The sequence below is a fragment of the Moschus berezovskii genome, chromosome 15 (assembly GCF_049115385.1).
Source record: "Moschus berezovskii isolate FMDL1 chromosome 15, NW_MosBer_1.0, whole genome shotgun sequence".
Classification (NCBI taxonomy): Eukaryota; Metazoa; Chordata; class Mammalia; order Artiodactyla; family Moschidae; genus Moschus; species Moschus berezovskii.
In genome coordinates this window covers 21,277,022-21,337,969 of record NC_142474.1, presented here as the reverse complement: position 1 = coordinate 21,337,969, position 60,948 = coordinate 21,277,022, and the positions used below count along the sequence as shown (strand labels likewise).

The 60,948-nt window shown below is 47.2% G+C and overlaps 2 protein-coding genes and 1 pseudogene across 2 annotated transcripts in view; all 3 read left to right on the top strand.

Annotated features, from left to right (window-relative positions):
- Positions 1-7,545: 7,545 nt before the first annotated feature.
- LOC129548299 (short palate, lung and nasal epithelium carcinoma-associated protein 2A-like) lies at positions 7,546-18,611 on the top strand. Its single transcript, XM_088843635.1, has 7 exons — positions 7,546-7,627; positions 11,298-11,385; positions 13,028-13,135; positions 14,127-14,279; positions 17,090-17,209; positions 18,207-18,250; positions 18,475-18,611. The coding sequence occupies exons 1-7, from the start codon at positions 7,546-7,548 to the stop codon at positions 18,609-18,611; spliced, it is 732 nt and encodes a 243-aa protein (XP_088699761.1).
- A 5,335-nt stretch (positions 18,612-23,946) lies between these two features.
- On the top strand, positions 23,947-42,717 carry LOC148775367 (short palate, lung and nasal epithelium carcinoma-associated protein 2A-like; annotated as a pseudogene).
- Positions 42,718-59,959: 17,242 nt separating this feature from the next.
- Positions 59,960-60,948, top strand: part of LOC148775366 (short palate, lung and nasal epithelium carcinoma-associated protein 2A-like) — a 12,512-nt gene continuing 11,523 nt past the window's right edge. Inside the window, exon 1 of the mRNA XM_088844371.1 lies at positions 59,960-60,107. Coding sequence (XP_088700497.1) covers positions 59,960-60,107 — 148 coding nt within the window. The remainder of the gene's footprint in view (positions 60,108-60,948) is intronic.

The following is a 60,948-nucleotide window of genomic DNA, read 5'->3' as shown; positions in this document are numbered from 1 at the left end:
TTTTTCCAGCTGGTTGGTTTACTCAAGCTACCTTGTCATTATTGTCCTATACAGAGGGCTCAGGAAATGTGAGCTCTCATGATTATGGTTTACACTTTTTTTTAATACTCTTTTTTTCCATTTTGAGTGAGAAATAATTGATATTCATCACTGTATAAGTTAAAAGCAAGTTTGATTTCTGTGTATTATGAAACGATTATGACAATGGGTTAAGCTAGCATTCATCTTCTCCTATAGATACAATAAAAAAATAATGAAAGAATGACATGTTTTCCTTGGGGTGCGAACTCTTAAGATTTGCTCTCTTAACAACGTTCCTGTATATCATACATCACTGTTAGCTCTAGTCATCATGCTATACATCACCAGTACTCATTTGTTTAGAATCTAAAATATGAGGAAGAATAGCAATAAATGCCTACATTAAGAAGCAAGAAAAATCCAAATGAACAACCTACCTCTGTACCTTAAGGGACTAGAAAAAGAAGAATAAACTAAGCCCTAAGTTACCACTGAAAGACTACAATAAAGATTCCAGGATGAGCAAATGAAGTAAAGACAAAAATAATACAATATATTAACCAAAATATTAATCAAACGACTATCAGTCCTTTGAAAATGTAGAAGATATTGATAAATCCTTGGCTAGATCTCATGACTTCCAAGCGGGCTTTAGGACTTCACATGTTTCCTAGGCCTGCTTTGTCCTCAAAGATAGGATTTGGATACAATTACATGGCTAAGTTCACTAGAAAATGAAGCTATAAAAGGGGATGAGACAATGTATCCTTTAAATGCCTTGATCCAAATGTGCTGGAAGTCCTCCCTGCCACAAACATCCCAGTTCAAATACACTTCTCATTTTCTATTTTTTATTTTCGTGGAAGCCGCTGTGACGTGGGTCTTCCCATTCAAATCCACAGAAAGTCCTGACAATGTATTTGTAGACTGATGTCTTCCTACTCCATTCTGACATCTACTCGAGGGTCACACAAACACATTTGAAACAAAACAGGCATCAAAGGTACAGGAGAGCTTCAGTTCAGTTCAGTTCAGTTCAGTTCAGTTGCTCAGTCGTGTCCGACTCTTTGCGACCCCATGAATCACAGCCCGCCAGGCCTCCCTGTCCATCACCAACTCCCGGAGTTCACTCAAACTCTTGTCTATCGAGTCGGTGATGCCATCCAGCCATCTCATTCTCTGTCATCCCCATCTCCTCCCACCCCCAATCCTTCCTAGCATCAGACTCTTTTCCAGTGAGTCAACTCGTCGCACGAGATGGCCAAAGTATTGGAGCTTCAGCTTCAGCATCAGTCCTTCCAATGAACACCCAGTTCTGATCTCCTTTAGAGTGGACTGGTTGGATCTCCTTGCAGTCCAAGGGACTCTCAAGAGTCTTCTCCAGCACCACAGTTCAAAAGCATCAATTCTTCGGCGATCAGCTTTCTTCACAGTCCAACTCTCACATCCATACATGACCACGTGCTTAGAGGTCTTCATTTTCACCTCTTTGTTTAAACTCTAGGGAGATTGTGGCCCAGAAAAGGAGAAGGACTCATCTAAGGCCACATGTGACTTGAATGCCACTTACTTTCCTTTCTCTTCACATAGTTTAGATTTGTTGAAATTATCTACTTGGGTAAATAACCTTTTACCAAAAAAACTAAACAACTTATTATCTGATAAGTTTGCTTAAACTTTAGATGCCTGAGCCCCTTCCTAGATACTTAGGGTCAGGGATTCCTGGATAGTCTGGCCCCTGAATATCTGGCCAGAAATGGAAACTACTGGACTAGATGGCCCAAAGGTACTTTCAACCTTGAGTTCTAGGAGATGTGACTGACCCCACCCCACCCCACCCCCTCTTCCTCTGCACCCCCAGCTCTGCCTAGACAAGACCCTCCCAACCCTACCTGCTAATCCTGCTTCATCTTGTTTCATCTCAACAGGAACCAGGCAGGGGGTGTGACTTCCCTGAGGCGTTTGTGTTGCTCAGAAGGGAGGATGACTTGGTCAAGGTCAAAAGATAGAAAGGGGCAGAGCTGGAGAGTCTCCCAGTTCTGCTTCCTCTCTCATTGAGATCACAGCCGATGAAGCAACCGTGAGTCACAGTCCTGCACCCAGGAGGGGAAAGCAAGTGACTGCTCTAGGGCTTGGCACTTAGGGTACACTTTCACCATTGTTGCTCATGACAAACTACTAAGGAAGCAGGGAAAATACCCTTTTCCAGTTAAGGGTACTGAGGTTCAGGAAAGGCAGGTGATTGGCCCAGGTCTCACAAGGACAGGGGCCAGAATTTGCATCCAAAGGGAAGGACCTTTCACTCAGATTACATCGAGGCCAGCTGGTGGGCAGGAGAGTCCTAGGCTTGAATTCCCTGTTTATTCCTTGACCTCTGTTGTTTGAGTTGGTTGTTATGCCTGATGCGTTGGGCCCCTGTCAACCCGGAACACCTGGTCAAGGAGGCACAGATGAGTGCCCAGTTGGCATCAGGCTGGGAGCACTGGTAGAGAGCTCCAGGTCATTCAGGGTCGGTCTCCTTGAGTCCCAACCTGCGTCAGTAGGAAAAGGATGAATGTAGCCAGGACAAAGTAGGGGTAGGGCTGGAGGCTTGAGGAATCTGCTTTCATCACCCTGATGGTGGTCCCAGCTTCAGAGCACAGCACAGGGAGATGCTGGCAGCCAGGTGCACTAGCCTGGGGCTGGGACATGGAGGACTCCATCCCACAGAGGCTCGGACCCATCAGCAGACCACCCTCCCCACTGTCTGTGCCCAGTTCTGCAAATATCAGAGGTTCTCCTTCCCTTCATGTGGGGATAGAGGTTAGGGCTGTGGGAAAACTTAGGAAGAAAATTTTGGTCTCAGGATCACAGCCCAGGGATTGGAGAGTGATGTAGTGAATTCAGACCCAATATTGGCCTCAGGCCTTAGCTGCCCCATCGTAAAATGGCTAAAAAACCTGGTACCTGCATCGCCATGGCAAAAAGGGTACAAAGGATGTGGTGCTGAGAACTCAGCTCCAGGCTCCGGAAGACTGGCATCGAATCCTCCCTTTCCCTATTGCTGGCCTGGACAAGGGACCCATCTCCCTGAGTCTCAGGTCCCTTCTTGGTGAAATGAGATTAAGTGTGGGACTCTCCAGTCTTCCCAGGAAGCATTAGTGGTAAAGAACCTGCCTGGCAGTGAAGGAGACATAAGAGATTTGGGTTTGATCCCTATGTTGGGGTGATTACTTTGTGGACAGCATGGAAACCCACTCCAGTATTCTTGCCTGGAGAACCCCATGGAAAGAAGAGACTGGAGGGCTACACTCCTTAGGGTCACCAGAGTTGGACACGACTGAAGCAACTTAGCACTCCCGCACTTGGGATTCTCCTCCGAGTGTGCTGTGGAGATGCGGCGGGATCATGTGTATACGCCCCTGATACACAGTTACAACAGTGCTGATGATGGTTATGATTGTTCCTGGTGTCTGGTCACTTCCTTCCCTCCACCTCAGGTCTCCGCTCTTTACATGACCCCACTGCAAGGGTGACGGAGAGAATGAAGTGAGGAGATTAAACATCCCATATGCTTTACGCTGAATCAATGGCAACTACACTTCCTATTTTGTGTGCTATAAAGACAGCATGAGCTAGATGGGTCAGACTTCCGGTAGACCTCTGTCTGCAAATTCTGACTCCCATGGTGATGGGTCTATAGTCTTTGGGAAGTGTGGTTCCTCACTAAGCCTCATCTTCCCATCCAGGACCATTTTAGAGTCTCCAAGAAATATGGTCTAGTATACCTCATTGATTGTAGGGTCTGGATGGAGCTTTCTGCAGAGAAGCCCTCCCAGGCACTCCTGGGCTTGGAGGGCAGGATTGATTAGTGATGTCTGCCACAAGTTCAGAGGGAAGAGTGGAATGACTGCATGCTCACCAGGGCAGGACCAGGCCATCTCTAATGGTCCCTCCGACCAGTGACGGGCATGTGGACACCACCAGTTCATGGCGGGTGGGACCGTGAGACCTTCCTAGTGCTGTGAGGTGGAGAAGGACCCTGATGTGGGTTCCAGTGTTGGCTCAGTTTATAACCTGCTTTGTGACTCTGAGTAAGATGTTCATTATCTCCAAGGTCTCCATTCCCTTTAACAGAAAATGAACAGAGGTTTCCTGTTACGCAGCTGAACCCTCAGGGCTTTGAGGTGGTCAGGAACATCTGGGGGCTACTGACTACATCCCCACCAGCTGGAGCAATGTGTGCAGGGGAGAAACCTCAAGCCGCCAAGCCCACATGCTCAGCCACTACACACACCTGTGGTCACCTGAACAGGGAGGGAGAGACAAAGGAGGGGTGGGTCTTAATGCAGCAAAACTTCCCAGTGTTTGGGGAGAGGCAGATGTGCCTGGAAAGTACTTGAAAACAGAGCAACATGGCTCTCTCCCAGGCAAGTCACCCATGGGCAGGGTCCCTGATCTGTGTGTTATAATACAGCAACAACACGTCAGGGAATATGTATAGCTATGATCACAAGGGATCGTTATGACATAGGGGACACATCAGGTAACAAAACAGACAAGATCCCTGCCTCCTGGGGCTCCCACTCCAGTAGAAGAGCGAGGAGAACACATTTTTAGGGGCCCTGTGTCCGGGTTTATACATGTTAACTTGTGCATGCTTCAGACCAGTTCAGTGATGTAGGGACACCCATTGTGCCCAGTTTACAGGTGAGTTAGCTGAGTCTGTGAGAAGGAAAGCTCACAAGGCAGATGAACCCTGCCCCATCACACTTTCAAGAACTGCACACTCTGCCCCTTGTCACCCTCCCTATTTTTTAGGCTCCTAAATTTGTCTTTGATCATGACTCAGTACTCTTTATTGCAGTAATAGTAATGAAAATGATCGCTATCATTCATGGGCCACCTTATCCAGTCAAGGTTAGGTGGGATCTCTACTGACATTTCCTCAGTTCTTTCCCCGAGCAGCTCTTCTAAGGTAACTAGAATGTCCTCAGTTCAGTTCAGCTCAGTTCAGTCACTCAGTCGTGTCCGACTCTTTGCGACCCCATGAATCACAGCACGCCAGGCCTCCCTGTCCAGCACCAACTCCCAGAGTTCACTCAAACTCATGTCCATCGAGTCAGTGAAGCCATCCAGCCATTTCATTCTCTGTCGTCCCCTTCTCCTTCTGCCCCCAATCCCTCCCAGCATCAGAGTCTTTTCCAGTGAGTCAACTCATCACACGAGGTGGCCAAAGTATTGGAGTTTCAGCTTTAGCATCAGTCCTTCCAATGAACACCTTTAGGATGGACTGGTTGGATCTCCCTGCAGTCCAAGGGACTCTCAAGAGTCTTCTCCAGCACCACAGTTCAAAAGCATCAATTCTTCGGCGGTCAGCTTTCTTCACAGTCCAACACTCACATCCATACATGAGCACTGGAAACACCATAGCCTTGACTAGACGGACCTTGGCTGGCAAAGTAATGTCTCTGCTTTTTAATACACTATCTAGGTTCGTCCTAGGACATTCTAATTCTGGTTTCATATTGAAAAGAAACAAACAAACAAACAAAGCTCAAACAAGTTAGGGCCCTTGCCTGCTGTCACACAACCAACAGTGGAAAAGTCTGGGATGGACCCCCAAGGCTGACTTAAGAGGATTGTGCTGTTATAAATAAAATAAATGGATGTCTAAACGTGTACAGCCTAATTAACCAGCAATAAGGAAAATGCATCCTAGGGCTGTAATGTGTATTTGCTGAGTGTCAGAGTTTGTGGACACCGCATACTGGAGAATTCAGCCATTTTATCTCATTCAGTCTTTGCTGCACAAAAGTAAGAAATGAAACAGCCATTGATTAAGCACTAAGCATATCGGATGTATTATCTTCTCACTTGGTCCTCTCAATAACCCTCTGGGGTGGGACCACGTATCGATGGGAGGCCGGAGGTGGAGGGAGTGAAATGGCCTGACAACAGAAACAGCTGTCATCATCATTTCAGCACTGGTGTTACTGCATGTCAGGGACCTACTTCATGCTCAGCCCTTCATACACATTATCCCACCACATCCTCACCACACACCTGGAGGAGAGTCCAATCTTTAGACTCATTTCACACACAGGGGACCTGACGCTCAGGGAGATGAAGGTCCTTGTCCAGGCTGTACAACCAGTAACAGAAGAGAGAGGATTCGAATGCAGCTGCCTTAACACTTCAGCCAGGGTATGAGCGCCACCCCTTTGGTATGCTTTTAACTTCCACTTTGCCACCAGGATGCAAGCACAGGTTTGTTTACCCATTTTACAGTGAGACAGGTGAAGCCTGGGGCCAATGCCAGGTCCTAGCCCATTACATCACACTCAGCCTCCTGAGCTATGTTCCTGAGGCGGGTGAAACTTTCTTCACAAGATTTCAGCACAGCCCTCAGTTCTGTGCCCACAGGCAGGAGAAAAGGGATGTCTGATGTTTGCAGAACTGGACACAGCCCGGGAGGTTAGTCTGCTGACGAGTCCAAGGCTCTGCTGGGTGCGGTCCTTTATGCCCCAGGTCCAGGCTTGGGCACTTGGGCTGTGCTCTGGTGAGGGGACCACAGTAAGCATGAGGAAAACTAGCTCCCCAAACTCTGGCTGTATCCCTACTTTGTCCTGGCTGCATTCATGTCAAAGATTGGGCTACAGGTCCTTGCTGAGAGGCAGATGGGTAAACAGAGGAGACTGACCCTGGGTGACCTGGAGCTCTCTACCGGTGCTCCCAGCCTGATGCCAAGTGGGCACCCATCTGGGCTTCCTGGACCGTGTATTCCAGGTTGACATAGGCCCAGTGCACCAGGCATTACAACCAACTCAAACAACAGAGGTCAAGAATAAATAATTCAAGACCGAAACTCTCCGGCTCCATCAACTGGCCTTGTGAGCTGGGTGAAAGATCCTTCCCTGGGTATGCAAGTACTGGTTCCTGTCCTTATGAGACCTGGGAGAGTCACCCTCCTTCCCTGAACTTCAATTTCCTCAACTTCAATTTTCTCCTCGTGGGGTAGTTGTGAGCACCAATGGTGAAAGACGACCTGAATTGCCAGGCCCAGGGAAGGCACTTGCCTGCACCTACTGGGTGTTGGGCACTTTGACCAAAGAATGTGACTCGCTGCTGCCCCCAGAGGCTGAGAGTGTGAACAGCCGATCTCCATGGGAGAGGATGCAGAAAGGGGTGCACTCCCCAGCTCTGCCCCTTCCCATCTGTGTGACCTTGAGCGAGTCATCCTGCCCTTCTGAGCCTCATGTTCCCCAGCCAGGAAAAGGGGCGATAACACCCCTGCCTGGCTCTTGACTAGATGAAACAAGATAAAGCAAGATAAGCATCTAGGTTTGTGAGGGTCATATTTAGGCAGAGTAGTGGTTCCAAGGGATGACATCGGTGTCACAGTTCTTAGAACTCAAGGTAGAAAGTACCTTTGAGCCACCAGTCCAGTTCTTTCCATTTCTAACCATCCACCCTGAAGCCCCTGACCCTGAGTATCTAGGGAGGGGTTCAGGCATCTATACTTTCAAACGTACTTAATGCATCATGTGGGGTGGTGAGAACAGCTGGATCACAGGCATGGTGTTCTTTGAGCTGAGCTCAAGGAAGAACGGAGGGACCACTTCAGGTGAGCATTTATGGAGGTTGTGAGGTGATGTTGAGACCACAGACAGCTGGAGAGGAAAGTTTAGGGAAGAGAGAATGGTCTGTGCAGAGACCTAAGGCAGCAAAGAGGCTAACATGTTTATGGAACAGAAGGAAGAGCAGGGACCATGGAAAGAGAGGTAGATGGGTTTGAAGGGTCAGTGAGCAGATGACACAGCGGCCATGATGGGGATGTTGTTTTGAAGCTGAGAGCTTCAACCTCTGGCTAACTCATTGACAGCAGAGAAGTCGGGGGGCAACCATACACAGGGATACAGCATATATGAGGGTATATATGGAGGCAGATCTTGTTCACTCACGGAAGCAACTCTACTGACTAAATAGAGTAGCCCAAAGGGGGAGGGTGGTCCAGAAAATACATCACTGCAAATATTTACCCTGAGGCTGATTCCACCTTGAGGGATGTTGGAGAGAGCACTCAGACACAAGAGAAGGTTTGGAAAAAATGACATCACTGGACACAGACTCTGACTCTATAAGCCCACAATACTAGCCCCATCACTGTCCCTGTGTAAGTGGGTGACTTCAAACTGGTTGTTTCCCCTCTCTGAGCCTGAGTTTCAAAATAATGACAGAATTAGCCTGGGTGATCACTATGGGTCCTTTTACCACAATAGTCTTCAATTCATCCATTCTCAGTCTTTATCCCAGCCCCGCATCCTCATGGCCACCATCTTAGCAGTTGGAGGCTCCATGAGAACCTGCTCTTAGTTTGGCACAAAGTCCTCTCCATATCCATCCATTTCAAATCAAGCATCCTGGGTGACCGTTGCTTTGGAAACCTCTGTGTTCATTCTGGACAGGGCTTATTTTCATTCGAGTCCTCTTGGACGGCTCTGGACCCAGGGCTTGTTTCCGGGAAAGGCTCCCACTCCATTACCATCGTAGAAGGGCCATCACCACCCCGCAGAATTCAGGAGACTATACAAGACAGCAAGGATTTTGTAAGTATTTTTCTCATAGCCTATGAATGGTGGGCTTCCCCCTTAATGTCACTTCTCATGGAGACCTTCTGAAGGCTTTGGGGACAAGAGGGAGAGGGATGGAGTAATCCAGTTAGTTACTATTTTGAATAGAATAAATTGAGAAATAGCTTTTATTAGGAGAAGAGTCAAACTGATGAGCTATGCAGGGTCATGATGTGGTGTCCATTTATTTGCTCACACTTTTATTCAGCAAACCATTTTATTGTGCTCTACTAGGAGCAGGGTTTTGTTTTGTTTTTTGCTATGTGTAATGAATTCAACAGTGAAACAAGTCACAATCCCTCTTCTAATTGGTGCACAGCTTGTTAGGAAAGGCAGCCAAGTTGTCACTAATAGGTACCCAGGGGCATCAGGATCACCATCTCCACTCCACCAGCGGACCCTCTAACCTAGATCTTGGGGAGTCACCTAGAGTGGGCTTCATAGACATCAAGATGTAATACTAAAGCTAGAGAGTCAGTAGGAAGTGACTCAGGTAAAAATGAAAAGAAGAGGGAAATGATCCAGGCAGAGAGACAACCATGTGCAAAGGACCTCTAGTAAAGAGCACTGACCTGGAGTCAAGCATGACTTTTCAGACAGTAGCTCCTCCACTCATTGGCTGTGCATCTCTGGGCAAGTTGCTCTAGTTTTCTGACCTGAACTGCCCGTCTGGAAGAGAGGAGGTAACCACGTCTATCTTCAAGGTCTGTTGAGGGTAAGAGTGATAGGTGCTCTTCCAAGATCCTGTTTCCCTCTGGAAAATTCTCACTCCTCTTCCTCCCGTGACTGTCCAGGTGTCAGGACAAGATGTTTCAGCTTTGGAAACTTGTTCTCTTGTGTAGCCTGCTCGCTGGGACCTCAGCGTCTCCTCTTGACAATCTTGGCAGGGATGTTCTGAGGAAGCTGAAATCTGGTCTTGAGAAAGGACCTGACACTTTTGACAGTACACTTGAAAGTGAGTCACTAACAGATGATCTGTGACACCTGGGAGCTTGCCACCTACATCCTATGCCTGTGTCAGCAAAGGCTGCCAGCAGGGGCTGCTCCTCATGGGTGGTTTACTGACAGGTGGCTAATTGGCTCATGGTTCATTTACTTATTTATTATTTTTCTAGAAACAAGCAATACTTAACTGTGTATAACTTTTCATCTTATATCATGGTTAACTTTTCTAATATATTCATAGGATAAATTCCTAAAAGTGACATTTTATAAGTTCAAATGGTATGCACAATGTAAATTATAGCAGACATTGACAAATAATCCCCTATGTTAAAATTTCGCCCAATACAGTGTGAGAGTACCTTTTTTCCTACTTCTTTGACAATACTTGTCCGGACAACAGATTGTTTTGCCAATCTCACAGATGACTGGGTTATAAATCACTTCAGCATTTGTTTAATTAGGACATTCACTCATTTATTGATATTTTATTATCCATTTATGTAAGTTAACTTAAATATCTTATTTAAATTAGTAGCATATTTTTCTGTTGGGTCATTCAATTTTCTTAGGAATTTGTATTGATTAATTGGAAAAGGATTCCCACCTAGCTTAGGTAGCTTTAAAATTACCTACCTTTCTAGTTAATCAGATCACCTTGTAATTCAGATTTCCTGAAAGAACTTGGCCTTCTTTTCATTTTCTGGAAACATTACCAGCACACTGACAAATGTGCTTTATAGGAGAAACTAATTTCCATAAATGACTGCACTTCAAACCTTTCCAGGGCTTAGGCAACCTTAAAGATACAGAAGGGACCCACTTTCCAATATCATTGCTGGTGAAACAGCTCAGAAGCACACGTGCTTGAATTCAGGTCACCTAGTAAGTTACATGACCAGCTGTAGTTTCCATCTCTGTTTTCATTGTTCTAATTAGGTAGATATTGTCCATGGCAGAGCCACGTTGCGCTACTATGATTATGTATCTTTTCTTGTAGATTTTTGTTTTCTTGTGAGCTAGCTGTCACCCTGTAGTTTCTCATTTGAATTATTTTCTACATGTATATTCTGAACTCTTTCCACAGGTGCCATTCTACATCTGCCATGTCACTTCCTCTATCAAATCCCTCTTTTCTCTGAAAGCAACCCCATTAAGTCACTTTGTCCTCCTGCTCCTGAATGAAGTACTGCTTTCTAGGCCTGCTGCAAAGATACAATATCCAGAGACTCCTACCTGCCACTGTAATGATTTGGAGTTTTATGTTCCCTTTGATTCTAGATTTTCCTTTCCTTATTTTTTTCTAAGTTTATTTTGTTTATGTGAGCAACTCATTAATGCTTCTCTATTAGAAACTGATGTGTAATCAATATCTATTGCCTTCTCAGTGGACTGATTGCTTTGTTGATGAATGATGGATATATATTAGCGTGAAGGCAGCATACAAGGAACAAGGCCTCCTAGCTGTGTGACTTTGGCCCATTTCTTAATCATTTGACCCTTTGCGTCCTCATTTGAAAGGAGAGATAACAGTAATAGCTACTTTATGGAGGTGCCATAAAGATGAAGTGAAATAGCATAGGCAAATAGCCTCATCAAGAACCGTGTGCCTAGGAGCTGCTTCCTAAGTTGTGCACCACACTAAATGGAGACTGTTTTTGCAGCTATCTTTCAGAAACTGAAGGCTGTTTTTGAAGACTCTCCAGGAAACCAATACTTCAGAGGAGTTCCCGGAGAAGGTCCAGGAAGCAGAGAACTTGTTGGAACAACTCATTTCTGGAATTTTTCAAGTAGTGAACAGGCTTACAGGGTGAGTTGATGCTTCATGTTGAAGATTTTAATACATCTCTTTGGGGACGTAAGTTTAATATCAAAGAAATAAAGATGAATGAACCTTGTGTGTTCTTGCAGGGCAGAAGTGAGGCCAACTCTGCCAGAGCCTGGGGAAATTAATCAGGGCTGCAGGGCCTGTCTGGTATCTCATGAGTTGGGGCTTTTTCCTTCTATGATTTCAGGGTCAGAATGAAGGTTCTCTTCACCTTTACTGCTCCCTATTTGCTTGTGCCGAAGGACTGATGCTAAAGCTGAAACTTCAATACTTTGGCCACCTCATGCGATGAGTTGACTCACTGGAAAAGACTCTGATGCTGGGAAAGGTTGGGGGCGGGAGGAAAAGGGGACGAGATAGAATGAGATATCTGGATGGCATCGCCGACTCTGTGGACATGAGTTTGTGCGAACTCCGGGAGTTGGTGATAGACAGGGAGGCCTGGCGTGCTGTGATTCATGCGGTCACGGAGAGTCAGACTCGATTGCGCGACTGAAATGAACTGAACTGAACTGAACTGAACTGAAAGGCCCATCCCAAAGGAATAAGATGTTTCTTCCCTAAAAAACCTGAGTATAAAATTCTGAATGGCCTCAGGAGAGAGAAAACTAGAGTTCACACCACATTAGGTAGCTCCACATGTGAAGTCTGGGAGTCAAGAAGTTCTGGGTTCAAATTCTTGCTCTGCATAAAACAGGATGAAATAATCCCATCTGCAGCCACATGGATGGATGTAGAGATAAGTGTACTAAGTCAAGAAAGTAGATGGAGGAAGCAAATATCATATTATACTATTTATATGTGGAATCTAAAATATAAAACAAATGAACTAATGCAAAACAGAAACAGACTTATGGACGTAAAAAGCAAATTCATTGTTACCTAACAGGAAAGCAGTATGGGGGATAAATAGAAGTTTGGCATTAATATATTCACGATGATATATATAAAATAGACTGCCAACATGGGCCTACTATATAGCACATGGAACTATGCTCGATATTTTGTAATAACCCATAAATGAAAGAATTTGAAATAAAAATACCTCTGTATCTATATATCTATACCTACATCTATATCTATATATCTGAACCTTTTTACTGCACGCCTGAAGCTAACACAACCTTGTAAAGCAACCATGCACGTGTGCATGATCAGTCACTCAGTCCTGTCCTGCTTTCAACACTATGGACTGTAGCCTGCCAGGCTCCTGCCCATGGATTCTCCATGTCAGAACACTGGAGTGGGTTGCCATGCTCTCCTCCAAGGCATCTTCCCAACCCAAAGATCAAACCCACTTCTCTTATGTCTCCTGCATTGGCAGACGGGTTCTTTACCACCAGTGCCACCTGGGAAGCCCAAATCAACTGTATTTCCATTTAAAAAAAAAATGCTGGCTCTCGCACATATTCACCTTTGGAGTCTTGAGGGAAATCACAGCTGTCTGATCCTCAGTCTGCCATGCCATCCAATGGAGAGAATCCAACCCCTGAGCATGGCTCTCATGAGACCAAAGCAGGCAAGGTCCATGAGGCTCAGCTGCTCAGCACAACTCTGGCATAGAGAAGAGCCCAGCAGTGCCTGCCAAGAGGAATGATAAGGGTGAATGGTGGTTTTTACACAGAGTGTATATCAGTAACCTGCACAACCTGGATATCACATTCGAAGTGACTCCTGATGGCAAAGGCGTTAACGTGAGGGTCCCCATCACTGCTGAAGTCAACGTGCCCCTGTGAGTATGAATTAGAATCTGAGGTTTGGGTGAGGCAGTGTTGTATGGCCAGTAATTCTCCAATCTGAAATCAGGCACTTTTCCACACTGCTGCCTTAGTCTCCCAATCTATAAAATAACGAGGCCTTTGCAACTCCGAAATCTGAACCTTCATAATGTTCTAAGAAACATCATCCGTAATCAAATCTCTTTTTTAAAAAATCCTACATGAAATACATTTCTAAAATCATAACACTTATCTAATTATAAAACTTGAGAAAACATGAACATTTATAACTCTTTGGTAAAGTTTCCTCCAGCATCATTTCCTCTCTCAAGATTCTCTTTAAATGGAAGTGACAAGTATGGGCCATATAGTAGTGTACAGTATGTAATGAAGACCATGTGAAAATTGTATGGAAAATATAATATCTAAGTATTTTAATTTCTTTGATGATACAAAGAGATCGTAAAATGAGGATTGTGGGAGTCTTTATAAATTAAAGTGCATATGACTTCCTCATTCATTGTTTATGAGATCGTGAGAGAGTTATATAACTTCTCTATGCCGTGTTTCCTCATCCAGAAAACAGAGATGACAATATTCTCTCATGGTGTTGCTATTGAGATTCAATGGATTAATCCAGGTAAAATACTTTTTTTGAAATTCCTAATGTAGCATTTTGCTTAAGAAATGTTAGCTCATTTTTATTTTAATCATCAGAGTGGTACTCCATAGAAATGTCACATGAGCCAAACCCTTGTGTTCAGGAGAAGAAACTCCTAATGTAAGAATATAGCGTCCATAAAGAATACAGACAGTGTTGACATTGTCTTTGTTGTTCAGTCACTAAGTTCTGTACGACTCTTTGCAGCTGCAGACTGCAGCACGCCAGGCTTCCCTGGCCTCGTTCATAGACATCCATATAATGCCCACACAAGAGAAAGACTAAAGCGGACAATGTGAAGAGACTTCTCCAACTCTGTTAACTGTGAACCTGTTTCTCTGCAGCCCTGTGTTGGGTGAGTTTGTCAGCTTGGCCTTCAACTGGGTCCCCAGATATAGCGTCAGCGTTGAAACGGATAGAGACCGTGGTGTCTCTGAGGTGGTCGTGGATGAACGCAGGAACGATCAACACAGCATCTCACTCACCGTGCCGGGCAGGTCAGGTCCACACACCTTAGCAGAGCGGTGATCTCGGAGGAGTTGGATCCCAAAATTTTAGCCCTCCTCCTTACCCAGGAGGGAGCAGAGTATGGTAAAGAAGAGATCAGATTCTGAAGTCAAGCTCACTTTGCCACTAACTTGTGGTTTTGTAATCAATGTAGACTCTAGAAGCTTCTGTTTTCACATCTGTAAACAGAGGATGGTAATAATACCTAATTCATAGCCTCCTGTGTTGGCCAAATGAGAAAATCAAGTGTTTCGCATACAGCCTGGGACAGACTAAGCTCTCAGGTAATGATAACATCCACGCTGACTTTCCGTCTCTTGGTTTTTCCCCTTACTGATATAGGAGTGTTGACCTCTCCAACCATAACTGTGAATTGCTGTCTCCACTTCAACTTCATGTGTCTTTACTTCATGCTTTTTAAAACTCTGTTGTTAGATGCCTGCACATTTAACATTGTTATGTCTACTCAAGGTACTGACCCTTCTCATATTACACAATGTCCCTCAACAATCATAATGATAGTAATACTAATTCACTGTGTTTACCTTCTTGCCTCTAGTTAGGAGGGCCAAGAGGAATAGGAAATCCTTACCATGGGCTATAATTTCAGATTATCCTCAAATCATCCTCTTCCCACTGAGAAATTCTCAAAATGAGATCTTGAAAACTTAAACATCTCTATCTACATCACTGATCTCTGGTAACCCACCAAAACTACATCTTAAACACTGTGCTTCAAAGAGCATTTTTAGCTTAGGGAAGGGGATGGAAGGAGAAAGCTGATCCTGGTCACGGCTGGGAGAGGAGAAAAGGTCTGGAAGCTGAAGGTTGGGGAAGGTTGGCCTTGGCAAGGAACAAGGTTGAGCCATGAGCAGAGGTCCGTGAATCCTGCCTCAACAAGGGATCTGACCACAGGCTGCCTAGACACTCCCCAAAATAAAGATAGGCTCTGCAGCCTACCATCACTTGGAAAGACAGATGTAAGTCCAAATGCCTGAGCCATGCTGGACGCTGCCTAGCCTATAGCGCCAGGGTATCATCCTGCCTTCTGGGTCTCAGCGTCTGTATCTGTCAAAAGGCATTCCACTCTGTTGCTCCAAACACTGGTGGCTTTTCCGTCCACTTTAGGTGGAATCTCAGGCCCTCTGAGGGCCATCTGGCTCTATCTGATCTGGATCCACACCTTGCCCACGTTGCCCTAGACCTGCTAGCTTTTGCTCTGTGACTCAGACAAACTCCTTCCACTCATGCCCCGTGCACGGGCTGCTCAGGCACCTAAGACACCTTTCCTGCATCTCATTTCCACGTTTGTCTCCTCATTTAGGAACTAAAACAAGATTCCTCCTCTTCTCTCGCTTAAGATTCTCCTCTTGCCCTTCTGAATGCCTGTCACAAGTTGTCACTATGGATTCATTTGAATGTTTGCTTCATTTACTCCCTCAGCCAAAAATGTGTGGAGCATCTGCTCCAGGCCACAGACACCTTTCTGAACTCTGGAGAATTTACTGGTGACTGAGGGCAAGGAGCTTGCTCTTGTGGGGCTTAGTCTCTGGAGGGAAAAGCAGACAGGCAAGCATTCAGTCCAGCAGTAAAGAGCCTGCAAGGAATATTAGACTGCAATCATCCCTGTGCAGAACAGCACACCTAACCTGGTGCTATGACACAAAACCCTCCCTTAGGCAAGCAGTCACGAGGGCTGCCCTGAGGAGGTGACAATTATGCTGAGAGCTGAAGGTGGGAAGGAGCCAGGCTTAGGAATATGTGTTAACACTGGGTTGGCCAAAAAGTCTTTGGGACTTTTCCATAAGCAGTTACAGAGAACTCCAAATGAACCTTTTAGCCAATATCTAGCCAATATTTTAGATACCACGTTAGGAGCCGCTTGTTCTTTGTTCATCACTGTGTCCCCAGTCGACCTTGGTTCCGGGCACATAGTTCAGTTCATTTCAGTTCAGTCGCTCAGTCGTGTCCGACTCTTTGCAGCCCCATGAATCACAGCACGCCAGGCCTCCCTGTTCATCACCAATTCCCGGAGTTCAATCAAACTCATGTCCATCGAGTCGGTGATGCCATCCAGCCATCTCATTCTCTGTCGTCCCCTTCTCCTCCTGCCCTCAATCCCTCCCAGCATCAGAGTCTTTTCCAGTGAGTCAACTCGTCGCATGAGGTGGCCAAAGTATTGGAGTTTCAGCTTTAGCATCAGTCTTCCAATGAACACCCAGGATTGATCTCCTTTAGAATGGACTGGTTGGATCTCCTTGCAGTCCAAGGGACTCTCAAGAGTCTTCTCCAGCACCACAGTTCAAAAGCATCCATTCTTCAGCGACCAGCTATCTTCACAGTCCAACTCTCACATCCATACATGACCACAGAAAAAAAACCATAGCGTTGACTAGACGGACCTTTGTTGGCAAAGTAATGTCTCTACTTTTTAATATACTATCTAGGTTGGTCATAACTTTCCTTCCAAGGAGTAAGCGTCTTTTAATTTCATAGCTGCAAACATAGTTGGTGTTGTCTAGATATGTGTTGACAAATGAATGAAAGGATGACTAAATGGATGGATGGAAGAATGGACGGATGGATGGAAGAATGAGGTCTTAGGGTTGTGATGAGACTCTCATGAGATATTGGTGTGGGCTGCTGGTCAACAATGGGGTTCTAAGTGATGATCACCCTGGAAAGAGGCTCAAGTCACCTGACTTCAAGGTGCTCCACCATCTTCCACCCTCTTCCCACTGCTCCTGCTTGGTTGTTTTGCCAACTTCACCGAGCTTCATCTGTTTCCTCTCTTTTCCAGGCGCATTGAACTGCTCAACGAGGTTGTAGAATTTGTGATCAACCTCGCGAATGAAGTATTATCCCTGGTAACACACTGTGAGGTGAATGCTCCACTCCTGGGGTTGCAGAGCCAGGCCAGGTGGGGACAGGGGTGACTTTCCCAGGGTAGGCTGCACTCTCTGGACACTCCTTTCTGGGGGCTAACTTCCCTTTGGGCTGTGAGTTGCTACCTGCCGCCTTTTTTCAACCTGACCTGGGAGGAAGTGCAGGGGCCCAGCATCAGCTGAAATCACTGGATCCCACACTTGAACCGTTTATAATACCCATGGACTGCCAGCAGGTCTTTGAGATAATGTTTTGCTTCATTAAAGACAAATTGAATTCATTTAAAGTAAAAAATCTACATATAATACTTCAGATTCATGTGTTTCATCTAAAAAGCCATATGTACCATGTACCCAAAATCCCAAAGGTTCCATATTAGTCACTCTGGAAGGAGGCTGGGAATCTGGCTTTATTTAAAAAAAAAAATGCTTCATGTTGTTCTGTGATTTACTGAACTTGAGTCATGCTCAAAGTATGGTCTTCAGACCAGTAGCACTGACCTCCCATGGACACTCATGAGAAATGCAGACTGTTAGGTACTACTCCAGACCTGCCACTCAATAATTCGGATTTTAAGAACCTTCTCAGGGAACTGTAGGCACACAGTTGTGAAAACCATTTCTCTATAGTTCCCAGGGCCCCATGTAACTCTATAAAGTTTCAGAGTCCAGAGGTCAAGGTTTCTAAGGGCATAGCGTCTGGAATGTTAAAAGTCTTGATTCTTTAAGGTTCTAGAATTCTAATGTTCTGAGGTTTTAGGATCCTAGTGTCCTCTGGCTCTCAGATTTGGGCCTTCTAGGTTTCCACTGTTCTAGAATCCTAGGGTCAGAAGTCCTGAGGCCCCAGCACTGAGCATCTCTGTGGGCGGCGGGCAGGGTGCTCACAGCGGGTAATAACCAGTCCTCTTCCTTCTCCCTCTCCCCTCTCCCTCCTCCCTCCTGACCTCTTTCCTTCCTTCCCTCTCTCCATTTCTCTGTGTGTGTGTCTCTCGTCACCTCCTTGTGACCCTCAGCTTTGCCCACTATCCGCAGTTTCCTTGAAAGCCTGGATGCAGAGTATGTTAAGAAGCGCATTGGTAAGTCACAGCCTGGGAAAGTGGGGAGGGGGCTCCCTCTGCAGCCTCAGAGCAGGGTGCACGCCACTCTATGCCTGCAGCACTGGCAGGTCTGGTCAGCGGACACTGCAGAAGCTGAGGACCCTTCACCCTGAGCAAGTCTGGAGAGTGTGGCTGGGGGTGGTCCCTGCAGACTGATGGCCTCTGTGGTCCTCTGAGAGTTTCTACTGCTCCTCCTGTCACAGTGATGGAACCTGCTGCCCAGAATGATGTGAGAAAGAGAACGGGCCAGATCTGGGTTCAAATGCTGAACTGGCTACTTAGCAACTGTGGAGTCATCAACTGGCTCCACCTCTCTGAGTCTTGGGTCCCTCCCGGATGAAAGGAGATTGTAAACGCTGCTGAGCTGCTGAGTGGATTTAAAGAAAAAGCAGAAAAAGCCTACTATTCAGTGGGTATTGTTAAGAAACACGTCCCTTCCCTTTCCCTCCTTATGGGGAACAGTGGCTTTACCTCCAGCCCCGGGTACTTTCCTTGACCTGGGTTTCTGGCGTGACTGGGGTTGCTGGGGCTCTGGGTAGCAGAAGCAGGGTGAGAAACAGTGTCAGGGACCTGAAGACAGTCCTTCTGGAAAATAGTCAAAGGCCCCGGTCCCGGGGCAATCACTCCGTGCTTCACTGCACCATTTCCTTTGACCCTTGCAAGGATCCTGTGGGGTGAGTAGTGGCGTCATACCCATTTTTCAGAAGAACTAACGGGGGCACGGAGAGATGGAGTGACATGCCCATGGCTGTCAGCTGCCCGGCTGGAGGGGGGACGGCAGCCACTGGTGCCCGACATCTGTTCAGCTCTCCAGAGCAGGAGTTAAGAACTGCTACTTCTTTCAGATGAACTTCAGGAAACCCAACAGGAAAAGTGAAGAGCACAGAGAAGGAAAACCGCTGGGATGCCCATCTGCTGGTGAGGGCTGTGCTCAGGACCCTGGGCTGAGAGAGGATGAGACCCCCCACATCCACAGGGGCCAGAAGAGAAGCAGAAACAAGCTTGGTTTCTCTTCTTTCTCTAGCGGCAGACTGAGCCCAGATCTTGGTCATAGACCGAGTCCAGACCCTTAATCACACACCCAGACTGCACCTGATTCTGCTCCTTAACTGAGCCCAAAATAGTCAGACTGAGCTTTGACCCCAGTAGTTGACTGAGCCCTGGCACTGGTCACAGATAGAGACCCAACCTACATCTCAGTCTGATCCATGATCCTAATCATATTCTGAGCCCTGTACCCTTTCTCCTCTGGGCCCTGACCAGTCTTTTCACATCAACCATTGTTGCTAAGGTGAGAGGTTGGGGGTGAGGGGATGAGGAGGGCTCAGTGCCAGGTGCCAGAGGGAGACCCCAAACCACTGGTGCCAGTCCCTCCCTGAGCCTCAGAGCTCGCAGGATTTAGGGGAAGTACTCCTGCAGCCATGTCTGGTGAACTCAGGAGCTGGTAAGAGCCCCGGGGTGTCCATGCATCACACTGGGGTCTCCTTCCAGATTGGTTCCCGGGGATGGGACTGAATCTCTGTACCGTCTCCCTCTGGGACAGTCAGTGCTGCCAGCATCCCCCAGGAGTGACAACTGAGCCCAGTCAAAGGACACGTCTCAGATACTCCTCCTCACGTTCAGGACACCCTATGCTCGTCACCCTCCACCCCAGCAATAAAAAGCCATTTCTGCACCTCCTGTGTGGTCCGTTGCATTCCTTCCATTGGGATTTCAGGGAAGATGAGGTATGGGAAACCAGGGCAGCGGAGACCTGAATCCAGCGCTAGAAGGGAATCTGGGGATTATCCAGCCCCACCTCCTTGTCTTACAAACATGAAAACTGAGGACCAGGATGGGCAAGAAAGTGCCCTGAGCTCATGTAGAGACAGCCTCACTCTGCTTCTGCTAACTCCACCACCATGCTGGAGAGTTGTCTTCGCCAGCACACCTGACCTCATGACTTCCTGACAGCACCTTTCTGCCAGGAGACACCGCTCTTGTTCCCATTATACAGATTAGGAAACTGAGGCTCATAGAGGACAACTGACTCATCAAGTAGCAGGGTAGTTCCAGGGTAGCCACTGGCAGGACTAGGACTTAAACCCGCATCTATGGGACTGATGGCTCAGAGAGCTGACATCCCATCTCCCAGTACTCAGCCACCGCTCCTCGGGCCTCAGCAGGTCCCACTGTTCTGTCCTTGGTCTCTTCTGCTCAGGACTGATGAGGTCTTCTCGTGGCCCTTCTGTCTCCGCAACATGTAAGCACTGTTTCCCTTTTGCCTTGCAGTGGGGAGCACAGCACCCCTCACTCACAGCTGTGTCACCTCTGCTGAGGGCTGACCCAGGCTATCACTTCAGTGACCCCGGGCCTCTGCTCTCCAGGAGGCTGTCTCACTTTCCTGCCAAGAGGCCCAGGGAACATTTGCCCATTTTGCCAAGGAGCTATCTCAGTGCTGTATGCAAGTCTGTGAGGGAAGAACCACTGTTGTCCTCATGGGAGGCTCGGGTTAAGAGAAGCCAGGGTCACACAGAGGCCTGCATGAGCGGCTGTTTCTTCAAAGGCCTTCTGTCTGAAAGATGCCCCACGGGGTCAAGTAACCCCAAGGGGCCCTTCAGTCCCTGGGGCCACATGGGGGCCTTGGACCGGCTCTCCTGAGCTCTCCCAAGAGGACCTCAGTTCAGGCTGTGCTGGGGATGCTGACACAGCGTGAGGTGAGAAGCTGGACAGAGCTGAGCTTGACTTGGCCTCTGCCCTTTGCCAGCTGTGATCTCAGGCAACTTACAAGAATCACAGTTCTCTCACCTGGCCCCATGGAGATAAAAGCAAAACCTCTCCGTTGACGGTCATGATGATTCAATGAGTCAATGTGTGTAAAATGCTTAACCAGAGTCTGACACTGGCGAGCACAAGATGAATGTCAGCCTATGCACACTGGAATTACTGTCAAATGGTGTTGAGAAATCCCATATTCAATATTTATACACTGTATATCAATTCTGATTTCCACTGAGTGACGCTGCGAATGGTCTTTGGAGGAGGTGTGGCAACTGAGTCTCAGAAAGGTGTAGTGACTTCCCCAGGGCCACACAGCTGGTCAGAGGCAAAGCTGGATTCCATTTGAAGTCAGTCTCCTGCAGAGCTGGTTCTTCCCCTGCTGGCCATAGCAAAGGGATGAGAGCTTTCCTCTTTGTCTATATTTTGTCACAATCCCAACTCCCACAACAGTGCACAAGGAGGTCTCACAGTTCAGGACTCCTCTTGAGCAGTAGCCTGTTTCGGTCAGTGCTGAGCCTTTGTCCAGGCTGTTCCATCCCCCTGGTCATCATTCCTTCTCTCCCTGCAGCTTCTCAATCCTCCTCAGTCCTCCGACTCTGCTCAGGACCTGTCTCCTGGTAAGTGGGGGCCACTCCTCAATGTTTCCCCAATAAAGAGACCATGTTTTCCAGCTGGTAGGTCTGCCCAAGCTACCTCGTCATCATTGTCCCATACAGACAGAGGGTTCAGGAGGTGTCAGCTCTCATGATTATGGTTTACACTTTTTTAAAACTTTTTTCAATTTTTTGTGAGAAATAATTGACATTCATCACTGTATATGTTAAAGGCAAGTTTGATTTCTGTGTATTAAGAAATGATTTTCACAATAGGTTAAGCTAATATTCATCTTTTCATATAGATGCAATAAAAAATAATGAAAAAGAATAGCACTTTTCCCTTCTGATTAGACTCTTTAAAATTTGCTCTCTTTACCACATTCCTGTATATCATACATCATAACAGATGTATGATATGCAAAAGATGTGTGATGTTACCGACATATATAGTGTTCGCAATGGTCATCAAGTTATACAATACATCCACAGCACTCATTTATTTAGAACCTAAAATATGGGAAGAATAGCAATAAATGCCTACGTTAAGAAGCAAGAAAAATGCAAATGAAGAACCTACAACTATACCTTAAAGGACTAAAAGAAGAATAAACTAAGCCCAAAGTTATCATTGAAAGAATACAATAAAAATTACAGCAGGAGTAAATGAAATAAAGAAGACATAAAGAATATAAAATATTAACCAAAATATTAAGGAAACTAGTATTGGTCCTTTGAAAAATAATTGGAAAATCATTGGCTAGATCCCATGACTCACAAGGGGGCTTTAGGTCTTCACATGTTTCTTGGATCTGCTTTGTCCTCAAAGATAGAATTTAGACACAATTATGCCAAAGTCCACTAAAAAAAGAAGCTATACAAAGGGGAAGAGTCAATGTATCACTTTAGTGCCTTGATCCAAGTGTGCCTGAAGCCCTCCTTGACAGAAATGTTCCAGTTCAAATACAATTCTGGCTTCTGATTTTTTATTTTTGTTGAAGCCAGTATGAGTCGGGTCCTGCTATTCAAATCCACAGGAAGTCCTGACAACATATTTGTAGACTCATGTCTTCCTCCTCCATTCTGACATCTACTTGAGGGTCACACAACCACATTGGAAACATAACAGACATCAAAGGTGCAGGAGAGCTTAGAGGTCATCATTATCACCTCTTTGCTTAAAAGTCTAGGGAGACTGTGGCCCAGAAAAGGAGAAGGACTCATCTAAGACCACACATGACTTGAACCTCACTTATTTTCCTTGTTCTCTTCACGTATATTAGGTTTCTTGAAATTATCTACTTGGGTAATAGCCTTTTACCATAAAAATTATACAACATTACCTTGGCTTCCCTGGTGGCTCAGAGGTTAACGCGTCTGCCTCCAATGCGGGAGACCCGGGTTCGATCCCTGGGTCGGGAAGATCCCCTTGAGCAGGAAACGATAACCCACTCCAGTATTTTTGCCTTGAGAATCCCATGGACGGAGAAGCCTGGTTAGGCTACAGTCCACGGGGTCGCAAAGAGTCGGACACGACTGAGCAACGGAACGGAAAGGTGTTCTAAACTTTAGATGCCTGAGTCCTTCCTAGATACTTAGGGTCAGGGGTGCCTGGATAGCGGGCCCCATAGAGTCTGGCCAGAAATGGAAACAACTGAAGAGATGGCCCAAAGGTAGTTTCAACTTTGATTTCTAAGAGCTGTGACTGCCCCCGGCGCTGCCTTCCTCTGGAACCCCAGCTCCGCCTACACAGGACGCTCAAAGCTCTCTGTGCCTCTCGTGCTCCATCCTGTTTCATCTCAACAGGAATCAGGCACAGTGTGTCACTGCCCTCCTTTCTTGGCTGAGGGGTGTGATGCTCAGAAGGGAAGGATGAACTGCTCAAGGTCAAAAGATGGGAAGAGGCAGACCTGGAGAGTGCTCCCAGCTCTGCATCTTCTCCCATCGAGATTGGCTGTTCCAGTTCACAGCCTCTGGAAACAACCATGAGCCACAGTCATTGACCCCAGTCCAGCACCCAGGAGGGGCAAGCAAATGCTTGGCCCTGGGCTTGGCATTGAGGGTCCACCTTCACCACTGGTGCTCATCAAAACCCACTAAGGAGGCAGGGAAAAACCCCTTTTTCCAATTGAGGATCCTGAGGCTCGGGGAAGGGAGGTGACTCGCCCAGGTCTCACAAGGACAGGGCCCGGCATTTTGGTGCAAAGGGAAGGACCTCTCACTCGGATCACATCAAGGCTAACTGGTGTGGCAGGAGAGTCCTAGGCTTGAATACCCTGTTTATTTCTTGACCTCTGCTGTTTGAGTTGGTTGTTACGCTTGATGCACTGGGCCCCTGTCAACCCGGAACACCCGGTCCAGGATGCACAGATGGATGCCTGCTTGGAATTGGCTGGGAGCACCGGGTGAGAGCTCCAGGTCTTCCAGGGTCCATTTCCTCTGGTCTCCCTCCTACATCAGTAGGAACCTGATAAACAAGGTCAAGACAAAATAGGAGAAGGGCTAGAGGCTTGAGGAGCTAGCTTTCCTCACCCTGACTGTGGTTCCGACTTCAGAGCATAGATCAGGGAGAAGGTAGTAGCCCAAGTGCCCAAGTCTGGGGCTGGGACATGGAGGACCCATTCGGGCAGAGCCTTGGACCATCAGCAGACCACCCTGCCCACTGTCTGTGCCCAGTTCTGCAGTCCTCAGGGGTCCTCCTTCCCTTGGCATGGGGACAGAGGTGTGGGCTGTGGGAAATCCGGTGAAGAGCATTTTTGGCCTCAGGATCACAGCCCAGTGGTTGGAGAGTGGTGAGTGAACTCAGACGCAGTGGAGGCCCCAGGCTTTAGCTTCCCCACTGTAAAATGGCTAAAACTGCTTGGTGCCTGGATCCCCATGGCAAAAAAAGGAACAGAGGAAGTGCTGCTCAGACCTCAGCTCTAGGTTCGGGCAGACTGGGTTCAAATCACCTCATTTCCTGTTGCTGGATATGTGGACTGAACATGGGACTCCTCTCCCTGAGACTAAGGTCCCTTCTCTGTGAAATGAGAGTACATATGGGACTCTCCGGGCTTCCCAGGTGGCATTAGTGGTAAAGAACCTGCCTGCCAGCAGGCAGACATAAGAGATGTGGGTTTGATCCCTGGATTGAGAAGATCCCTTGGAGGAGGGCATGGCAACCCACTCCACTATTCTTCCCTGGAGAATCCCATGGACAGAGGACCCTGGCCGGCTACAGTCCTTAGGGTCACACAGAGTCGGACATAACTGAAGTCGCTTAGCACTCACACACTTGGTATTCTTCTCCACAGTGTGCTGTGGAAATGCATTTGGATAATGTGGGCAGGCCCCTGATACACGGCTACAGCAGTGATGGTGATATTATAATTATTCCTTGTGTCTGATCACTTCACTCCCCTCTACTTCAAGTCTCCCATGGGTACATGACCGCACCACACAAGGTTATGGAGAGAATGAAGTGAGGAGGTTAAACATCCCATATGCTTTATGCTTAATCAATGGCAACTACATTTCCTATTTTGTGTGCTATAAAGACAGCATGAACTAGATGGCTCAGACTTCCGCTAGACCTCTGTCTACAAATTCTGGCTCCCATGGTGACTGGTCTATAGACTTTGGGAGGTGCGGTTCTTCACTAAGCCTCAGTTTCCCTTCCAGGCCACGTTAGGGACTCTAAGAATATGGTGTCAAATACACTTCATTGATTGTAGGGACTGAATGGGCCTTTCTGCAGAGAAGCCCAGGCAGTCCTGGGCTTGGAGGGCAAGACTGATTAGCGATGCCTGCCGTGCTCAGGAAGGGAAAGTGGAACAACTGCATGTTCACCAGGGCAGGACCAGGTCGTCTCGAACGGTCCCTCCACCTGTGAGGGCACATGGACACCACATGATCATGGACGTGGAGACTGTGACACCTTCCCAGTGCTGTGGTAAGGAGGAGGGACCCTGATCTGGGTTCCAGTCTGGGCTCAGTTTATAACCTGCTTTGTGACTCTGAGTAAGAGGTTCATTATCTCCTGGGTCTCGGTTTCCTCTAACTGCAAAATGAGCAGTGGTTCCCTACTAGACAGCTGACCCCTTGGGGCTTTGAGAGGTGGTCAGGAATAAATGGGCGCTACTGGCTATATTCCCACCAGCTGGAGCCACATGCACAGGGGAGAAACCTCAGGCAGCCAAGCCCACACCCTTAGGCACTACACACACCTCTGGTCACCTGAACAGGGAGGGACCAGAGAGAATGCAGCAAAACTTCCCAGTGTTTCGGGAGAGGCAGATGTGCCTGGAAAGTACTTGAAAATAGAGCAGCATGGCTCTCCTTCAGGGAGGTCACCTGTGGGCAGGGTCCCTGATCTGTGTGTTATAATAGCAAAAATAACATGTTGCAGAACATGTGTTCATCGGCTAAGATCACAGGCATTGTTATGACACAGGGGACACATCGGGGAACAAAAGAGAAAAGATCACTCCCCTGTGGGGCTCCCATCCAGTGGAACAGCAAGGAGAGCACATTTCTAGGGGCTGTGTGTCCAGGTTCATACATGCTAATGTATGTATGCTTCAGACCAGTTCAGTGATGTGTTGTGATCCATTGTGCCCCGTTTATAGGTGAGTTAGCCGAGTCTATGAGAGGGAAAGCTCACAAGGCAGAGCTAGGATTTGAACCCAGACCCATCATACTTTCAAGACCTGCACACACTACCCCTTGTCATCCTCTCTATTTTCCTGGGCACCTGAAAGCTGTCTTTGGTCACCACTCAGTACTCTTTATTGCAGTAATAGTGATGACCATGGTCTCTATTATTCATGAAGGACCTTATCTAGCCAAGGACAGGCTGGGATCTCTACTGACATTTCCTCAGATACCTGAGCAGTTCTTCTAAGGTAATTAGAACGTCCCATGACATTCTTATTCTGGATTCATGTTAAAAAAGAAACAAACAAACAAAGCTCAGAGACATGAAGGGGCACTTGCCTTCTGTCACTCAACCAACAAGGGAAAAGTCTGGGATGCACACCCAAGGCTGACTCTTAAGAGCAAGCGTATTATGCTGTTATAAACAAAATGTATGAATGTCTAATGTGCACACTTTATTAATTAGCAATAGAGGAATCTGCTTCTGCAGGCTGTAAGAAATAACCGTTGAGCATCTGTGTGTCGGGTCCTGGGGTGACGCCCTCTGGTTCTGGTCCTCATGGCCTCAAAGAGTAGGCTGTTATCCTGTGCCCAGGGAGCTGGTGGGATTCCTGCAAGGCAAGAGCTCCAGGGCGCCATCTGGTAGGAGTGTGGCAGGTAGCCCCAGATGTACCTGATCACCTCTGAGAGCCCCAAGGTGTCAGCTGTCTAGCAGAGAACCACTGCTTATTCTGTAATTAGAGGAAATGAACTCCGGGAGAAAATTAATGTCCTGCCCAGGCTCACAAAGCAGGTGGTTAACAGAGCCAAGACTGGAATCCAGATCTGGGTCTCCTTTTCCTTCCTCCAGTTCCAGGCAAGTCTCAGGGTCCCATCCTCCTTGGACATGTGCTATCGATGTACCCAGCACTGGCTGCAGGGACCTTAGAGATGACTTAATCCTGCACTGCGGAACATGCAGTGTTTCCACTCTCTCCTCCTGAACTTGTGGCAGACATCACTGATCAATCCTGCCCTCCAAGCCCAGGGGCTTCCTGGGAGGGCATCTTGGCTGAAAGCTCCATCCAGGCCCCACAATCAGTGAGAATCCTACTGAGACTCCCTCACTGGACTCGAGGGGAAACTGGGGCAGAATGAGGAAATATCTGTGCCAAGGGCTATATATCAGCGCCCAAGCGTGGCAGAATTTGTGAACATAGGGACCCTGTAGATCTGAGCCCATTCAAGCTCATTTAGTCTTCACTGAATGCAAAAATAATAAATGCAGTTGCAACTGATTAAGGATATTAGCTGCTTAATCTACCCACTACAGCCTTTCAATAACCCTGTGCAGCGGGGTCATAAATAGATGAAAAGCCAGAAGTGGAAGGGAGTGAGGTGACCAGACACCAGACACGACTGTAATCATCACATCACTGTAGCAACTGTCTATCAGGGGCCTGCATACATTATCCCACCACTTCCTACAGCAGCCCTGGGAGGAGAGGCCCATAGTTAGGCCCATTTCACACTTAGGGGACCTAAGGATCAGGGAGATGAAGCTCCTTGTCTAGGCCACACAGCCAGCAACAGGCAAAAGGAAGATTCAAACCCAGTCCACCCAACCCCAGAGTTGGGGTATTGTAATTTCCATTTTGCCACTAGACACGGAGTTGTCTCACATTTTGCAAAGAGGCAACTGAAGCCTGGGGCCAACACCAGGTCTGGACTCACTACATCACACCAGCCCCTTAGGCTGTGTTCCTGAGGCAGAAAAACTCTCTTTGCAAGATTCCAGCACAACCCTCAGCTCTGTGCCCACAACCAGGGGAGTAAGGGCCTGGACGTTTGCAGAACTGGGCATATACAGCCTGGGAGGTGAGTCTGCTGACCAGTCCAAGGCTCAGATGGGTGGGGTCCTCCGTGTCCCAGCCCCAGGCTTGGGCACCTGCCCTGTGCTCTGATGACGGGACCACAGTCAGCATGAGGAACACTAGCTCCCCAAGCCTCTGGTCCTACCCCTACTTTGACCTGGCCGCGTTCACGTCAAAGTGTCACAGGTTCCTGCTGAGGTGCAGGTAGGTGATCGGAGGAGACTGACCCTGAGTGGCCTGGAGCTCTCTACCGGTGCTCCCAGCCTGATGCCAAGTGGGCACCCATCTGGGCTTCCTGGACCGAGTGTTCCAGGTTGATACGCGCCCAATGCACCAGGCATTACAACCAACTCAAACAGCAGAAGTCAGGAATAAACAGGTATTCAAGCGCAAGGACTTTCCTGCCCCACCAGTTGGCCTCAAGGTGAGAGAAAGGTCCTTCCCTGAGATCGCAAATGCTGGTTCCTGTCCTTGTGAGACGTCAGCCAGTCACCTTCCCTCCCTGAACCTCGGTTTCCTCAACTAGAAAATGGAGCTTTCCAAACCTATTTAGCCAGTTGTCTTGAGCACCAATGGTGAAAGTAGTCCTGCAGTGACAAGCAACTGGCCAGGTACTGCCCTGGACTTACTGCGGCCAAAGAGTGAGACTCGCTGCTGCTCCCAGAGGCTGAGAGTTGGTACAGCTGATCTCAGTGGGAGAGGATGCAGAACTGGGTGCCCTCTCGAGATCTGCCCCTTCCCATCTATTCCACCCTGAGCAAGGCATCCTTCCCTTCTGAGCCTCACTTTCCTCAGTCAAGATATAACGACAGTAACAGCCCTGCCTGGTTGCTCCTGAAATGAAAAAGCAAGGTGAAGCAAGATAAGCACCTAGTGGTGAGCAGTCATGTCGAGGCAGAGGTGGGGTCCGGAGGATGGTGTTGGGATCAGAGCTCTTAGAACTCAAGGGCAAAAGTAGCTTTGAGCCACCCTAGTCCAGTTACCTCCACTTCTGGTCATCCACCCTGCAGCCCCTGACTCTATGTATATAGAGAGGAGCTCAGGTATCCATAGCTTAAGCAAACTTATTTGATAATTTTATTTAATCTTTTCTTTTAAAACTATATTGCCCAGGTGGAAAACCTCAACAGAACTAAAGCACGTGAAAGGGAAGAGGAAAATAAGCTAGGTTCAATTCGCGTCTAGCTTTGGCTGAGTCCTTCTCCTTCTCTGGACCATAGGTACCCCAATCTTCCCAGCAAGGAGGTTAAGTTGAACTCTAAGCTCTCCTGTGGCTTTGACGTCTGTTATGTTTCCAATGTGGTAAGTTGACTCTGGAGTTGTCACCTAAAGGGAGGAGTTGACGTGAATCTATAATTGTGTTAAGTCAGGACTTACTGTGAGTTTGAATAGCAGGACCAAACTCACACTGGCTTCAAGAGCAGTGTTGTGTAAAGAGGGAATGGTCTGTGCAGAGGCACAGTGATGCTGTACTGTGATGCTGGTATTTTTCTGGTAAAGAAGGAAGACAGTAGGGCCGTGAGAGAGAGGTGATGAGCTCGGGGTGGCAGTGAGTACTTGACACAGGGCCGTGATGGGGACTCTGGTTTAAGGAGAGAGCTTACCTCCTGCAGCTGCACTGAGAGTAGGGGGCTGGGGGCAAGTGTGCAGAGGGATGCTGCACAGATGGGGTCTGTACAGAGGCAGCCTGTATTCACTCTCAGGAGGAGCCCTACTGACTCAGTGGGGTGGGCAGGTGGGGAGGGTGAGTCCTGAGCAACCCATCATTGCAAACATTTGTCCTGAGACTGTTTCCACTGGGAGGGATGTTATGGAGAGTACTCGGACACAAGAGAAGGTTTGGGAAGAATGACCTCACTGGTCACTGACCCTGATGCCATGGACCACAAGCCTAGCCCCATCTCTGTCCCTCTCTTACAGGCTGGCTGCTTTCCCTCTCTGAGCCTGAGTTTGCAAATGCTGATAAAATTAAGCTGGATGATCACTATGGATCCTTCTACCAGAATATTCTCCAATTCATCCATTCTCAGTTTTTACCCCAGCCCCCACCCCCAGCATGGCCACCATCTTGGTATCTGGAGGTTCCATGAGAACCTGCTCTTAGTCTTGGAACGAAGTCCTCTCCATCACCATCCAACTCAAGCATCCTGGCTGACCTTTGCTTTGGAAGTCTCTCTGTTCACTCTGGACAGGGCTTATTTTCATTGGAGTCTCCTTGGATGGCTCTGGACCCAGAGCTTGTTTCCAGGGGCAGCCTCCCTCCCCATTGCCATCAATATAAAAGGGCCATCACCACCCAGCAGAATTCCAGGAGACTGTGCAGAGGAGCAAGGACTTTGTAAGTATTTTTCTTCAAACTTGTGAATGGTGGGCTTCCCCCTTAATGTCACTCCATGTGGAGGCCTACAGACGGCTTTGGGAACAAGAAGCATAGGGATTAAATTAGCCACTCAGTTGTGTTTGACTCTTTGCGATCCCATGGACTGTAACCCATCAGGTTCCTCTGTCCACGGAGTTCTCCAGGCAAGAATAACTGAAGTGGTTTGCCATTGCCTTCTCCAGGGGATCTTCCTGATCCACAGATCGAATCTGGGTCTCATGCATTGCAAACTTTACTGTGAGGTACCAGGGAAGCCTTTCAGAAGGACAAGAGGCAGAGGGGTGGGGCCACTTGGATTAGCTAATATTTTGAATGGAGCAAACTAAGAAATAGATTCAATTAGGAGAAATGTCAGATCGATGATGAATGCAGCATCATGATGTGGTGCCCACTTATTTGTTCATGCTATTGTTTGGCAGACTTTATTTTATTGTACTTACTAGCGGCAGTTTTTTACTATGAGTTGGGAATTCCAACTCATTGTGAAATAAGTCACAATTCCTCCTCTAAGGAATTCACAGCCTGGTGGGGAAGGCAGCCAAGTTGTCACTGATTGGGACCCAGGACTCATAGCAGTGAATTAAGGCAGCAAAATGGTGGAGTGAGTCCACCTAACCTAGTCTCTGGGGAGAGTTCAAGAGGACACGATGTCCTACTGAAGCTGGAAAGTCAGTAAGAAGTGATTCAGCTAAACATGAAAAGAAGAGGGAAATGTTCCAGGCAAAGAAGCCAGCATGTGCAAAGGACCTCTAGTAAAGAGAATTGACCTGGAGCCAACCATGACTTTTCAAATAGTAACTCCTTCATTCACTGGTTGTTGATTTCTGGGCAAGTTGCTCCAGCTTTTGGCCCTGGGTTGCCCGTCTGTAAGAGCAGAGGTAACTGCATCTATCTTCAAGGACTGCTGAGTGTCAGAGTCCTAGGTGCTCATCCACGATGCCATTTCCCTGTGGGTAATTCTCACTCCTGTTCCTCCCATGACTGTCCAGGTGTCAGGACAAGATGTTTCAGCTTTGGAAACTTGTTCTCTTGTGCGGCCTGCTCGCTGGGACCTCAGCATCTCTTCTTGACAATCTTGGCAAGGATGTTCTGAGGAAGCTGAAATCTGGTCTTGAGAAAGGACTTGTCAACCTTGACAGTACACTTGAGAGTAAGTCAACAACAGGGATGATCAGAGGGCCTGGGAGCTTGCTTCCCACATACTATGCCTGTATTACCAAAAGCTGCCAGCAGGGGCCGCTCATTATGGGTGGTTTACTGAGAGAGGTGACCAACTGGTTCCTGGTTCATTTGTTTATTATTTTTCTAGAAACAGGAAATACTTAGCTGAATATCACTTTACATCTTATATCACGGTCAACTTTGCTAATATAGTCACAGGATAAAATCCTCAAAGTGACATTTCAAAAGGTCAAAAAGGCTTGCATATTTTAATTTACAGCACATATGGACAAATAATCCCTTATGTTAATAGTTTCTCCAATCATTTGTGAGAGGATCTATTTTCTACTCTCTTGACTGCACTGGTCTGGACAACTGAAATTTTTTCCAGTCTCACAGATGACAGGTTATAATTCATCACAGCATTTCTATAATTATGAAAGCATTCACTCATTTTTTTCATATTTATTAGCCATTTATGTATTGTCAGTGAAATATTTATATTTGTAGCGTATTCTTCTGTTGGGTCATCCAGTTTACCTAGTAATTTGTATTAACCAACTGGTAAAGAATCTCTACCTATCCTAGGTAGCTTTAAAATTACCTATCTTTCTAGTGAATCATATTTCCTTGTCTTTCTAATTTCTTGAAAGACCTTGGTCTTCTTTTCACTTTTTGGAAACTTTACTGGGACATTGTTAAACATTGTTGGTGGGAGAAGCTAACTTCTATAAAAGACTGCCCTTTAAACCTTGCCACGGCTTAGACAACCTTATAGATACAGGACGGACCCACTTTCCAATTTCATTGCTGATAAAACAGCAATGCTTCTGAATACAGAAGCAGAGGTGTCTGCATCAAAGTCACCTAGTAAGTTATAAGACCAGATGTAGTTTCCATCTCTGCATCATTATCACTAGGTACTGTCCACTGCAGAGCCACGTTGCAGTCCTTTGATTTCACACGTTTTCTTGCAGCATTTTTTTTATTCTTTGAGCTAGTTGTTGCCTTGTTGTTTCCCATTTGAATTATTTTCTACTCATATTTTATTAATACTTTTCAAATGTGCCATTCCACATCTGCCATGTCACTTCCTCTATCAAATCCCTCTTTCCTCTGTCCATTAGGAGTCTCTGTTCTTCTTCTCTTCTTTAGTCAACCCTTTTCTAGGCCTTATGCAAAGCTGTCATTCCTAGACTCCTAGTTGACAATCCGTATATTTTCTTTGATTCTAGATTTTCCATTTCTTATTTTATTCTACATTTGTTTTGTTTGTATGAGCAGCTCATGAGTGCTTCACTGCTAGAAGCTGATGTGGAATCAATACCTATTGCCTGCTCAGTGGGTTGATTGCTTTGTTGATGAATAATGAGTATGTATTAGCATGAAGGTGGCATAAAAAGAGCAAGGCCTCCTAGCTGTGTGACTTTGATCAATTTCTAAAACTTCTGATCTTTTATTTCCTTATCTGAAAGTGCAGATATTAGTAATACCTACTTTATGCAGTTGTTACAAAGATTAAATGAAATAAAAATAGACAAATATTCTCATTTAGTACCTGGTGCATAGGAGCTGCTTCATGAGTTGTGTGCCACACTAAGTGGAGATTGTTTTTGCAGCTATCTTGGAGCAACTGCAGACCGCTGAGGAGGACCCGGGGCAGACTGAGGAAGCTAAGGACTTGTTGGGACAACTCATTTCTGGAATTTTTGAAGCAGTGAACAAGCTTACGGGGTGAGTTGATGCTTCATGTGGAGATCTTTGTTCCTAGAAAAGAGAATACATCTCTTTGGGGACATAGTTTAATATCAAAGACAAAAAGTGAAAGTGGAAGTCCCTCAGTTCAGTTTAGTCGCTCAGTTGTATCCAACTCTTTGCAACCCCGTGGACTGCAGCAAGCCAGTGCTTTCCTGTTCGTCACCAACTCCAGGAACTTGCTCAAACTCATGTCCATCAAGTCAGTGATGTCATCCAACCATCTCATCCTCTGTCATCACCTTTTCCTCCTGCTTTCAACCTACCAGCCTTAGGGTCTTTTCCACGGAGTCAGTTCTTTGCCTCAGGTGGCCAAAGTATTGGAGTTTCAGCTTCAGCATCAATCCTTCCAATGAGTATCCAGGACTGATTTCCTTTTGGATGGACTGGTTTAATCTTCTTGCAGTCCAAGGAACTCTTAAGAGTCTTCTCCAACAGCACAGTACAAAACTATCAATTCTTCAGTGCTCAGCTTTCTTTATAGTTGAACTCTCACACCCATACATGACTACTGGAAAAGCCACAGCTTTGACTAGATGGACCTTTGTCAGCAAAGTAATGTCTCTGCTTTTTAATATGCTGTCTAGGTTGGTCATAGCTTTTCTTCCAAGGTGCAAGGGTCTTTTAATTTCATGGCTGCAGTCACCATCTGCAGTGATTTTGGAGACCAAAAAAATGAAGTCTGTCACTGTTTCCATGGTTTCCCCTTCTATTTACCATGATCTGATGGGACCAGTTACCATGAACTTCGTTTTTTGAATGTTGAATTTTAAGCCAGCTTTTTCACTCTCCTCTTTCTCTTTCATCAAGAAGTTCTTTAGTTGTTCTTCGCTTCCTGCCATAAGGGTGCTCTCATCTGCATATCTGAAGTTATTGGTATTTCTCCCGGCAATCTTGAGTCCAGCTTGTGCTTCATCCAGCCCAGCATTTCAAATGATGTACTCTGTATATGAGTTAAATACGCAGGGTGACAACATACAGTCTTGATGTACTCCCTTCCCAATTTGGAACCAGTCTGTTGTTCCATGTCCGGTTCTGTTTCTTCTTGACCTGCATACAGATTTTTCAGGTGGCAGGTCAGGTGGTCTGGTATTCCCATCTCTTGAAGAATTTTCCACAGTTTGTTGTGATCTACACAGTCAAATTTGCTCAGTCAGGTCCAACTCTTTGTAACCCCATTGACTATGCAGATCATGGAACTCTCCAGGCCAGAATACTGGAGTGTGTTGCCATTCCGTTCTCCAGGGGATCTTCCTAACACAGGGATCGAACACAGATCTCCCTCATTGCAGGTGGACTCTTTACGAGCTCAGCCACCAGGGAAGCCCATAGTCGGTTGAGTCACTCACGTAGACAAAGGGTTGCTCTTAGAGTGCTGTGCTGTTCTGTGTTTAGTCGCTCGTCCTGTCGACTTTTTGCAACCCCTTGGCCTGTAGCCTGCCAGCTTCCTCTGTCTATGGGAATTCTCCAGGCAAGAGTGCTGGAGGGGGTTGCCATGCCCTCCTCCAGGGGATCTTCCCAACCCAGAGATTGAACCCAGGTCTCCGACATTGCAGGTGGATTCTTTACCAAGTGAGCCACCAGGGAAGATGAATAAACCTTGTGTGTTCTTGCAGAGTAGAAGTGGTCTGAGGCCAACTCCACGAGAGCTTGGGAAAATCAGAGGGCTGCGGGGGCTGTCCAGGTATCTCATGGGTTTAGGCTTTCTCTGCTGTGATATTGGGGTCAGGATGAAGGGTCTCTTCACCTCCACCTCTACCTGTTTGCTGGTGCCTAAATTCCCTTTCCCCAAGAATAAGACTTTTCTTCTCTGACTATAACCGAGTATAAAAGTCTGAATGGTCTCAGGAGAGAGGAAACTAGAATTCACACCATGTAGGTGGCCCACACGTAAAGTCTGGGAATCAAGCAGTTCCAGGTTCTAACTCTAGCTCTGCATGAAAAGGAATGAAATGATGCTGTTTGTAGCAAAACCCGAATGGATATAGAGATAATCATACTAAATGAAGCAAGTCAGAGAGAGAAAGACACATATCATAGATAGCACTAATATGTAGAATCTAAAATATGATACGAAAGAACTTACACAAAAAGACTCATGGCCATAAAAAACAACTCACCGTTACCAAAAGGCAAACAGTGTGGAGGCTAAATTAGGAGTTTGACATAAATATATACACTGTACTATATACACAATAGACAACCATCAGGGACCTACTGTATAGCACAGGGAACCATCCTCAATATTTGTAGTAACTTATAAGGGAAAAGAATCTGAAATAAAAATACATCTATATCTATACCTATCTCTATCTGAATCACTTTGCTGTACACCTGAACCTAATGAAAAGTGAAAGTGTTAGTCGCTCAGTTATGTCTGACTGTGATCCCACAGACTGAGCCCACCAGGCTCCTCTGTCCATGAAATCTCTAGGCAAGAATACTGGAGTGGGTTGCCGTTTCCCTCTCCAGGGATCTTCCCAAACCAGGGATCAAACCCAGGTCTCCTGCACTGCAGGCAGATTCTTTACCCTCTGAGCCACCATGGAAGCCCCACACCTGAACCTAGCATAACATTGTAAAGCTACTATGTATCAATTTCATGAAAAAGAACAAATTCTGACTCTGGCACATATTCACCCTTGGAGTCTTGAGGGAAATCACAGCTGTCTGATCCTCAGTCTGCCATGCCATCCAAGGGCGAGAATCCAATCCCTGAGCAGGACTCTCATGAGACCAAAGGCAAGGTCTATGAGGCTCAAACGCTCAGCACAACGCTGGCATAGACAAGAGCCCAGCAATGGCTGTCAAGAGGAATGACAAGGGTGAATTGTGGTTTTTGCACAGGGTGAAAATCAGTAACCTGCACGTCCTGGATATCACATTCGAAAAGATTTCTGATGGCCAAGGTGCTACCGTGAAAATCCCCATCACTGCTGAAGTCAGCGTGACGCTGTGAGTATGTCTTGGAATTTGACGTTTGGGAGATGCACTGCAGTATGACCTATAGAGCTCCAATTTGAAAGCAGGCACTTTCCACCCTTAGGCTCCCAATCTGTGAAATAAGGAGGTCTTTGCAAGTCTAGAATCCTAACCTTTAATGTTCTAGCGAACTTTTCCTATAACCAAATCTCTTTTTTAGAAAAATCCCCCCATGAAATACATTTCCAAAATCTTAACACTTTTCTAATTATAAAACTTGAGAATTGAGAAGACAAAAACTTGTAACTCTTTGGCAAAGTTTACCCCAGCATCATTTTTTCTCTCAAGATTCTCTTTAAATGGCAGTGATCAGTATGGGCCGTATAGCAGTGGACAGTATGTAATGAAGAGCATGTGAAAATGATATGGAAAATATAACTTCTAGGTCTTTTAATTATTTTGAAGATACAGAGAGATAGGAAGCAGAGACATGTGGGAGTCTTTATAAATTAAAGTGCATATGACTTCACCATTCAGTAGTGATGCGATCCTGAGATAGTGACTTAACTTCTCTATTCCACATGTTTCCTCACTCTGAAAGCAGAGATGATGATAGTACTTTCAGAAATGGTATTGCTGTAGAGATTAAGTAGATTAATCCAGGTAAAATACCTTTTTGGAAATACCTAATGTAGTATTCTCTTAGGAAATGTTAACTCATTTTTCTTTTAATCATTGGTGTGATACTCTATATAAATTTCCCATGAGCCAAACCCTTGTGGCCAGGAGAAAAAAATCCTAATGTAAAAATGTAAATTCCATAAACAAAACAGATAGTATTTGCATTGTGCATTTGTTGTTCATCAGCTAAGTCCTATTGAACTCTTTGTGACCCCATGGACCGTAGCACACCAGGCCTGTACTTGTCCTTAGACATCCCATATAATGTATGCACAAGAGAAGGACTAAAGTGGGCAATGTGAAGAGACTTCTCCACCTCTGTTCACTGTGAACCTTTCTCCCTGCAGGCCTGTGTTTGGTGAGATTGTCGACTTGGCCCTCAACTTGGTCCTCCAGTACAGTGTCAGCGTTGAAACTGATGAAGACACTAAAGTCTCCAAGGTGGTCGTGGAAGAATTGCAGGAGTGATCAAGAGAGCATCAGACTCACCGTGCTGGGCAGGTCAGGTCCACACGTCTCAGCAGAGTGGGGATGTCAGAGGAGTTGGGACTCATAATTTCAGCCCTATTCCTTACCTGGGAGGAAGCAGAGTATGGAAAAAAGAGGTTAGACTCTGGAATCAGGTTAGGTTTGCCACTAACTTATGGTTTTGTAATCAATTTAGCCTCTAGATGCTTCAGTTTTCACGTCGGTAAACGAAGGATGGTAAGAATACATAACTCATAGGCTACTGTGTTAGCCAAATGAGAAAACCAAGTGTTTACCATACAGCCTGGCATATACTAAGCTCTCAGTGAAAATAATATCCATGCTGACTTTCAGTCTCTTTGTTCTTCCCCTTACTGAGACCGGAGTGCTGACCCCTCCAACTGTAAATTGCTGTATTTCACCTGTCAGCTTTGTCTGTTTTAGCTTCATGCTTTTTGAAGCTCTGTCATTAGATGCATGCACATTTAGCATTCTTATGTCTACTTGAAGAACTGACCCGTCTCATATTACATAATGTCCCTCAATAATAATAATAATTCACTGTGTTCACCTTCCTGCCTCTAGCTAGGAGAGGGCAAGAGGAATAGTAAATTCCTTTCACATATGATAACATACATGTTTCAATGCCATTCTCCCGACTATGGACTCTAATTTCAGATTGTCCCCAAACCATCCTCTACCCACTGAAAACTTCCAAAGAATGATATCTTGAAAACTGAGTCCTCTCCATTTAAATCACTGATCTTCAGTAACCCACCAAATCTACATCTTAAACTGTGTGCTTGAAAGAACATGTTTAATCCTGGGAAGAGGGTGGAAGGAAAAAGGCTGATCCTGGTTCTGGCTGAGAGAGAACTAGTCTGGAGTTGAAGGCTGGGGCAAGTTGACCTTAGCAGATAACAAGGCTGAATCATGGACAGAGGTCAGTTCATCCTGCCCAACAGGTATCTGATCACAGGTTTGCCTACAGATCCCCAAAGTAAAAGCTAGGATAGGTCTGCAGCCCACCGGCACTTGGGAAGACTGAGATGTTAGTCCAAAAGCCTGAGCCCTACGGACACTGCCTAGTCTATAGCGCCAGGGAAACCATCCTGCCTTCTGGGTCTCAATGTCCGTGTCTGTAAAATGTCACTCCACTCTGCTGCTCCAGACTCTCAGGGGGCTTTTCATTCCACTTTGGATGCAATCTCAGGCCCACCCAGGGTCATCTAGGCTCTACCTGATTTGGATCCACACCTTGCCTACTCTGCCCTAGACCCACAAGCTTTTGCTCTGAGCCTCAGACAAACTCCTTCCACTCAAGACCTGTGCACGGGCTGCTCAGGCATCTAGGACACCTTTCCTGCATTCCATTTCCATGTGCGTCTCATCGTTTGGGGTCTAAAACAAGGTTTCTCTTTTTCTCTCTCATAAGATTCTACTCTTACCCTTCACAGTACTTGGCACAAGGTGTCATTAAATATCCAATTGTATGTTTGCTTCATTTATGCCTTCAGCCAAAAATGTGTGGAGAGCTGCCCCATACAGGCAGGCACCATCCTGAGCTCAGGAGAAAGTCCTGGTGACTGCTGGCAAGGTGCTTGTTCTCATGGAGCTTAGTCTCTGGAGGGAACGACAGACAGGGGAGCATTCAGTCCAGCAGTAAAGAACCCACATGGAAGATGTTCGATTGCAGTCATCCCTGGGCAGAAGGGCACACCTAACAGGGCGCTATGACAGAAAGCCCCCCTTAGGCAAACAGTCACAGGGGCTGCCCTGAGGAGGAGACAGTTACAATGAGAGCTGAAGGTGGGAAGGAGTCAGCCTTAGGAAAACCTGTTAATACTGGGTTGGCCAAAAAGTCTTTTGGGTTTTTCCATAAGCTCCTGCAGAAAACTCCAAACGAAACTTTTATCCAACCCAATATTCAGGCCCCACATTAGGAGCTGCTTGTGCTTTGCTCATCTGTGTGTCAGCAGTCAGTCTTGCTTTTGAGCACATAGTTGGTGCTCTCTAAATATGTTAATGAATGAATGGATGACTAGATGCATGGATGGAGGGAAGAATGGATGGATGGATGGAAGAATGGATGGATGGATGGATGGATAGAAGAATGGATGGATGGATGGAAGAATGGATGGATGGATGGGTGGATGGATGGAAGAATGGATGGATGGAAGGACGGATGGACGAATAGTAGAATGGATGTTTGGATCAATGACGTCTCAGGATTGTGATGAGACTCTCATGGGCTATTGGGGTGGGCTGTGGGTCAGCCATGGGGTTCTAAATGATGATCGCCCTGGGTAGAGGTCCAAGTCACCGGGCTTCAAGGTGCTCCACCATCTTCTGCCCTCTTCCCACTGCTCTTGCTTGGCTGCTCTGCCAACTTCACCGACCTTTATCAGTTTCATCTCTTCTCCAGGCGCATTGGACTGCTCAATGAGATTGTGAAATTTGCAGTCCACCTCGTGAATGAAGTATTGTCCCTGGTAACGCAGTACGAGGTGAGTCCCCCACTCCTGGGGTGCAGATCCAGGCATGGTGGGGGCAGGTGTGACTTCCCCTGGCTGGACTGTTCTCTCTGGCACCTTCCTTTCTAAGGGGGCAACTCCCTTGGAGCAATCAGTTGCTACCTGCGCCCCTTCACTCAGCCTGGCCTGGGGAGGAGATGACCAGGCGCCTGATATGAGTTGAAATCACTCGGCCCCACACTTGAACCATTTACCATACCCATGGGCTGCCAGTAGGCCTTTTAGCTAATATTTTTCTTCATTCAACATAATTTTAAGTCATTTAAATAAAAAGAAATCTGTACATACCGTACTTCAGGTTCATGTGCACCATATAAATAACTGTGTACACCATGTGCCCCAAATTCAAAGATTCTGCATCAGTCAGCTCTGGAAGCGGGCTGGGACTCAGGCTTTATTTAAAAAAAAAGGTCCTCCATGTCTTCTGTGATTTACTGAACTTGAGTCATGCTCAACGTGTGTTCCTCAGAGCAGCAGCACTGACCTCCCATGGACACTCGTTACAAATGGAGACTCAGATCATACCCCAGAACTGCTGCTCAGTAATTTGCATTTTAACAACATCCTCAGGGAACTGTAGGCACAGAAAAGACTGAAAAACACAAAAGCATTTCTCTATGGTTCCCAGGCCCTCGTTTAACTCTATAAAGTTTCAGAGTCCAGAGGTCAAGGTTTCAAGGCATAGCGTTCTGAAATGTTAAAAGTCTGGATTCTTCAAGGTTCTAGGATTCTAATGTTTTGAGGTTTTAGGATTCTAGTGTCCTCTGGATCTCAGATTTGGGCCTTCTAGGTTTCCACTGTTCTAGAATCCTAAGGGTCAGAAGTTCTGGGGCCCCCAGTACTGAGCATCTCTGTGGGGGTGGGCAGGTGCTCACAGCAGAAAATAACCAGTCCTCTTCCTTCTACGTCTCTCCTCTCCTCCTCACTTCCTGACCTCTTTCTTTCCTTCCCTCCCTGCGTTTCTCTGTCTCTCTCTTTCCCTGGCTCCTTGTGACCCTCAGCTGTGCCCACTAGTCCGCAGTTTCATTGAAAGCCTGGATGCAGATTATGTTAAGAACCGCATTGGTAAGTCACAGCCTGGGGAAGTGGTGAAGGGGCTCCCTATGCATCCTTACAGGGGAGGGCACGTTGCTCTATGCCTGCCGCACCGGCAGGTCTGGTCAGGGGACCCTGGAGAAGCTGAGGACCCTTCATTGTGAGCAAGTCAGGAAAGTGTGGCCAGAGGGGTCCCTGCAGACTGATGGCCTCTGTGGGCCTCTGAGAGCTTCTATCCCTCCTTTGTCACACTGGCAGAACCTGCTGTCCAGAATGATGTGAGAAAGAAGACAGGCCAGATCTGGGTTCAAATCCTGGATGTTTTCTTAGCAACTGCGGGGTGGGGGTCAACTGGCTCCACCTCTCTGAGCCTTGGGTTCCTCCCAAGTGAAAGGAGATTGTAAACGCTGCCAAGCTGACGAGTGGATTTAAAGAAAAAGCAGAAAGAGCGTACTATCCAGTAGATAGTTAATCAACACTGCCCCTCACCTTTCACTTCTTATGACGAGCTATGGCTTCACCTACAACCCCTGGAAGCTCTTCTTGACCTGGATCTCTGGCAAGACTGGGGTTGCTGGGGCTGGGGGGCAATAGAAATGGGGTGAGTAACAGTGTCAGGGTCCTGGAGGCAGTTCTTCTAGAAAATAGCCACACACCTAGTTCATTGGGCCATTGCTCTGTGCTTCTTATATACTATGTCATTTGATCCTTGCAATGACCCTATAGGGATGGGTAATGTCATCATACCCATTTTACAGATGAAGTAACTGAGGCTCAGAGAGATGGAGTGACATGTGAGAGGTCCCATGGCTGTCAAGTCTGACCCGCTGAATGGTTTCAGCATTTAGGGTCCAATTTCTATTCAGCTTCCAGTGCTGGAACCTGAGAACTGCTACTGATTTGTTATTTCAGATGAACTTTCTGAAATCCCAGACGCAAAGTAAAGAGCACAGATGAGGAAAACCTCTGCATTGCCTGCCTGCTGGTGAGGGCTGCGCTCTGGGCCCTGGGCCGTGAGCTGAGGGAGGATAAACACCCTCACACACGCACACAGACACACACACACAGGGGCCTGTGGAGAAGCAGAAGCAAAGCTTGGCTTTTCTTCCTTCCCTAGTAGCATACTGAGCCCTGATCTTGGTCACAGACCAAGTCCTGACTCTTAACACACACCCAGATTGCTCTCTGACTGAGCCCAGAACACAGTCAGACATAGCTTTCACTCCTGTTGTTGACTGAGCCCTGACACTGGTCATGGATAGAGACCAGACCTGTATCTCAGCCTGATCCCTGATCCCTGATCCTGATCATATTCTGAGCCCTGAACCCTGGCTCCTCTGGGCCCTGCTTAGTCTTTTCACATCAGCCATTGTTGCTAAGGTGAGGGGGTGGGAGGGCGAGGGGATGGGGAGGGGTCAATACCAGGTGCCAGAGAAAGACCCAAACCATAGGTGCCATTCCCTCCCCAAGCCTCAGAGCTCGCAGGGTTTGTGTGGCACCACTTCTGCAACTGTGTCTGGTGAATACAGGAGCCGGTAAGGTCCCTGGGGTGTCCATGTCTCACACTGGGGTCTCCTTCCAGATTGGTTCCCAGGGACGTGACTGAATCTCTGTACCGTCTCCCTCTGGGACAGTCAGTGCTGCCAGCATCCCCAGGAGTGACAACTGAGCCCAGTCAAAGGACACCTCTCAAATACTTGTGCTTACAGTCAGAACATCCTGTTCGTCACCCTCCACCCCCAGCAATAAAAAACCTTTTCTGCACCTCCTGTGTGGCCCGTTGCATTCCTTCCACTAGGATTTCAGGGAAGGCGAGGTATGGGCAATCAGGGCAGCAGAGACCTGGATCCACAGCTGGTAGGAAATTTGGGGATATGCAACCCGTCTCCCGTGTTTTAAAAATAGGTACACTGAGGCCCAGGATGGGCAAGAAGGTGACCCAAGGTCACGTGGAGACTGCCTTACTTCTCTTCTGCTAACACCACTGCCATGTTGGAGCGCTGCCTTCACCAGCACACCTGACCTCATGACCTCCTCATAGGACCTCCTTCTGCAGCAGACACCAATCTTGTCCCCATTGGACAGATGAGGAAACTGAGGCTCAGAAGGACAAGTGACATATTGAGGTTACAGGGCAACAACTGGCAGGACTAGGATTTAAACCCGTGGCTGTGGGATCTCCTGCTCATAGAGAAGACGACCCGTCTCCCAGTACTCAGCCACCTCTCCCCAGCCCCCAGCAGGTCCCGCTGTCCTGGCCTTGATCTCTCCCGCCCAGGACTGATGAGGATTCTCTCGGGGCCCTTCTCAACATGCAAGCCCTCAGTTTCCCCTTTGCCCTGGAGTCTGGAGCACAGAGCCCTTTACTCACAGCCGTGTCCCCTCTGCAGAGGACTCACCCAGGCTATCACCTCAGGGACCCCGGGCCTCTCCTGTACAGGAGGCCATCTGACTTTCCTGCCAAGAGGCCCAGGGAACAGTTGCCCATCTTGCCATGAGCCATCTCAGTGCTGTGTGCAATTCTGTGAAGGAAGAACCACTGTCGTCCTCATGGGAGACTCGGGTTAAGAGAGGCCAGGGTCACACAGAGGCCTGAACCAGCACTGCTTCACTCAAGGGCCTTCTGTCTGAAGGATGCCCCACAAGGTCAAGTCACCGACGGGCGCCCTTGAGCCCCTGGGGCAGCTGGAGGGGCCTTGGACCGGCTCTCCCAAGAGACATCACTTCAGGCTGTCCTGGGGCTCCTGACATAGAGTGAGGTGAGAGGTTGGACAGAGCTGAGCACGACTTGGTCTCTGCTGTTGCCAGCTGTGTGATCTCAGGCAAGTCACTTACCCTCTCAGAACCACAGTCCTCAAACCAGCAGTGGAGGTAACAGTACATCCTCCCTCTTTGTGTTGATGTGAGAATTAAATGAGTCAGTGAGTAGAAAGTGCTCTGATGTCAGCCTCTGCACACTGGGATCACTGCTGTATGGTGTGAGAAATTCTGTACTGAATCTTCAGGCACTGAACCTCACTCAATTCTGATTTCTACTGAGTGGTGCAGCGAATGGTTCTGGGCGGAGGTGTGGCAAGTTGGTCTCAGAGAGGGGAAGTGACTTCTCCAGGGCCGCACAGGCGGTCAGAGGCAGAGCTGGGTTCCATTTACGGTCAGAGCTGGCGTTTCCCCTCCTCGCATGGCAAAGGGATGAGGGTTTTCCTCTCTGTCTATATTTTGTGACAATCCCAACTCCCACAACAGTGCACAAGGAGGTCTCACAATTCAGGACTTCTCTTGAGCAGTAGCCCACTTGGGTCAGTGCTGAGCCTTTGTCCAGGCTGTTCCATCCCCCTGGTCATCATTCCTTCTCTCCCTCCAGCTTCTCAATCCTCCTCAGCCCTAACATTCTGCTCAGGACCTGTCTCCTGGCAAGTGGGAGGCACTCCTCAATGTTTCCCCAACAAAGAGACCGTTTGTTCCAGCTGGTAGGTCTGCCCAAGCTACTTTGTCATCATTGTCCCATACAGACAGAGGGTTCAGGAATTGTCATCTCTCATAAAAAAGGTTTACAATTTTTGGTCATCTTTTTCCCATTTTGGGGTAAGAAAAAAATTGACATTCATCACTGTATAAGTTGAAGCCAACAGTTTGATTTCTGTGTACTATGAAGTGATTATGACAATAGGTTAAGCTAACATTAAGTTCTCATATAGATACAATAAAAAATAAAGAAAAAATAACAACAGTTTTTCCTTGTGATGAGAACTCTTAAAATTTGCTCTCTTAACAAAGTTTCTGTATATCATACATCACTGCTGGCTATAGTTACCATGTTGTACATTATACCCCTAGTATTAAAATATGAGCAAGAGTAGCAATAAATGCCTACATAAAGAAGCAAGAAAAACCCAAATAAACAACCTACCTCTGCACCTTAAGGGATTAGAAAAAGAAGAATAATTAAACCTTAAGTAACCACTGAAAGAGTACAATAAAGATTACAGCAGGAGTAAATTAAATAAGGAGAGAAAAATAATTGAAAATATTAACCAAACTAATATTGGTCCTTTGAAAATGTAAAAAAAACAAAACAAAAACTGAAAAACCCCATAGCTAGATCTCAAGACTCACAAGGGGGCTTTAGGTCTTCACATGTTGCCTGGGGCTGATTTTTCCTCAAGACACTATTTATATACAAGTATTTTGGCAAAGCTCACTAGAAAAAGAAGCTGTACAAAGGGAATGAGACAATGTATTGTTATAGTGCCTTGATCCAAGTGTGTCTGAAGTCCACCTTGCCACAGAAAAATTCAGTTCAAATACCTTTCTAACTTCTTATTTTTTATTTTTATTGAAGCCAGTGTGAGTCAGCTTATGCCATTCAAATCCACAGGAAGTAAGTCCTGACAACACACTGGAGGACTCTCTCTTCCTCCTCCATTCTGACATCTACTCGAGGGTCACACAACCACACTGGAAACATAACACATCAAAGCCACAGGCGAGCTCAGGGGTCATCATTCCGCCTCTTTGCTGGAAAGTCTAGGGAGACTGTGGCCCAGGCGAACGTCTTGGCACTGCAGGTGCACTTCACCACTGGTGCTCACGACAACCCACACAGTAGGCATGGCAAGCCTCATTTTCCAGTTGAGGATTCTGAGGTTCAGGGAAGGACGGGGACTGGCCTAGGTCTCACCAGGACAGGAGCCCACTCTTTGAATCCACAGGGAAGGGAAGGTCACATTGAGGCCGGCTGGTGGGGCAAGATATTGCTTGGACTTGGCTATGCTTACTCCTCGACTGCTGCTGTTTGAGTTGGTTGTTATGCTTGGTGCATTGGGCCCCTGTCAACCTGGAACACCTGGTCCAGGAAGCCCAAATGGGTGCCCACTTGGCACCGGCAGAGACCTCTGAGTCACCTGTGTCCATCTCCTCTGGTCCCCCACCTGCATCTCATTTCTGGAATTTTTAAAGTAGTGAACAGGCTTACAGGATGAGTTGATGCTTCATTTGGAGATATTTGTTTCCAAAAAAGTGATACATCTCTTTGGGGACATAAGTTTAATACCAAAGACAAAAAAGTGAAAGTGAAAGTCGCTTCAGTTCAGTTCTTTGTGACCCCACAGACCATACAGATCATGGAATTCTCCAGGCCAGAATACTGCAGTGCCTAGATGTTCCCTTCCCCACAGGATCTTCCTAACACAGGCATCGAACCCAGGTCTCCCACATTACAGGTAGATTCTTTACCAGCTGAGCTACCAGGGAAGCCCATAGTTGATGGAGTCACTCATGTGGACAAAGGGTTCTCTTAGAGTGCTGTGCTCTGCTGTGCTTAGTTGCTCATCACATCCAACTTTTTGCACACCCATGGCCTGTAGCCTGCTAGCCTCCTCTGTCCATGGGAATTCTCCAGGCAAGAGTACTGGAGGGATGTGCCATGCCCTCTTCCAGGGGATCGTCCCAACCCAGGGATCAAAACCAGGTCTCCCACGTTGCAGGTGGATTCTTTACCAAGTGAGCCACCAGGGAAGATGAGTAAACCTTGTGTGTTCTTGCCGAGCAAAGTGGTCTGAGGCCAACTCCATGAGAGCTTGGGAAAATCAGAGGGCTGTGGGGGCTGTCCAGGTATCTCATGGGTTTAGGCTTTCTCTGCTGTGATATCAGGGTCAGGATGAAGGGTCTCTTCACCTCCACCTCTACCTGTTTGCTGGTGCCTAAATTCCTTTTCCCAAAGAGTAAGACTTTTCTTCTCTGAATGTAACTTGAGTATAAAAGTCTGAATGGTCTCAGGAGAGAGGAAACTAGAATTCACACCACTTAGGTGGCCCACACGTGAAGTCTGGGAATCAAGCAGTTCTGGGTTCTAATTCGGGCTCTGCATAAAAAAGAATGAAATAATAACATTTGCAGCAACAAGTGGATGGATATAGAGATAATCATAGTAAATGAACTAGGTCAGACAAAGACAAATATCATAGATAGCACTAATTCATGGAATCTAAAATATGACACTAAAGAACTTATACAAAAAGACACATGGACATATAAAAGAAAAATAAAAAGAAAACAACAACTCATATTTACCAAAAGGGAAAGCAGTGTGGAGGATAAATTAGGAGTTTGGCATAAATATACACACCCTACTATGTATACAATAGACGACCCACAAGGACCTGCTATATAGCACAGGGAACTCTACTCAATATTTTGTAATAACTTATAAGGGAAAATAATCTGAAATAAAAATACCCCCCCATCTATCTATATATATGTCTGAATCACTTTGCTGTACACCTGAACCTAGTGAAAAGCGGAAGTGTTAGTTGCTCATTTGATCTGACCCTTTACGACCCCACGGACTGTAGTCCACCAGGCTCTTCTGTCCATGAATTCTCCAGGCAAGAATACTGAAGTAGGTTGCCATTTCCTTCTCCCGGGATCTTCCCAAACCAGGGATCAAACCCAGGCCTCCTGCATTGCAAGCAGACTCTTTACCCTCTAAGCCACCATGGTAGCCCCACACCTGAACCTATACAACATTGTCAAGCAACTAGATATCAATTAAAAAGAAACAAATTCTGGTTCTGGCACATATTCACCCTTGGAGTCTTGAGGGAAATCACAGCTGTCTGATCCTCAGTCTGCCATGCCATCCAGTGGAGAGAATCCAACCCCTGAGCAGGGCTCTCATGAGACCAAAGCAGGCAAGGTCCATGAGGCTCAAGTGTTCAGCACGAGGCTGGCAGAGAGAAGAGCCCAGCAATGGCTGTCAGGAGGAACGACAAAGGTGAATTGTGTCTTTTGTACAGGGTGAATATCAGTAACCTCCACATTCTGGATATCATATTTGAAGCAACTTCTGAAAACAAGGCTAATGTGAGGATCCCCATCACTCCTGAAGTCATCATGAACCTGTGAGCAGCCTTAGAATCAGAGGTTTGGGAGGTACAGTGTTTTGTATGGCCAATAGGTCTCCAATCTGAAATCAGGCACTTTTCCACCCTGCTATCTTAGTCTCCCAATATGTAAACTAAGGAGGCCTTTGCAACCCTAGAATCCTCACCTTCAAAACCAAGTCTCCTTTTTAAAAAATCCTCCATATTTAAAATAATAACACATGTAATTATAAAACTTGAGAAGTGAGAAGACATGAACACTTATTCCAACATCATTTTTCCTCTCAAGATTCTCTTAAAATAACAGTGACCAGAATGGGCCATATAGCAGTGTACAGTATTTAATGAAAAACATGTGAAAATTATATGGAAAATACAATTTCTAAGAATTTTAATTACATTGAAAATACAAAAAGATAGGAAAATGAGGATGTGTAGAAGAGTCTTTATAATCAAAGTGCACTATGCCTTTATCACTTTACTTATGAGATTTTGAGATAGCTAATTAAATTCACTGTACCACATGTTTCTTCATTCTGAAAACAGAGACAATGATAGCACTTTATTCAAATGGTCTTCCTGTAGAGAGTCAATGGACTAATCCAGGAAAAATACCTTAAATGTTCTTATTATTTTTTTTAATCATCGCTGTGATAATCTATAGAAATGTCACATGAGCCAAACCCTTGAGGCCAGGAGAAGAAATTCCTGATGTGAGAATGTAGATTCCAGAAAGAAAACGGTATTGACAGTGTCCATTTGTTGTTCAGCCACTAAGTCCTATCCAACTCTTTGTGACCCCATGGACCACAGCACACCAGGCCTGTCCTCGTCCATAGACATCCCATATAATGTCCACATAAGAGGGAGACTAAAGTGGGAAATGTGAAGAGACTTCTCCACCACTGTTCCCTGTGAATCTATTTCCCTGCAGGCCTGTGTTGAGTGAGATTGTCGTCTTGGCCCTCAACTTGGTCCTTCAGTACAGTGTCAGCACTGAAACTGACAAAGAGCCTGATATCGCCCAGGTGGTCATGGAAGAATGCAGGAACAATCAACACAGCATCTCTCTCACCGTGCTGGGTAGATCAGGTCCTGCAGATTGTCCCCAAGCATCATCCACCCACTGGGAAATTCGAAAAATGAGATCCTGAAAGCTGAACCCTCTCCATTTAAACTGCTGGTCTTCAGTAACCCACCAAATCTACATCTTAAACTGTGTGCTTGAAGGAACGTGTTTAGCCCCGGGAAGAGGATGGAAGGAGAAAGGCCGATCCTATTCCTGGCTGGGAGAGGAGAAATGCTGTGGAAGCTGAAGGCTGGAGCAGGTTGGTCTTGGCAAGGAACAAGGCTGAGCCATGAGCAGAGGTCAGAGCATCCTGCCTCAACAAGGGATCTGACCACAGGTTTGCCTACAGAACTGCAAAGCAAAAGATTGGCTCTGCAGCCTAGCAGCACTTGGAAAGACTAAGTCCAAATGCCTGCACCCCGATGGACCCTGCCTAGCCTATAGCACTACGGAAATCACCGAGCTTTATCCATTTCCTTTCTTCTCCAGGTGCACTGGACTGCTCAGTGGGGTTGTGGACTTTGCAATCAACCTCGTGAATGAGGTGTTGTCCCTGGTAATGCACTACAAGGTGAGTCGTCCACTCGTGGGGGTGCAGAGCCAGGCCTGGTGGGGGGAGGTGTGACTTCTCCTGGCTGGGCTGTCCTCTCGGGGACCTTCCTTTCTGAGGGGCCATCTTCCTTGGGGCGGTCAGTTGCTCCCTGCCCCGCTTCACTCAGCCTGGCCTGGGAGATGAGCAGGGGCCTGACATTAGCAGAAATCAATGGTCCCACACTTGAAACATTTACCATAACCACGGACTGCCAGTAGGACTTTTACTAATATTTCTTCATTCAACACAATCTTAATTCATTTAAATACAAAAACTATACACATCATAGTTCATATTCACACGTATCACATAAAAAACCATATGCACCATGTGGCCCAAATCCCAAATATTCTATATTAGTCATTCTGGAAGGAGGCTGGGAATCTGGATTTATATTTTTAAAAATCCTCCATGTTGTTCTGTGATTTACTGAACTTGAGTCATGCTCAACGTGTGTTCCTCAGACCAGCAGCACTGACCTCCCATGGACACTCATTAGAAATGCAGACTCTTAGGTCCTACCCCAGAGCTACTCAATAATTTGCATTTTAACAGCATCCTCAGGGAATAGTAGACACACAAACTGTGAAAAACACAAAAAGACTTCTCTGTGTTCCCAGGGCCCCATTTCACTCTATAAAGTTTCAGGTTCAAGAGGTCAAGGTTTCTAAGGGAATAGTGTTCTGCAATGTTTAAAGTCTAGATTCTTTAAGGTTCTAGGATTCTAATAGTCTGAGGTTTTAGGATTCTAGTGACCTCTGGCTCTCAGATTTGGAGGCCTAGGTTTCCACTGTTCTAGATTCCTCAGGGTCAGAAGTTCTGAGGCCCCAGTACTGAGCGTCTCTGTGGGCGGCAAACAGGGAGCTCCCAGCAGAAAATACCCAGTCCTCTTCCTTCTCCCATGTGCCCTCTCCCTCCTCAGCTGCTGAACTCTTTCCTTCCTTTCCTCCCAGCATTTCTCTGTATGTGTCACTCTCTTTTCCGGGCTCCTTGTGACCCTCGGCTGTGCCCATGAGTCCGCAGTTACCTTGAAAGCCTGGATGTTACGTTAAGAACCACAGTGCTAAGTTGCAGCCTGGGAAAGTAGTAAGGGGGCTCCCTCTGCAGCCTTACAGGAGAGGGAGCAGCACTCTAGCCTGCAGCACCAGCTAGTCTGGTCAGGGGATCCTGGAGAAGTTGCAGACCCTTCCTTGTGAGAAAGTCAGAAAAGTGTGGCCGGAGGGGGTCTCTGCAGACTGATGGCCTCTGTGGGCCTCTGACAGATTCTATCCCTCCTTTGTCACACTGGCATAACCTGCTGCCCAGAATGATGTGACAAAGAGGATGGGCCTGATCTGGGTTCAAATCGTGGATGTTCTCTTAGCAACTATGAGGTCGGGGTCAACGGGCTCTACCTCTCTGAGCCTTGGGTTCCTCCCAAGTGAAAGGAGATTATAAACCCTGCCAAGCTGATGGGTGGATTTAAAGAAAGAGCAGAAAGTGCTTAATACCCAGTAGGTATTGTTAATAAACAAAGCCCCTTCTCTTTCCCTTCTTATGAGGAGCTGTGGTTTGACCTCCATCCCCCGGAGACTCTCCTTGACTTGGGTCTCTGGAAAGACTGGGGTTGGTGAGGCTGGGGCCAAGAGAGTGGGGTGAGTAACAGTGTCAGGGCCCTGGAGGCAGTTCTTCTAGAAAATATCCAGACCCGGTTCCTTGGGTGATCGCTCTGTTCTTCTCATACACTCTCTCATTGGCTCCTTGCAATGACCCAGTGAGGATGGGTAGTGCTATCACACCCATTTTACAGATGAACTAACTGAGGCTCAGAGAGATCAAGTGACATGCAAGAGGTCCCATGGCTGTCAAGTCTGACCCACTGGAGAGTTTCAGCCACTGGTGTCTAATTTCTATTCAGCTTTCAGTGCTGGAGCCTGAGAACTGCTACTTGTTTGTTCCTTCAGAGGAAGTTCATAAACTCCAACTGGAAAATCCATAGAACAGATGAGGAAAACCTCTGTGATGCCTACCTGCTGGTGAAGGCCAGGCTCTGAGCCCTGGGCTGACAGATGAGACCCTCCAGAAACACACACAGGGGCCTGTGGATAAGCAGAAGCGTAGCTTGGCTTCTCTTCTGTCTCTAGTAGCAGACTGAGCCCTGGCCCTTAATCACACACCCAGACTGCACTTGATTCTGCTCCCTGGCTGAGCGGAATAGGCAGACTGAGCTTTGACTCAGCTGTTGACTGAGCTCTGACACTGGTCACGGGTAGTGACCTGACCTCTGTCTCAGTCTGATCCATGAACCTGATCAAACGCTGAGCCCCAAACCATGACTCATCATGGTCCCTGATCAGTCTTTTCACATCAGCCATTGTTGCTAAGGTGAGGGTGGGAGGAGGGCTCAGTGCCAGGTGTCAGAGAAAGACCCCAAACCACTGGTGCCAGTCCCTCCCCGAGCCTCAGAGCTCGCAGGGTTTGGGGGGAAACACTCCTGCAGCCATGCCTCGTGAATGCAGGAGCCGGTAAGGGCCCCGGGGTCTCTATGCCACACACTGGGCTCTCCTTCCAGATGGGTTCCCAGGAACTTGACTGAATCTCTGTACCGTCTCCCTCTGGGACCGTCGGTCCTGCCACCACCCCCAGGAGTGACAACCGAGCCCAGTCAAAGGACACCTCTCAGATACTCCTCCTCGCACTCAGGACACCCTATGCTCGTCACCCTCTACCTCCAGCAATAAAAAGCCATTTCTGCACGTCCAGTGTGGTCCGTTGCATTCCTTTCATTGGGACTTCAGAGAAGGCAAGGTGTGGGCAATCAGGGCAGCGGATACTGGATCCAAAAATAGCAACACATTTGTAGACCATGTCTACCTCCTGCAATCTGATGCCTACTCGACCATCACACAACCACACTGGAAACAGCAAATATCAAAGCCACAGGAGAGATTAGAGGTCATCATCTTAACCTCTTTGCTGGCCGATCTAGGGAGACTGTGGCCCAGACGAATGGCTTGGCACTGCAGTTGCACTTTTTCACCATTGGTGCTCATGACAACCCACACATTAGGCATGGGAAACCTCATTTTCCAGTTGAGGATACTGAGGTTCAGGGAAGGGAGGTGACTGGCCTAGGTCTCACAAGCACAGAAAACCAGCATTTGCGTCTGCAGGAAGGTCAGGTCACATTGAGGCCAGCTGGTGCGGCAGGTGAGATCTTGGACTTGAATATGTTATTCCTCGAAACCTGCTGTTTGAGTTGGTTGTCACACCTGGTGCATTGTGCCCATGTCAACCCGGAACACTGGGTCCAGGAAGCCCAGATGGGTGCCCACTTGGCATCGGGCTTATAGCACCAGCTGAAACCTCTGGGTCACCTGTGTCCATCTCCTCTGTTCCCCCACCTGCATCTCAGTAAGAACCTGATGAACTCAGCTAGGACAAAGTACAGGTAGGGCTAGAGCCTTGAGGAGCTAGCCTTCCTCACCATAACTGTGGTCCCAGCATCAGAGCACAGAGTAGGGAGAAGGGAGCAGCCCAGGTGCCCAAGCCTTTGGCTGGGACACGGAGGACCCCATCCAGCAGAGCCTTGGATGCACCAGCAGACCACCCTCCTCACTGTCTGAGCCTGGTTTATACACGTCTGAGGTCCCTCTTCCCCTGGTTGTGGGCACAGAGCTGAGGGATGTGAGGAAAATCTTGTGGAGAGACTTGTTCTCACCTCAAGACTGCAACCCAGGGGTTGGAGAGTGATGTAATGAACTCAAGCCTGGAGTTGGCCCCAGGCTTCTGCTGCCTCACTGTAAAATGGGTAAACAAGCTGGTACCTGGATCCCCGTGGCAAAATGGAAATTAACATACATCAGAAAAATAAAATAAAAGGGTGCCAAGGGGATGGTGGTCAGACCTCAGTTCTGGATTCGGGCAGACTGCTTTCTAATCCTCTCTTTTCCTGTTGCTGGTTTATGGCCTGGACAAGGGACTTCATCTCCCTAAACCTCAGGTCCCTAGGGTGCAAAATGAGACTAAGTATGGGAGTCTCCTTCCTCCCAGGTTTGCTGTGAGGATGTGGAGGGATAATGTGTGTAGGCTCCTAATACAACAGTGATGATGATATTACAATTATTGCTGGTGTCTGGTCACTTCACTCCCCTCCACCTCAGCTGTCCCATCTCTACATGACCTCACTGCACAGGGTTATGGAGAGGACGAAGGGAGATCAAGCACCCAATACGCTTTATGCTTAATCAATGTAAACCAGATTTCTTATTTTGTGTGCTCTAAAGACCACATGACCTAGATGGGCTCAGACTTCCGGTACACCTGTGTCTATAAACTCTGGCTCCCTAGTGACTGGTGTATAAGCTTTGGGAGGTACAGTTCCTCACTAAGCCTCAGCTTCCTGTCAGGACCATGTTAGAGATTCCAAGAACTATGGTATCAAGTACACCTCATTAATTGTAGGGACTGGATGGAGCTTTCTGCAGAGAAGCCCTCCCAGGCACTCCTGAGCTTGGAGGGCTGGATTGATTAGTGATGTCTGCCCCAAGTTCAGGAGGGGCGAGTGGAACAGCTGCATGTTCACCAGTTCAGGACCAGGTCATCTCTAATGGCCCCTCAGCCGGTGATGGGGGCATGGACACCACATGTTCACAGAGGATGGGACTCTGGGCCCTGCCTAGTGCTGTGGGGCGGAGGAGGGACCCTGATCTGGGTTCCAGGTTTGGCTCAGTTTATAACCTGTTTTGTGACTCTGAGTAAGACATTCATTTTCTCCAGGGTCTCCGTTTCCTCTAACTACAAAGTGAATAGAGGTTTCCTGCTACACAGCTGACCCCTTGGTGTTCTGAGAGGTGGTCTGGAATGTCTGCGGGCTACTTGCTACATTCCCACCAGCTGGAGCAACGTACATAGGGGAGAAGCCTTGGGCCAGTCACCCCACACCCTTAGCCACTACACATACCTGTGGTCACCTGCAGGGCCAGAGAGAAGGGAGGAGTGGACTCTAATGCAGCAGAAGTGCCCCGTGTCTGGGGAGAGGCAGACGTGCACAGAAAGTACTTGGAAACAGAGCAACGTGCTCTCCCTCAGGAAAGGCACCTGTGGGCAGGGTCCCCGATCTGTGTCTTATAAAAACAGTGACAACAACGCGTCAGGGAGCACGTGTTCATCAGCTACGATCACAAGGCATTGTTATAACACAGGGGACACGTCAGGGAACAAAACAGACGAGATGCCTGCCTAGTGGGGCTCCCTCTCCAGTGGACGAGGAAGAAAGCTAATCTTTAGGGACTGTGTGTCCAGATTTATACATGTTAACTGTGTACCCTTCAGACCAGTTCAGTGATGTAGGTACACCCATTTGCCCTATTTACAGGTGAGTAAACTGAGTCTCGAAGAGGGAAAGATCGTAAGGCTAGTGAGTGGCAGCACTCTGATTTGCTTACAGCCTCATCACACTTTCAGAACTGCACACACTGTCCCTTGTCTCCCTCCCTGTTTTCCAGGGCTCCTGAATGCTGCCGTAGGTCACACTCACGACTACGTGTTGCAGCAATAGTGATTACGGTTCTCTATTATTCACGGAGCACCTTCCTCAGCCGGGGCTGGGCTGGGCTCTCTGCTGACATTTCCTCTTGTAGTGCCCCCAGCAGCTCTTCTAAGGGAGAGGATATTCTAGTGCTCTTTTCATGGTTGAAAGCAAAAACATACAGGGCTCAGAGAGGTTATGACATTTACCTGCTGTCACACCACCAACAGGGAAAAGTTCTGGGATGCACACCCAAGGATGACCTAAGAGCAAGCTTATTGTACTGTTACAAATAAAAGGCATGGATTCCTGGATGGGTACATTTTAATTAATCAGCATTAAAAATTGCTTACGCAAGCTCTAAAAGATATTTATTGAAAATCCACTCTGTGTCAGGCCCTGGGCATGAAGCCTGTGGTTTTGGCCCTGATGGCTTCAGAGACAGGGCGGTTATCACTGTGCCCAAGGAGCTGATGGGATTCATGCTCAAAGCAAGAGTTTGGGTCGCCCAGCAGGTGGGAATGTAGCAAGTATGCCTTAGATGTTGCTGACCAACTGTCAGAGCCCTGAGGAGTCAGCCATCTAGCAGGGAACCTCTGTTCATTTTATAGTTAGAGGCAACGGAGAACTTGGGAGAAAATGAACATGTTACTCAGAGTCACAAAGCAGGTTATTTGTTGGCCAAGACTGGAACTTAGATAAGGGCCTCCATTTCGTTCTCCCAGCACCAGGCAGGTCCCAGAGTCCCACTCTCCATAAATGTGTGGTGTTGGTGTGACCATTGCTGGCTAAAGGGCTTCTTGGATATGACCCGGTCCCACAGTGGCAAACACACAATGCCTCCACTCTCCCCTCCTGAACTTGTGGCAGACATCACTAATCAATCCTTCCCTCCAAGTTCAGGAGCTGCCTGAGAGGACTTCTTATCAGAAACCTCCATCCAATCCCTATATTCAATCAGATTATATCTGAGACCATGGTACTGTCTTCACTATCTCAGTCCTAGAAGGGAATCAGGCTTATGGGGAAGCACACAAGGAAGCACACCTGTCCAGGGCTATACACCATCCCCCGAGGGAGCCAGAATTTGTGGACACCGGCATACTGGGGAGCTGAGCCCATTTTATCTCATTCATCCTTACTGCGCACAAAAGCAAGAAAGGCAGAAGCCACTGCTTAAGATTAAGCGTATTGAGTGCTTTGTCTTCTCTCTCAGTCTTCTCATAACCCTCTGGGTGGGACCACGTATCGACGGGAGACCTGAGGTGGAGGGGGTGAAACGGCCTGACAACAGAAACAGCTGTCATCATCATTTCAGCACTGGTGTTACTGCATATCAAGGTCTACTTCATGCTCAGCCCTCCACACACATTATCCCACCACATCCTCACTGCACACCTGGAGGAGAATCCCATCTTTAGACCCATTTCACACACAGGGGACCTGAGGCTCATGGAGATGGAGCTCCTTGTCCAGGCTGCACAGCCAGTAACAGGAGGAGAGGATTCAAGCACAGCTGGCCCAGCACTGAAGCCGGGGTATGAGCGCCAGCACTTCAGTACCATGTTAATTTCCACTTGCCACCAGGATCCAAACACATGTCGGTTACCCGTTTTACCAGCTGAAGCCTGGGGCCAACACCAGGTCTGAGCTCCCTGTATCAAACTCAGTCTCCTTGGCTGTGTCCTGAGTAGGGACAACTCTCTGCACAAGGGTTTTGCACAGCCCTCACCTCTGCGCCCACAACCAGGGGAAGAGGGGCCTCAGATATTTGCAGAACTAGGCACTGACAGTCTGGGAGGATGGTCTGCTGACGGGCCCGAGGCTCTGCTGGACAGGGTTCTCCATGACCCAGGCTTAAGCTTAGGCACCTGCCCTGTGCTTTGATGGTGGGAACAGAGTCAGGGAGAGGAAGGCTAACTCCCGAAACCTCTGGACCTACCCCTACATTCTCCTGGCTGCTCTCATGTCCAGGACAGGGTTCCAGGTTTCTACTGAGATACAGATGGGCAAATGGAGGAGACGACCCTGGGTGACTAGCGGGTGCTCCCAACCTAATGCCAAGTGGGCATGCATTTGCACTTCCAGGACCGGGTGTTCCAGGTTGACAGGGGCCCAATGCACCAGGCATTACGACCAACTCAAACAGCAGAGGTCAAAGAATAAAAAGGGTATTCAAGTCCAAGGACTCTCTTGCCCCACCAGCTGGCCTCAAGGTGATCTGAGTGAAATGTCCTTCCCTGGGGACCCAAACACTGGCCCTTATCTTTGTGAGACCTGGGCAGTCACCTCCCTTCCCTAAACCTCAGTTTCCTCACCGGAAAGTGGGGCTTTCTGAACTCCTCAACTCCTCACGGAGTTGTCCTGAGCACCAGTTGCAAAAGTGGACCTGCAGTGCCAAGCCCAGGCCCTGGCACTCACCTGCCCCTACTGGGACCTGGGCCTCATGGCTGATGAGTGCCACTCACTGCTGCCCCCAGAGGACAAAAAAAGCTGGCTTTGTCCTGGGCGTCGTCCATGATGAGAAACCACCCAACACCAGCCAGAGTGACTCCAGGAGGCAATGGCCAAGTGGATGTGGGTCTTGGGAAGACAGGACAGTGAGAAAAGGAAAGAGGCAGGAAGCCTGAGGGCACTATATCCCCATGGGGCAGCCAGACTCAGGGAGAAAAAAGAGCTGTGAGCAGGACTCATACAAATGAGCCACAATGATCTTCGAATGAGGGACCAAGGAAATTTCGAATCACGGCTCACAGTCACATCAAGTCACACAGGATGTTAGCAGTCATCTGGTCAAATTACCAAGCATCTCAAATGATGGGACCCTCACCAACTTATCAGAGAGTGGATGGCCTTATCAGATGCCATAGAGATGCTTGGAGCATTCTAGAGCCAGGTCAGGGTCTTGGGACCCACGTGAGAGGAAAGCCCTAGAGGAAAGGGTGGGAACAACTGGTTGAGGGTGGAGAACAAGGGAAAAATCAAATGATAATGATCTGCTGTGAGAGAAGCCAGCAAGAAGCAGAGCTTGGGAAGATGGGGAGGGACCACCTCAGGTGAGCCGTCACAGAGGTTGCAAGGTGATGTCGAGAGCCAGGGACAACTAGGCAGGTGAGTTCTGCAAAAAGGGATCGGTCCGTGTGGAGGTCAAAGACAGCAAAAGGGCTGACATCTTTCTGGGACAGAAGGAAGTCAGTAGGGCCATGGAAGGAGAGGTAGATGGGTTTGGGGTGACAGTGAACAGTTCCACAAGGCCATGGTAGGGACGCTGTTTTGAAGCTGAGTGCTTCAACCTCTGGCCGCTGCACTGAGAGCAGAGGGGTTGGGGCAAGTGTGCATAGGAATCCTGCATACATGAGGATACATATGGAAGCAGACTTTGTTCACTCACAGGAGGAACTCTACTGACTAAATGGAGTAGGCAGACAGGGGTGGGTGGTCCTGAACTGAAAACATTTGCCCGAAGGCTGGTTCCACTGTGAAGGATTTTATGGAGAGCACTCAGACATAAGAGAAGGTTTGGGAAGAATGACCTCACTGGTCACTGACCCTGACTCTGTGGGCCACAATTCTAGCCCCATATCTGTCCCTGTCTTACTGGGGGACCTCAAGCTGGTTTCCAAATACTGATAGAATTAGTATCAGTAATTTCCCTCTGAGTCTGCGTTTCCAAATCCTGATGGAATTAAGCTGGATGATCACCATGGGTCCTTCTACCAGAACACTCTCCTCTTCATCCTTTCTCGGTCTTTATCCCAGCCCCCACTTGCAGTGGCCGCTGTCTTGGCAGCACGAGAACCTGCTCTTAGTCTTGGCACCAAGTCCTCTCCATATCCACTTTTTCCAGTTCAGTCATCCTGGGTGACCTTTGCTTTGGAAGTCTCTCTGTATTCGCTCTGGACAGGGTTATTTTCATTGGAGTCTCCTTGGATGGCTCTGGACACAGGGCTTGTTTCTGGGGGCAGCCTCCCACCCCATTATCATCCAGGAGATTTAAGGGCCATCACCACCCAGCAGAATTCAGGAGACTGTGCAGGGGAGCGAGGATTTTGTAAGTATTTTCCTCCAAACCTGTGAATGATGGGCTTTCTACCTAATGTCACCCCACCTAAGGCCTTCAGAAGGCTTTGTGGGCAGGAGGCAGAGGGATTGGTCTAATTCAATAATCTTGACTCGTGTAAATTGAGAAATGGATTCAACTAGGAGAAGTGCCAAACTGACAAGCAAAGCAGGGTCATGATGTGGTGCCCATTTATGTGTTCATACTTTTATTCAGCAAACTTTCTTTTGTTGTACTGAGCGAGGAGCAGGGATTTTACTATGTGTAATGAATTCAGTCGTGAGCTACGTCACCATCCCTCCTCTGGGGGGTGCACAGCCTGATGGGAAAGGCAGTCAGTCTTCCCTAACTGGTGCCCGGGACTCTGGTCATACCATGAAGGCTGCAAGATGGTGGAGTGGGGCCCCCTAACCTGGACTCTGGGGAGAGTCTAGAGTGATCTTCCTAGAGGACATGATTTCTCACTGAATTTGGAGTCGGTAGGAAGTGACTCAGGAAAAATGAAAAGAAGAGGGAAATGTTCCAGGCAGAGAAGCCAGCGAGTGCAAAGGACCCCTAGCAAAGAGCACTGACCGGGAGTCAAGTATGACTTTTCAAATAGTGTCTCCTACTTTCACTGGTTGTTTCCCTCTGGGCAAGTTGCTCTAGCTTTCTGACCTGGGCTGTAAGAGACGAGATAGCCATGTCTATCTTCAAAGTCTGCTGAGTGTCAGAGTCTTAGCTGCTCATCCACGATGCCATTTCCCTGTGGGTAATTCTCACTCCTGGTCCTCCCATGACTGTCCAGGTGTCAGGACAAGATGTTTCAGCTTTGGAAACTTGTTCTCTTGTGCGGCCTGCTCGCTGGGACCTCAGCATCTCTTCTTGATAATCTTGGCAAGAATGTTCTGAGGAAGCCGAATTCTGGTCTTGAGAGAGGACTTGATGCCTTTGACGATACACTTGAAAGTGAGTCAACAACAATGGCCAGTGGCGCTTGGGAGCTTCCTGCTAAAGACTGTGCCTGTATTAGCAGAAGCCGCAGCAGGGGCTCTCTTTGTGGGTTGCTTACTAAGACAGCTGACCAATTGGTTCCTGTTTATTTGGAAATAATGACTAATTGGTCATTGTTTATTATTTTTCTAGAAACAAGCAACACTTCACTGCATATCACTTTACATCTTATAGCATGGTAAACTTTGCTAATAGATTCTTAGGATAAATTCCTCAAAGTGACATTTCAAAAGTTCAAAAGTATACATATTTTAAATTACAATAGATATTGACAAATAATACCCTATGCTAACATTTTCTCCAATACTCTATGAGATTACCTTTTTTCCACTTTCCTAACAGCACTGTTGTGGACAACTGAATTTTTTGCCAGTCTCACAGATGAAAGGTTATAAATCATGTCACTTTGCTTTTCCCTAATTATTAAAGGATTCACTCATATTTTTCATATTTTATTAGTCATTACATATTTAACTTAAATAGTTTATTTATATTTGCAGCATATCCTTTTCTGGGCCATTCAATTTTCTTAGTACTTTGTATTAACTAATTGGAATAGAATTCCTACCTAGCCTAGGTAACTTTAAAATTACCTACCTTTCTAGTTAATCATACGTCCTTGTAATTCTGATTTCTTGAAAGAATTTGGCCTTCTTTTCAATTTCTGGAAACATTACCAGCACCCTGAGAAATAGTCTTCATAGGAGAAACTAATTTCTGTATATGACTGCCTTTCAAACCTTGCCAGGGCTTGGGCAAATGTCAAAGATACAGGAGGGACCCACTTTCCAGTTTC

Coding starts and splice junctions, on each gene's coding strand:
- LOC129548299 (XM_088843635.1), top strand. CDS start 7,546: ATGTGGGGTGGTGAGAACAGCTGGATCACAGGCATGGTGTTCTTTGAG. Junction 11,386..13,027: donor GTAGTGAACAGGCTTACAGG/GTGAGTTGATGC, acceptor GTTTTTACACAG/AGTGTATATCAGTAACCTGC. Junction 17,210..18,206: donor GGGTTGCAGAGCCAGGCCAG/GTGGGGACAGGG, acceptor CACTATCCGCAG/TTTCCTTGAAAGCCTGGATG.